At 46.5% G+C, this 60948-nt stretch overlaps 1 protein-coding gene and 2 pseudogenes across 1 annotated transcript; all 3 read right to left on the reverse strand.

The window, feature by feature from the left end:
- Window positions 1-16836: 16836 nt before the first annotated feature.
- On the reverse strand, window positions 16837-17226 carry LOC144607333 (histone H2A-like; annotated as a pseudogene).
- A 19538-nt stretch (window positions 17227-36764) lies between these two features.
- Window positions 36765-37391, reverse strand: LOC144607330 (histone H4-like; annotated as a pseudogene).
- A 1052-nt stretch (window positions 37392-38443) lies between these two features.
- Window positions 38444-40254, reverse strand: LOC144607329 (uncharacterized). The gene is made up of 2 exons (XM_078424084.1): window positions 39672-40254; window positions 38444-38570 (listed from the first exon to the last, which is right to left on the reverse strand). The coding sequence occupies exons 1-2, from the start codon at window positions 40247-40249 to the stop codon at window positions 38519-38521; spliced, it is 630 nt and encodes a 209-aa protein (XP_078280210.1). The 5' UTR covers window positions 40250-40254; the 3' UTR covers window positions 38444-38518.
- Between the last annotated feature and the right edge of the window lie 20694 nt (window positions 40255-60948).

Consider the following 60948-nt stretch of genomic DNA (forward strand, 5'->3'; position numbering starts at 1 on the left):
ATTAGGCGCCTCTCTGTAACTAATTAAGGCGCTCTAGACATTCCTTACCCTTGACACGTCTCTGTAACATAACACTCCTTTGCTTTAGCTTGTACCCTTGCTTTAGCCTTGATGATAAGGGTAGCAGAATCCGAAGAGATGCAGACATTCATCAATGAATAGGATTTAATGGTGGCAAGAGAAGAGATAAGGAAAAACATAGGCCTTGGGGTGATGGATGGATGTGAGGGATGAACTAGCAGGAAATAAGGGAGGCAAAATATAAAGGGATGTGAGCATTGAAATAAGGACATATTACTAAATGGGATTTAATGGTGGCGGGACAAACGGGTACTATAAAGAAATGAAGGACTGAAGAAAGGAGTGTGGGTATGAGGTAATGCAAAGGAGATAAGGTTTAGAATAATCCTATAAAAATAGGCTGCCCGGTGTACTAAGTGTACTAACCATCTGACTAGATGGTTGACATCCTGATTGTTCCAGCCATTGTTTGCAAATAAAGGCTTTTAACTTCTTGAAGAATTCTCCGTGTCATCTGCTTCATTTTGAACACCATGTAACCACGACAGGAACATGGGCGTTTGTATGAATTTTGAAAATCACAATTATGTGATCCAAAATATTAACTTCCATTAAAGATTTGAATTGATCAAGAAGACAATTGTAATGCCTGTCAGCATTGTAGAAATAAATTGAGACAAGGAATATCTTAATATTTTCATTTGAACTTGACTAATCGAATGAATTAGATGTGTGACCTCTTATATCTATAACTTACTGATATTAGGAAAGATGTCGACAAAATGGAGAGGGTACAGAGGAGATTTACTAGAATGTTGCCTGGGTTTCAGCACTTAAGCTACAGGGAGAGGTTGAACAGGTTGGGTCTTTATTCTTTGGAGCGTAGAAGGTTGAGGGGGGACTTGATAGAGGTTTTTAAAATTTTGAGAGGGACGGACAGAGTTGACGTGGGTAGGCTTTTCCCTTTGAGAGTGGGGAAGATTCCAACAAGGGGACATAGCTTCAGAATTGAGGGACAAATGTTTAGGGGTAACATGAGGGGTAACTTCTTTACTCAGAGGGTGGTGGCTGTATGGAATGGGCTTCCGGTGGAAGTGGTGGAGGCTGGCTCGATTTTATTATTTAAGAGTAAATTGGATAGGTATGTGGATAAGAGGGGATTAGAGGGTTATGGTCTGAGTGCAGGTAGATGAGACTAGGTCAGGGAGAGTGGTCGGCGTGGACTGGAAGGGCCGAACGGGCCTGTTTCCGTGCTGTAGTTGTTATATGGTTATATGGTTATAGATAAAGGAGCTAAGAGCAGAATGGAAGTGGAACACAACGGAATTACTTTAGACAAGGCTACAATTTCAACATAGGCAGACCACAACTAAATGATTGTCAATACCAGGGACACATTTTATATTCTACTGGACCAAGTGGGTTGCTTGGTTGGGTTGCAATTGTGACGTGGGAAAATAGCGGGTTTTCTTTAAAATAAATGGCTTAAAAAAACAAAACAATAAATCTCAGTGAAAATTGTTGTGATATTGCAGGGACTACTTTGTTGTATCACAAGGACTAATTTGTTTCCCTGTGTAGTAATGTCTATATAAGAGAATGAGGTGATTAGGTGGCCACTCTGGTTCCAGGTGGCCGTGGAATAAACAGCCTGGATTTAAGCTCCAGCATTATAACCTTTTAAACACGTGTACTTGTGGTCCGTCCAGAGTCTCAACAAAGGTACAACAGGACCACGAAGTACAACAAAAATCGCGATTTTTCTTTATTGGTCTAGCACCCTCCCCCACTCCAACCCCCTCCTCCTCCACCCACGCCCCTCCTTTTCCCACCCACCCACCCCCTTACATTCTTAGGAGCTCTCCGACAGCGCTGTCATTCCTGCCCGTCGGGTTTCCATTGTGACGTCGAACATGGAGGTATTACTGCGCAAGGGCAGCTGACGGGCTCAGCAAGTGGAAAAGTGATTTAGTAAAGTTTAAAATGTGCACAACAAAGTATAACAACAATTTGAATGTTAAAGATGAGATTTATTTTAGTAACTTGTTAGTTTCTGTTTTGCATTCTTTCTCGTTGATCACATGTTCAGTTCTTTCTTGTCACGTCTCTTGTTTCCCTGTTTTGCGTTCTTTCTCGTTGAACCTCGACTCGTTTAGTTATTTCTTTTTGCCTCTTGTTCCCTTCTGCTCCTCATCGCCTCTCTGTCTCTTTGCGGCATTCGTCCTTGACCATACTGAGCCTCGTTTGCTCCCTCCTGTTGTCATGATGTAAAAAAGAGATAGATATTAATCAGGATATATATATTTATAAACTTCTAAATAAAATACTATTTATTAATCAACACGGAAGCATTAGATCACAGTGTTATTTTTTTGTTTGAAATAAAATAAATCTCAATCAAAATGCGTCTTTATTAACCTGTCAGTTTCTGTTCTGCGTTCTTTCTCGTCAATCCCCGAAGTTCAGTTATTTCTTGTCACTTCTATTGGTCCCTTCTGCTCCTCACCACCTCTCAATGTCTCGTTGCTGTTGATGAAAAAAAGCCACATAATTTTAATATAGAGATATTATTGATGGGTCAAAGTTTAACTTGAAGAAAAATTGAGCATTTACCTCAGGAGTCAAAGCTCAATGAAGCACGCTTCTAATACAACATTCTTGGTCGTTCTCCCATCCTTCATAGAATTCCACAAATTCACAGATTTCTGGGTGAAAACATTCCTTCTCACCTCAGTTTTAAATGGCCTCCCCTTTATTCTAAGACCGTGGCCCCTGGTTCTGGACTCGCCCAATATTGGGAACATTTATAATTTTATATGTCTCTGTAAGATCCCCTCTCATCCTTCTAAACTCCAGTGAATACAAGCCTAGTCTTTTCAATCTTTCCTCATATGACAGTCCCGCCATCCCAGGGATCAATCTTGTGAACCTACGCTGTACTGCCTCAATTACAAGGATGTCCTTCCTCAAATTAGGAGACCAAAAGTGTACACAATACTCCAGATGTGGTCCTATACAACTGCAGAAGAACCTCTTTACTCCTATACTGAAATCCTCTCGTTATGAAGGCCAACATGCCATTAGCTTTCTTCACTGCCTGCTGTACCTGCACGCCAACTTTCAGTGACTGGTGTACAAAGACACCCAGGTCTCGCTGTACTTGCCCCATACCTAACCTGACACCATTGGGATAATATTCTGCCTCCTTTTTTTTGCCGCCAAAGTGGATAACCTCACAATTATCGATATTATACTGTATCTGCCACGCATCTGCCCACTCACTCAACCAGTCCAGGTCACCCTGCAACATCCTAACATCTTCTTCGCAGTTCACACTGCCACCCAGCATTGTGTCATCTGCCAACTTTGTAGTGTTCCTACTTTAGTCCAACTTTAGTGGACTACCCACTCTTCAGAGGGTAGTCCATAGAGCTCATAGGACCATCGGAACACAGCTACCAGCCTTGGAGGGCATCTACAACACACGATGCCTCAGAAAAGCCACCAGCATCCACAAAGACTCTTCACACTCCTGCAACAGTCTGTTCGAACTTCTACCATCGGGCAGACGATACAAGGCCTTCTACGCCCGCACCTCCAGACTCAGGAACAGCTTCATCCCCAGGGCCATAGCTGCTATGAACCTGCTGAGCCGGATGGTCACTTCGCCCAGTGAACCAGCACAGATCTACTTGCACTTTATTCTGTTTTAAAACTGTTCTCATTTGTTTCATTGGGTTGTTTAAATTAATACTGACTAGCGAATTAATTTATTGCATCATATGGGAGGCACATTCCCAATCTCGTTATACCCTGTACAATGACAATAAATATATATTGTATTGTATTGTATTATATTCATTCATTCAAATCATTAATATATATGGTAAACAGTTGCGGCCCCAACACCGAGCCTTGCGATACTCCACTCGCCACTGCCTGCAATTCTGAAAAGGACACGTTTAATCCTGCACTTTGTTTCCTGTCTGCCAACCAATTCTCTATCCATGTCAACACCCTACCCCCAATACCATGTGCTCTAATTTTTCTCACCAATCTCCTGTGTGGGAACTTATCAAAGGCTTTCTGAAAGTCTAGATACACTACATCCACTGGCTCCACTTCATCCATTTTACTTGTCACATCCTCAAAAAATTCCAGTGAGGACAGATCTGAAGTACCTGTTCAACTCTTGTTAGCCATAATAATTTCACCTGTGTCTGCCTTCCAGGGACACACATTTGACTTTGCAACTCTTTTTCTTTTAACATATCTAAAGAGGCTTTTACTGTCCTTCTTTATATTCTTGGCCAGTTTCCCCTCGTACTTCATCTTTTCAGCCCATATTGCCCGTTTTGTTACCTTCTCTTGTCCTATGAAAGTTTCCCAATCCTCTGGCTTCCTGCTACTCTTTGCTGTGTTATACATCTTTTCTTTTAGTTTTATTCCATCTCTAACTTCCCTTGTCAGCCATGGTTGTCTCTTACTCCCTTTAGAAATTTTCTTCCTCTTTGGAAATGATCATGCGTCTTCCGGATTATGCCCAGAAATTCCTGCCATTGCTGTTCCACCATCATTCCTGCCAGAATCCCTTTTCAGTCGACTTTGGCCAGCTCCTCTCTCATGCCTTCATAGTCCCCTTTGTTCAACTGCAACACTGACACTTCCAATATAATCTTCCCCATCTCAAATTGCAGATTAAAATTAATCATATAATGATCACTACCTCCAAGTGGTTCCTTTACCTCGCGTTCACTTATCAAATCTGGTTCATTGCTAATGTTATCCCACTTTTTAAGAAAGGAGGGAGAGAGAAACAGGAAATTATAGACCAGTTAGTCTGACATCTGTTGTGGGGAAGATGCTGGAGTCAATTATAAAAGACAAAATTGCAGAGCATTTGGATAGCAGTAACAGGATCGTTCTGAGTCAGCATGGATTTACGAAGCAGAAATCATGCTTGACTAATCTTCTGGAATTTTATGTGGATGTAACTAGGAAAATGGACAGGGGAGAGCCGGTGGGTGTAGTGTACTTTGACTTTCAGAAAGCTTTCGACACGGTCCCACATAGGAGATTAGTGGGCAAAATTAGAGCACACGGTATTGGGGGTAGGGTACTGACATGGATAGAAAATTGGTTGGCAGACAGAAAGCAAAGAGTGGGGATAAATGGGTTCCTTTCAGAATGGCAGGCAGTGACTAGTGGGGTACTGTAAGGCTCGGTGCTGGGACCGCAGCTGTTTGCAATATATATTAATGACTTGGATGAAGGGATTAAAAGTAACATTAGCAAATTTGCAGATGACACAAAGCTGCATGGTGTAAGGGGTTTCTGCGCCGAGCTTTCGCCCGACCTAAGGTCCCCGTGCCTTGCTCTGATCCCTTGACCAGGCCGTGCACACTGGTTCCCCGTGAGTGGTTCGACCCACTCACCCCTTACGGTTCTAGACACTGGACTTAGATGCAGGAGCTCTTATAGTGCAGAAAAATTCAACCAGACCAGATTTTAAAACCAGGGTTTAAATGAAAAAGGCTTTTATTGAGCGCTTGGGACTATTGTCCATGAATACTTATACAGTTCTATAAGACATGTCTATAAAACACATACCGAATCACATGAATACTTATAACTATGAATCATAAAACACACACAGTTCTACAAGACATATACACGACTGTAAGATGGGGAACGTACGACACATCGCAAAATTGACCAACACATATTTTAATACACACCCAATGTTTATTCACAACCACCCTCCCCTCTACACTAAACTATGTCCAGGATATGTAGGATTTGGAGTACATACTCACCATGGGGTTATTACTGGGGTTACTGGCTGTTCGTTTTGCAGTATTTCTTCTCGAGTTGCGTGCCTGTTCCTCTCTCTTGCATCCGTTCTTCTTGCCTGTCGTTTCTTCTTCCTGCATTCGTTTGACTTCCTTCTGACTTGCCTGCTTGCGTTCCTTGCAGGTTTTCTTCTTGAGTTTAAAACCCAAAAGTCGTGGCCAGTTATACTATTCTGACCCGTCCTATCTCCCGCCGGATCTTGGAATCTCTTTGTTTAATAAGATATGTATGAGTTTTCTTCTGATCTGCCTTATGTTCGGGGATACCGGGGATGGCCAGACGGTGTTAATTGGTATTTCGTTGTGAGGTGATGGGTGTTAACTGGTTTCCCATCACCTACCAGGTAGTTTTCTATGGGCTATTGTGCCCCCTCACCGAGATGAACTGTTTAGGTCGGCTTGGGGCATTGTGAGTATGCTGATGTCAGCGCCCCAGTGTCTGGACTCCGACCTGGTTTCGTAGGTTTCTGCATGGCCAATACCCATCCTTTGTCCTGGCCATGGCTTTGCAGAAACCTAGAGACTGGGTTGTAAGGTTTTTGCTTTTGTGGCTGGTCAGGAGGTCCTGCGGCCATTTTAGGACCCACGGATTGTGACATCCTTTGTTAATCTGACCGCAGCCTTTCTCCGCTATCAGCCCCAGTCTCTCGTTTAAAATGTCCAAACTGCAGCTCTTTGGTTTGGTGTTGCTTTCCAAATGAGGGAAAACTTCTCAAATCTTACAGTCCCTCCTGTTGATTTGCATAACCCCAGCTTATCGAATCAATTAAATAATGTGGTTGAGCAATGTTTTCCCGATTCTCCATATCCAGACCCCTGAGGTTTTAACTAAACTAGTGTTTCATTGCGAACGTACAGTCCCCATCTTAGGCTGACCTTTACTGCCCGTGTCCCGGGCAAAACTATATTACAAGTATGTACATTTTCATGTCAGACATATACACCTACACCTTGTCCCAGGCCGATGCCTCCGCCATCCTCCTACTGGTGTCCGCTTTAATGTAGGACATGAAAACAACACAACAGCAAAACGATACATTTTTTTACATTCCTTCACAATCACTCTTGATACAAATTCGAAGAGGAAAATACAAAAACACAGTTTATACAACTTCGAAGAGGACAATATAAAAACAGTCTACTCGGTGCGGAGGGGGCACGTCCTCCTAGCAGCTTGCGGCTGGGTCCTGCTCGCCCACCCGCACGTAACGGTCTCTCCATTCTCCCTGATATACCCGGTTAGTCTTTCAGTTTCCCTGGGGCACCACTCCGGCAACCGCACATCGGTGAGGTTTAAAATCACCGAGGCTACCGCGTAGTGCACCCGCTGGTACAATACCTGGTCAGTCAGTATCAGTACCAGGCCATTCCCGGGCCCCTTAGTGGTTTTTGGGCACTCACCCTCCTGTGCTACTGCCAGCGGAACTGTGGGAGGTGTTATGCGTGGTCGTGTGATGAGTTCAGTGGCGTTTACCGGGATCGGGGAAAGGGGGACCCCACAAGCCCACGAGCTAACATCCCACCTCATCCCCTTACCGTCATCCTGCCACTGTCTCTGGAAAAATATGCTGTTGCCCGTGGGGCAGCGATACATCGAACCCCACATACACATATAAATCCCCTCATCCGGTTCCCACCATTTGTCCCAACACACACTCAACTGTTCTTTAGTCCCAGAAATATTTCTGTGAGTGTCATTGTCTCTCTCCCACTCAACAGTGGAGTTGGCCATTGTCCTGCTCGTTTTACTCAGTCACCACCGCCTGCTCGCGGGGACCTTCCCCATGCATACCAGGCGGATCCTTTTGCCAACGGTGGCGCTTACCCTTTGGGCGATGATCTTGACTCTCGAGCACAATAATGAAGTGTCCCGATAAGCAAAGCCTGGGGCGCTGGAATACTCTGAAGAGTTCGATCCCAGCCACCCCGGCCACCGGCCTTCAGGGAAGTGAACTGCGGTCTCCTCCGCTTCTCTCCTTCCAGTCCCATCGGTCGCGATGGGAGCCGTATCCCCGGAGCAGCCGTAAATGATGATGTCCTTGATGCGGCCCCGATAGGCCCATCCACATCCGATCGCCGTGACAACGATCCACCATACGAGTGCCTCCTTCCACTCCAGAAAACTGATAAAATATGGTATAGCCAGCCTCTTGGGGAACGCTTGCCTTTGTTAATGCCTCTGCGGGCGGGTCTCTTGACACCCAGCCTGCACCCCACACCCACACATCCTGGACGCATCAACATTATTTACAACTAACCATCCCCACAAAACATATCTAAATTAGCTTATCCTTATCTAAAGTACCCATCCTTATCTATATTACCTAAAATATAATACAGCGCCGCCTTCCCCGTGCGGCTCAGCTAATCCCTATCAGGGCTGCAGCGGGTCGTCTCCTGCGGCTGCACCGCGCTGTCTCCCACCTTTGATCCTCCGCAGCCTGTCGCTGCCTGTCGGGGGCTAAACCTCCTCTGAAACGTTAGCTCCCTCCTCCTTACTTGGCTCCAGTACCTCGGGGCGTGATTGACCTCTGGCCAAAACTTTCTACGTTGGGGTTCCCTGCTAGACCTACGGAGAGTCACCTTAGGCACTGCCCCCTGGACAGCCTGGCTGAGGACCGGTTCCTGCCGTGCCGCAGCTCGGGTACCCCCCACAGCTGCCGACCCTGGCCCCTCCTCATCCAGCTCTGCCCCCTTGGTGCTGGGTATACCCGCGGCATCCGGCCTCACCCTGCCTGTACCTACAGGTGGTGAGCCTTCGCCTGCTACCCCCGCCTTCCTGGTGCTTGAGTCGGGGACGTTACTGTCGTCCCCCTCCGACTCCTCTTCCTCCGTAATGGGATCCAGCCCCTGGTCGGGCTGATCAGGCTCTTCCTCATCTGAATCCCACCCAAAACGGGAGACCCTCCATTCCTGGAGAATGTCCTCCCCCCTCACGCAGGCAACCTTGCCTGTCTGCGTGACCTGCCTCATCCTTGGCTGTGAACGCGCGCCAGCCTGTTCCTTCCCTGTGAACCCCGCCAGTGCGAAAGGGACCCCTGTGGACAGGGGAGAGTCAAAGGGTTCCTCTGTGTGGACCACGGTGCATGAAGCCCCCGTGTCCAACAGATAATTGCCCCTTTGCCTCTCCACTACCATCTCCACAAGCGGCCTCTTCCACGCATCGTAGCGGAGATGACACAGATAGGCAGGCTGCACGGGCTGATGTCATTGGGGAATGTCCAGTGCCCCCCTCGCACCCGGGGAGCTGGTAGCGACTGCCACCTTCCCCTGGGCGGCCATGAGGGACTGCATCACCTCGATCATCGTTTCGATGATCTCGGGCTTAACTGGGGCCTCGGCGCGTTGGGTGGTGCCAACCCTATCTTCCTTGGTGTGGGCCCTGCAATCCTTCCGCCAGTGTCCCACCTTACCGCACCTGAAACACTTGGACTGTGTGGTAGGGTTACCCTCCTGTCGCCACTCCTTTTGGGCCAGTGCAGTAGCCTCCGCTACGTACACCTTCCCTTTTTCGAGTCGGGTAGACGTACTCCGGGTGTTTCTATACCCTACCGTGAGATGGTCCAAAACCGCCTCCTCCGTGCTATTTGTGGGATCAAACCAGGCTTTCGCCTGCTCCCTGACGGCTGCCAGGCTGTTTGACACCAAGCATCGGAGCCACTGAGCTCTCCCATTCCCGACCAGGACATCCCGCGCGGGGACGTGCGGGTAGCTGCTTTGATACACTGACCACAGTCGCGCCGCAAAAACCCTTGGGGGTTCTCCCTCCATCTGGAGGGTCCTCTCCAATCGGGCAAATGGACCCTCATCGCCCATCCCCAAGACGTCCAGGACCTCGTCCCGTAGGAGATCGTAGGTCCTGGTCCCTCTTTTGCTTTCATCTGAGAGGCATTGGAGGATCGAGCTGTCCAGGGAGAACAGCAACAATTTTGCCCGTTCTCCCTCGTCGCAACCGTTGATTGTGGCGGTTTGCTCGATCTCCCTGAAATGCAGCGAAGGGTCCCCTGATTCGGACAATTTTGCTACATGCCCGATCATAGCTCTTAACTGCTGGGTGCTGTGGGGCACCACGATCTCGCTCTGAATGGGTCCGGTGTCCCCATTCAGCGCGGTGGGTCCCCGTCTGGTTTCCAGGACCGGGCACATGGGCGCCGGTGCCGAGTCCTCTACCGGGAGCTCCTCTCTCTCTCTCTCTCCCCTACACTACCCCTTTCCCAGGATGCCTCGTAGCTAGGGGAATTGTGGAGTCTGGGGGCCGAAGCCACCACGGTCTTTCTGGGGACCGGAACCGGGACCTTCGCACCCGCTAGTGACTGGCCCGCAGGGGGGTTCATCAAACAGACCAGCCCGCTTGCTTTATTTAAAGCACCCCGCAGACCCTCTATCTCCTGCAGGCAGGCCCCGTGGTCGGCCCCTTCCGACCTGTCCTCCAAAACCATTTTATAGGCTGCCCTAACACCCTTAAGTTTCTCTTCCTGGGTCTCCAGCTGGTGGCTCAGGGAAGCGCACTGCTCCCTGAGTTTGCCCTTACTGCGCATAGCCTCAGTGATCTGACACTCCATCAGCTCTACCCTGGCTTCGTGGCGGTTGGTCACGACCCGGCGCTCCTTGTTTAAAGAGTCCAGAGCCTCAATCAACTGGTTCCCACCCGCAGCCTTCTCCTCTACCTCCTCCTGAAGGTCCCTGATCTGGGCTGCCTGTGCCACAACCACACGGTCCAAAAGCTGGACCTGCTTTTTATAGCAGGTCAGCCAGACCGCCTTCTCTACAGATTTCTTGTGGGCTTTACTGGCCGTCCACCGGATCGCTGCATCCAGTGGGCGCTTGTCATCTAATAAAACACACATCCATTGTTTGGTGATATTCACCTTGCTAAAAACATAGTCCGCAATGCGCTCGTCGATTACATCCCTAGTTTTTAAATCTTTTTCTGGTACACTATCATCCTGCTGCCAGTGTCCCTTCGTGGTCGCCATTATCTGTAAGGGGTTTCTGCGCCGAGCTTTCGCCCGACCTAAGGTCCCCGTGCCTTGCTCTGATCCCTTGAGCAGGCCGTGCACATTGGTTCCCCGTGAGTGGTTCGACCCACTCACCCCTTACGGTTCTAGACACTGGACTTAGATGCAGGAGCTCTTATAGTGCAGAAAAATTCCACCAGACCAGATTTTAAAACCAGGGTTTAAATGAAAAAGGCTTTTATTGAGCGCTTGGGACTATTGTCCATGAATACTTATACAGTTCTATAAGACATGTCTATAAAACACATACCGAATCACATGAATACTTATAACTATGAATCATAAAACACACACAGTTCTACAAGATATATACACGACTGTAAGATGGGGAACGTACGACACATCGCAAAATTGACCAACACATATTTTAATACACACCCAATGTTTATTCACAACCACCCTCCCCTCTACACTAAACTATGTCCAGGATATGTAGGATTTGGAGTACATACTCACCATGGGGCTATTACTGGGGTTACTGGCTGTTCGTTTTGCAGTATTTCTTCTCGAGTTGCGTGCCTGTTCCTCTCTCTTGCATCCGTTCTTCTTGCCTGTCGTTTCTTCTTCCTGCATTCGTTTGACTTCCTTCTGACTTGCCTGCTTGCGTTCCTTGCAGGTTTTCTTCTTGAGTTTAAAACCCAAAAGTCGTGGCCAGTTATACTATTCTGACCCGTCCTATCTCCCGCCGGATCTTGGAATCTCTTTGTTTAAAAAGATATGTATGAGTTTTCTTCTGATCTGCCTTATGTTCGGGGATACCGGGGATGGCCAGATGGTGTTAATTGATATTTCGTTGTGAGGTGATGGGTGTTAACTGGTTTCCCATGACCTACCAGGTAGTTTTCTATGGGCTATTGTGCCCCCTCACCGAGATGAACTGTTTAGGTCGGCTTGGGGCATTGTGAGTATGCTGATGTCAGCGCCCCAGTGTCTGGACTCCGACCTGGTTTCGTAGGTTTCTGCATGGCCAATACCCATCCTTTGTCCTGGCCGTGGCTTTGCAGAAACCTAGAGACTGGGTTGTAAGGTTTTTACTTTTTGTGGCTGGTCAGGAGGTCCTGCAGCCATTTTAGGACCCACGGATTGTGACATCCTTTGTTAATCTGACCGCAGCCTTTCTCCGCTATCAGCCCCAGTCTCTCGTTTAAAATGTCCAAACTGCAGCTCTTTGGTTTGGTGTTGCTTTCCAAATGAGGGAAAACTTCTCAAATCTTACAATGGCAGTGTGAACTGTGAGGAAGATGCTATGAGGACATTCTTGCTATTGAAGGAGTGCAGCGTAGGTTAATTAACAAGGTTAATTCCCGGAATGTTGGGACTGTCGTACGTTAAAAGACTGGAGCGACTGGGCTTGTATACTCTAGAATTTAGAAGGATTAGAGGGGATCTTATTGAAACATATAAGATTATTAAGTGATTGGACATGCTAGAGGCAGGAAACATGTTCCCGACGTTGGGGGAGTCCCGAACCAGGGGCCACAGTTTAAGAATAAGGGGTAGGCCATTTAGAACGGAGATGAGGAATAACCTTTTCACTCAGAGTTGTGAAGCTGTGGAATTCTTTGCCTCAGAAGGCAGTGGAGGCCAATTCTCTGGATGCTTTCAAGAGAGAGTTAGATAGAGCTCTTAATGATAGCGGAGTCAGGGGATATGGGGAGAAGGCAGGAACGGGGTACTGATTGTGCATGATCACTGCACCTATTGTCTATTGGACAACACTAAATCCAGAATTGCCTTTTGTCTGGTAGGCTCCATTACAAGCTGCTCTAAGAATCCATCTCGGAGGCACTCTACAAACTCTCCTTCCTGGGGTCCAGAACCAATCTGATTTTCCTAGTCTACCTGCATATTCAAATCTCCCATCACCACAGTATATATAGACCGTAGGTATACAATTATTTATAAAACAGAAAAAATACAGTGACCACCACTGGGGGAGAGAGAGAGGAGAGAGAGGGGTAGAGAGGGCGGGAGGGGAGAGAGTCGGGGTAGAGGGAGCAGCGGGTGAGAGCAGGAGCGCGGGGAGGGGGAGGGTGTCAGAGGGTCCGGTGAAGGAGCGCCGCCACTTGCGGGTGCTGCTCCCTTCCTCTCTCTCTCTCCCTCTTTCCCAGAGCCAGTGAGAGAGATCTGTGCCGCTCCTTCACTCACTTCCCCGGCCCCGTCTCCCTCTAACGCAGCAAAATAAGAACAAACACAAGTGTAATTTTTCAGAAGCCCCGCATCCCCGGGGTGAGCGGCGGCAGCGGCGAGGAGGGAAGTTTCACTTGTGTTTGTTCGTATTTCGCTGTGTTAGAGGGAGACGGGGCCGGGGGAGAGAGTGGAGGAGCGGCGCAGATCTCACTGGCGCTGGGAGGGAGCAGCCCCCGCAAGTGGCGGCGTTTCTTCTGACACCCTCCCCGCACCCGCTCTCACCCGCTGCTCCCTCTACCCCGACTCCCCCCCCCCCCCCCCCACCTCTCTCTCTCTCCACGAGGTGAGTGGCGGCGGCGAGGAGGAAAGTTTCCTTGAGTTTGTTGTTTGTGAGGGGGCGCTGCGATCTCTCGCCATGTCCCGGCTCTGGGTCGGTGGCGATCCGCTCTCCGGTGAACCTTCGCCAGACGCTTCTGTCTCCAGTTCCCACTGTCTAAGAGCTTGCTGTGGGTCGGATAACATCTTGTGGTGGGCCGGATGTGGGCCGCGGGCCATAGTTTGGTGATCTCTGATGTATATTAATGATTTGGATGAAGGAATTAGAAGTAACACTAGCAAGTTTGCAGATGACACAAAGCTCGGAGGCAGTGTGAACTGCGAAGAGGATGTTAGGAGGTTTCAGGGTGACCTAGACAGGTTGAGTGAGTGGGCAGATGCTTGGCAGATGCAGTATAATATTGATAAATGTGAGGTTATCCACTTCGGCGGCAAAAACAAGGAGGCAGATTATTATCTCAATGGTGTCATGTTAAGCAAGGGGGAAGTGCAATGAGACCTGGGTCTTCTTGTGCACCAGTCACTGAAAGTTAGTGTGCAGGTACAGCAGGCAATGAAGAAAGCTAATGGCATGTTGGCCTTCATAACTAGAGGATTTCAGTATAGGAGTAAAGAGGTTCTTCTGCAGTTGTATAGGGCCCTGGTAAGACCACATCTGGAGTATTGTGCACAGTTTTGCTCTCCCAATTTGAGGAAGGACATCCTTGTAATTGAGGCAGTGTAGCATAGGTTCACGAGATTGATCCATGGGATGGCGGGGCCGCCATATGAGGAAAGATTGAAAAGACTAGGCTTGTATTCACTTGAGTTGAGAAGGATGAGAGGGGATCTTATAGAGAAATATAAAATTATAAAAGGACTGGACAAGCTAGATGCAGGAAAAATGTTCCCAATGTTGGGGGAGTCCGGAACCAGGGGCCACAGTCTTAGAATAAAGGGGAAGCCATTTAAAACTGAGGTGAGAACGAACTTTTTCACCCAGAGAGTTGCGAATTTGTGGAATTCTCTGCCACAGAGGCCAAATTACTGGATGAATTTAAGAGAGAGTTAGATAGAGCTCTGGGGGCTGGTGGAATCAAGGATTATGGGAAGAAGTTGGCTACAGGTTACTGTGGATGATTAGCCATGATCACAATGAATGGCGGTTTTGCCTCGAAGGGCCGAATGGCCTCCTCCTGCACCTATTTTCTATGTTTCTATGTAACACCCAGAAAACACACTAAAGATTGCTCTTTGACTGTTAACAATATCTAAATTCCAAGGTGTTACCATTCCTTATCGAGAATATAGAATGTACTGCATACAGCACAGGAAGAGGCCCTTCGGCCCACAATATCTGTGCTTGCTGTGATGCCATGTTAATCTCCTTTGCCTACACGTGACCCATATCCCTCCATTCTCTGTGTTTCAATTCCCTTATCTTAAGATGTCTCATGTGCCACTATTACATTCGCTTTCACTATCACATCTGCAAGAGGATTCTAAACTGCCTCTGTAGTTTATAGTTCCAGTTGGAGGAGGCAAATTCGACCCCCTGATTGGAAGGCCGGCCGCAGAAGTTGGCTATGGGAACGGATCCGCCAGCTCCGGCCGGGACAGAGCGCCAGAGCCCCGCCGTAGGCAACAAATTCTACACACTGATTGGCTGTGGATGTTTTGATGAGGTCAAGATTGTGGGTGGATATGCAGATAGAGCCAGGGTCCAGAGAGTTGTCTATATCCAGTTTACCTGATTCCCAGCGGGTTTACTGGAAACAATTGTTATACTACTTATTAAAGTGTTAACAAGTGAAGTAGAAGTTAATTTAGTTATCAAGAGGAGTAATATCCATTAAATGAAAATCTACCAGTCCAACACCACTAAAGACCCAAGAATACTACATCCAGTTTTGAAACAGGTGACTCAAGCGATAGTGGAATAGAATTTCAAAATTCTACAATATTCTGAAATCACATCCCTATATAGTGAATTCCATTTACAAGCATTCCCTTCTCTTCCTTGGTGATTCAATGGATTGGTGAGTGCATTCCAGATGGTCCTGTCAGAGAATCGAATTCAAAGTGCTCCTAATTGTCTACAAATCACTAAATGGTCTTGGCACAAAATACATATCAGACCTTCTCTCACCTTACATTCCAGCTAGACCCCTTAGGTCAGCTGGGACCAGTCTATTAAACACTCCAAGAGTAAAATCAAAACACAGTGAAGCAGCTTTTAGTCACTCTGCTTCATGCATCTGGAATAAAATAGAGCTCAAACAGGCCCAAACTCTAAATATTCAAAACTAGGCTTAAAACCTTCATGTTCTGCAGTGTCTATGACTAGCACTTTGATTCTTGCTACTCTATATATCTTACTTTTGGTCTATTCTTATTACTTTTTATATCTTATTACTTTTTATCTAATTTTATTACTATCGTTCGCTCGTGTCAGATGATATTAGCTCGCTGTTGGCTTCTGTCGTCGTCCAACATATTGACAGAATTGGTCACCCGATGGGTCACAGAATGCATCGTGTCGTGTTTTCCGGGGCATCGCCACGAGGAGGCTTCTGTCATGATCCCCCATTACTCTATTAATCTTACTTATAACTATTATTTATTTATCTTATTATTTTGTATTTTCCTACCTTTTCTCATTGTCCTGTATTTTATACGCTCTGTGTAAAGCACTTTGAATTGCCATTGCTGTATGAAATGTTCCTTGCCTTACCCACATTGTTATAGTATTTCCCTCAAATACCTCCTCTGGCAGATCGTTCCATTCACCCACAACTCTGTAAAAAAAGATGCCTCTAGAGATCCTGAGTCATTCCTCGCACATCTTATATCTATGTCCCCAGGTTCTTAATTCCTACTCTGGGAAAATACAGTGCATCTACCATATCTGTTCCCATGAGCTTGAACACCTCTTGTAAATCACATCTCATCATCCTGTGTTCCAAGAAATCTTGTCCTAGCCTGCCCAACCTTTCCTTATGTCAGACCCTGAAGTACTGGCGACATCCTTGTAAATCATGTCTGCATTCCTTAAACCTGATGATTGTGTTCATTGTTTTTCAAATACTCGTCTTAATACATCTCAAAAAACGTGTTAACAGAATACACGATGGATTCCTGTGGACCGCATAGTAGCCGGAGACCCAGGTTCGATCCTGACTTCGGGTATTGTCTATGTGGACCAGTCTTGTGACCAAGTAACACTATTGGTGTTCCCATCTTTTCTCACGTCAGAAAGACGTGTGGGTTTGTAGAATCTCGCAGTTTCTTCAAATTACCGTTATTGTGTATGAAGTGGATGACAAATTGATAAAACTTAGAACACTACGGTGAACGGGCGATCGACGGTCGGCGTGCATTTTGTTGTAATATTTATAAACTACAACGGAAATGTAACTATTAAACCAAATATTACACCACGATAAAACGATTTCAGGATATATTTAATGGCTTTTGTGACAAATTGGGTTTGTTGTCATTTAGATCCAAATTTTGCTGGGGTGGCCGGTTTTCTTGGGCGGTAGCACAGCCTGGATGTTGGGCAAAACCCCACCCTGGGCAGTGGTGACTCCACCCTACAGCTTGTTGAGCTCCTCGTCGTTGCGGATGGCGATCTGCAGGTGGCGGGGGATGATCCTGGTATTTTTGTTGTCGTGGGCCGCGTTCCCCGCCAGATCCAAGATCTCAGCTGTCAGGTACTCCAGCACCGCCGCTAAATAAACCGGAGCGCCAGCACCAATGCGCTGAGCATAGTGACCCTTCCGCAACAGTCGATGGATGCGACCAACCGGGAATTGCAAACCAGCTCGCGAGGAACGGGTCTTGGTTTTGGCGCGTCCTTTTCCTCCAGTTTTACCTCTTCTTGACATCTTCGCTTCACTCCTCATAAACCAAAATGAACCGGATTCCGCGGTCGCAGCTCCTTTTATATCTTTGTCACTGATAGAAATTCGAACCGTTTCTCATTGGCCTTCCACGGCGCAGTAAAAGAGCAACGTTCGAAAATCTCAGCGAATGAAAATCGAGATCTTAGTTCTTTATTCCTAATTAGCATATGGTATCAACAACCCGAGAATTTAACACTTTCTCTTGGACGCCGTCTGACCCGCTGATTATTTCAAACGGTATCTATTTTTATTTTAGGGTCCGTTTTGAACTTCCACTTAAATTAAGTTGCTTCGGGAACTATAAGTGTACAATTGATTTAAGTAGGTTTCCTCAGTATTAGACATAGAAATACAGTAAAGCATTGCAGCAGCAATAACTTTTCACCACTTCTGATTTGTAAAAAGATAATTCATTAATTGGATTTTTTGGGGGGGATAGTGAGACACAAATCTCGCAACCAGGCTTTATATATGTATACTGGAGACACAGGGAACTGCAGATCAGAGCAAAAAAAAGTGCTGAAGGAACTTACCAGGTCAGGCAGCATTTGTGGAGAGAATGGGCAAACGATATTGCTTCTTGCATAGATTGGTGAATATCTGAAACTTTCTCCCCAGGTAGGTTGTGCAGGTGAGGGATTTAAAGAAGCGGGAGATTTTTTTAACTGAAAAGGGTAGATCAAGGAATTAACGTCCCCAATCGGAACAAGAATCACCATCTACGCACGTCCCACCTGCCAACCTCTGGCCAATATCACACAAAAACATTCCTATCCATGTACCTGCCCAAATGTCTTTTAAATGTTGTTATAGTACCTACTTCAACTACCTCCTCTGGCAACTCTTTCCATGTACCCACCACCCTCTGCATGAAAAGGTTGCCCCTCAGATCGGATCAGAATTACACCAATTGGCCCATCAAGTCTACTCCATTCAATCATAGCTTACTTATCTTTCCCTCTCAGCCTCATTCTTCTGCCTTCTCCCCATAACCCCTGACACCCGTACTAATCAAGAATCTATCAATCTCTGCCTTAAAACTATCCTGTTCACAATACTCCAAATACAGTCTGTCCAGTGCCTTATACAGCCTCAGCATTACATCCCTGTTTTGATATTCTAGTCCTCTCAAAGTAAATGCCAGCATTGCATTTGCCTGCCCTACTACTGATTCGAATTGCAAATTAACTTTTGGGGAATCTTTTTGAGTTATTTTTGAGATCATCAACACTCCCAAGTCCCTTTGCAACTCCCATTTCTGAATTCTCAACCAATTTAAAAAATAGTCTACCTCTTTAATCCTGCTACCAAAAATGCATGACTCCGCACTTTGCTACGCTGTATTCCATCAGCCACTTCTTTGCCCACTCTCCCAATGTGCCTGTCGTTCTACAGAGTCCTTGCTTTCCCAATGCTACCTGCCCCTCCACCTAACTTCGTATCATCTGCAAACTTGGCCACAAAGCCTTCAATCCCCGCATCCAAATCATTGATACACAGTGTGAAAATTTGCGGCCCCAGCACCGGCCCCTGTGGAACTCCATTAGTTACTGGCAGCAAAACAGAACAATTATTGCCATTCTTTGTCTTCTGCCATCCAGTCAACCTGCTATCCTTCCTTCTGATACCAGGGGCTCTCGTCTTCTATAGTAGCCTCATGTGCAGCTCCAAATCCAGGTAAAAAACATCCATTGACTCGCTTTAGTCTTTCCTGTGACTTACTTCATCAAAAAACTCCAGCGGATTAGTCAGGCAAGATTTCCCCTTCACAAAACCATGATGACTTTGGCCTATTTTATCATGAGCTTCGAAGTACACAGAAACCTCATCCTTTAGAATCTATATAATAAAACTCTTGTTTGTTTGTTCCCGAACTACAGCCAAAACGGTAGTGATAACGCGACAATTTCTGACCTTTCTGTCATGGGCCTCCTCCAGTGCCATAGTGAGGCCCACCGGAAATTGGAGGAACAGCACCTCATATTTCGCTTGGGCAGCTTACAGACCAGCGGTATGAACATTCACTTATATAACATACAACATATAACAACTACAGCATGGAAACAGGCCTGTCCGGCCCTACCAGTCCACGCCGACCATTCTCCCTGACCTAGTCTCATCTACCTGCACTCAGACCATAACCCTCCAATCCCCTCCTATCCATATACCTATCCAATTTACTCTTAAATAATAAAATCGAGCCAGCCTCCACCACTTCCACCGGAAGTCCATTCCATACAGCCACAACCCTCTGAGTAAAGAAATTCCCCCTCATGTTACCCCTAAACCTTTGTCCCTCAATTCTGAAGCTATGTCCCCTTGTTGGAATCTTCCCCACTCTCAAAGGGAAAAGCCTACCCACGTCAACTCTGTCCGTACCTCTCAAAATTTTAAAAATTCTATCAAGTCCCCCCTCAACCTTCTACGCTCCAAAGAATAAAGACCCAACCTGTTCAACCTCTCTCTGTAGCCTAAGTGCTGAAACCCAGGCAACATTCTAGTAAATCTCCTCTGTACCCTCTCCATTTTGTCGACATCCTTCCTATAATTTGGCGACCAGAACTGCACACCATACTCCAGATTCAGCCTCACCAATGCCCTGTACAATTTCAACATTACATCCCAACTTCTATACTCGATGCTCTGATTTATAAAGGCAAGCATACCAAACGCCTTCTTCACCACCCTATCCACATAAGATTCCACCACAGATTCCACAACAAATCCATGTTGACTGTTTCTAATCAGGCCTTGATTATCCAAATAATTATATATATTGTCCCTAAGTATCTTTTCCATTAATTTTCCCACCACAGACGTCAAACTAATAGGTCTATAATTGCTAGGTTTACTTTTAGAACCTTTTTTAAACAACGGCACAACATGCGCAATGCGCCAATCTTCCGGCACCATCCCTGTTTCTAATGACGTTTGAAATATTTCCGTCATAGCCCCTGCTATTTCTGCACTAACTTCCCTCAATGTCCTAGGGAATATCCTATCAGGACCTGGAGACTTATCCACTTTTATATTCTTCAAAAGTGTCCGTACCTCCTCTTCTTTAATCCTCCTAATTTCCATCACTACTCTACTTGTTTCGCTTACCTCACATAATTCAATATCCTTCTCCTCGGTAAATACCGAAGAAAAGAAATTGTTTAATATCTCCCCCATTTCTTCCGGCTCAGCACATAGCTGTCCACTCTGACTCTCTAATGGACCAATTTTATCCCTCACTATCCTTTTGCTATTGACATATCTGTAGAACCCCTTGGGGTTTACTTTTACATTACTTGCCAAAGCAGCCTCATATCTTTTTTTCGCTTTTCTAATTTCCTTCTTAAGATTCCTTTTACATTCTTTATATTCCTCAAGAACCTCATTTACTCCCTGCCGCTTATATTTATTGTATATCTCCCTCTTTTTCCGAACCAAGTGTCCAATTTCCCTGGAAAACCACGGCTCTTTCAAATTATTATTCTTTCCTTTCCACCGAACAGGGACATAAAGACTCTGTACTCTCAAAATTTCACCTTTAAATATCCTCCATTTCTCTATTATATCCTTTTCATAAAACAACAATTTCCATTTCACTCCTTTTAAATCCTTTCTCATCTCCTCAAAATTAGCCTTTCTCCAATCCAAAATCTCAACCCTTGGTCCAGATTTGACCTTCTCCATAATGATATTGAAACTAATGGCATTATGATCACTAGACCCAAAGTGCTCCTCAACACATACCTCCGTCACCTGACCCATCTCATTTCCTAACAGGAGGTCCAACACTGCCCCTTCTCTGGTAGGCACCTCTACGTATTGCTGCAAAAAACTATCCTGCACACCATTTTACAAACTCCAAACCATCCAGCCCTTTAACAGAATGTGATTCCCAGTCTATATACGGAAAATTGAAATCACCCACAATCACCACTCTGTGTTTACTACTAATATCTGCTATCTCCTTACATATTTGCTCTTCCAATTCTCGTTCCCTATTTGGCGGTCTATAATACACCCCTATAAGTGTTGCTAAACCTTTCTCATTTCTGAGTTCCACCCAAACAGCCTCCTTAATCGAGCCTTCTAGTCTGTCCTGCCAAAGCACTGCTGTGATATCCTCCCTGACAAGCAATGCAACACCCCCACCTCTTGCCCCTCCGATTCTATCACATCTGAAACAATGAAATCCTGGAATATTTAATTGCCAATCGCAACCCTCCTGCAACCATGTTTCACTGATCGCCACAACATCATACTTCCAGATGTCAATCCAGGCTCTAAGCTCATCCACCTTTCTTACAATGCTCCTAGCATTAAAATATACACATTTAAGGGACCCATCATTTCTTATTCTCAGTTTATTTCTTTTCCCTTCTTTCTCTCCTACATATTGGGTCTGAGTGTTTCCCTTTTCTGCCTCCTGCCTCACACACTGCCTATTAGCTATCTGTGTTTGAGTCCCTCCCCCCAACCGTACTAGTTTAAAGTCTCCGCAGTTATTTTAGCAAATCTCCCCGCCAGGATATTGGTTCCCCTCGGGTTCAGATGCAACCCGTCCTTTTTGTACAGGTCATACTTCCCCCAGAAGAGGTCCCAATGATCCAGAAACTTGAAACCCTGCTCCCTGCACCAGTTCCTCAGCCACGTATTTATCCTCCACCTCACTCCATTCCTATTCTCACTATCGCGTGGCACAGGCAGTAAGCCTGAGATTATTACTTTGGAAGTCCTTTTTTTTAACTCTCTTCCTAGCCCCCTGAATTCTCCTTTCAGGACCTCCAACTTTAGATAGATCCTCTGTCCCTCTCTTCCCCTCTCCCTTCCCAGTTCTCCCACAGTCTTTCTGTCTCCACCTATATCTTTTCTTTGTCCCGCCCCCCTGACATCAGTCTGAAGAAGGGTCTTGACCCGAAACATCATCCATTCCCTCTCTCCTGGAGTTTAGAAGGATGAGGGCGACCTCATTGAAACTTACCAAATAGTGAAAGGCCTGGATAGAGTGGATGTGGAGAGGATGTTTCCACTAGTGGGAGAGTCTAGGACCAGAGGTCATAGTCTCAGAATCAAAGGACGTTCCTTTAGGAAGATTAGGAGGAATTTCTTCAGTAAGAGGGCGGTGAATCTGTGGAATTCATTGGAGGACGTCAATTAATATTTTTAAGGCAGTGATAGATAGATTCTTGATTAGTACGGGTGTTGCGGGTTATGGGGAGATGGCAGGAGAATGGGTTTAGGAGGGATAGATCAGCCATGTTTGAATGGCGGAGTAGACCATGGGCCAAATGGCCTAATTCGGCTCCTATCATTTATGAATTTGCGAGGTTTGAAATATTTAAAAGTCTCGGCAGTTGGGAATCAAGCCCTACACATTATTCATTATTTTAAAAATAATCGTTTTGTATCAACGAAAACATGAAGTTTATTGAGGGCTCTTCGTCCTGTGATTATAATGTTTATTGATATTTATTGTCTTGAATTTGAAATTATTGTATTGTTTTTTTTAACTTTCTGATGCGGTCGGCTGTGCAGACCTGGCCTGGCTGATAGCTTCCGGCCGTTCTGGTCAACAACATATGACCTGGGAGTACCATGATGTTCCAGAACAGTGGACGGCAACCACTGCTTAGTTCGCAGTATCGGTGTCATCCTGACTGGATCGCCTGGCTTCAAGACTGGAAAGTTCTGACCAGCCTTCTGGTTGTAGTAGTAGGCTTGCCTGGCCTTCTCTTTGTCCAAACGTTGCTTGACCTCTGCTGGGTTGTAGGCTGAAGGAGCTTCCTTGCAGTTGGGAGCTTGTTCCTCGGCATGCGTCCCATCAGGAGCTGTGAAGGTGACAGGTTACAGCTGGCAAGGGGGGTGGTACGGTAGTCCAGTAATGCAAGATGCCTGTCTTTGCATTTCTTCCAGAGACACTTCACCGTTCGGCTTCCCCATTGGACTGAGGGTTAGGCGGGGAAGACGTTTGGTGGGTTATCTGGTATTCTGCACAGAATGCTTCAAATCCAGATGAGACATACTGTGGTCCATTGTCCGTCCTCAACGTTTCCAGTATGCCATGGCGGCTAAATTGTTCCTTCAGGGCATCAATGACTGATGTACTGTTGGTCTTGGAGAGTTGATTTACTTCAATGAATTTGGAATAGTAATCAACTGTCACGATGTAGTGGGACCCTTCCCACTCAAACAGGTCAGATGCTATCTCTGCCCATGGTAGATTAGGATGTTGAGTAGCGTGCATCGTCTCAGAGTGTTGAGCTGCCTGGTGTGTGTTGCATTCAAGGCAACCCTCCATCAGCTCTTCGATCTGCTGGCTCATTGATGGCCAGTACAAGACTTCTCTGGCTCTCTGTTTGCATTTCACGATGCCGAGGTGTGACTCGTGCACTTTCTCGAGCAGTTGTCGTCTCATGAATGGTGGCACCACTATGCACATTCCTTTGTATACGATGCCATCCAGTACAGATAGCTCATCTCTCACCGTCCAGTACTCTCTGATGGAGTGTGGTACTTCTTGCTTTGTGTCAGGTCAGCCCTTCATGATCATACCATGGAGCTCATTCAATTCCATGTCCGTGCAGGTCTGGAACTGTGCGTACCTCTTTGGTGACACGGCGATGTGATCCATCATGTTGACCATGATTGGTTCCAGATCCGGTTCACTTTCTGGTAGATTGGCTCTGCTCAATGCATCACTGAAAGGCACCTCCTTTCCCGGCTTGTACATGACAGTCAAGTCATAGGGCTGCAACCTGAGGAGCATCCTTTGCAGTCTCATTGGTGCTGACAGCAAAGGCTTGAGGAAGATTGCCTGTAGGGGCTTGTGATCTGAGTCCACTAGCACTGACTTTCCGAACATGTAGTGGGGGAATTTGCAGCAACTGTGTACGATCGCTAACATCTCTTTTTCGATCTGGGAGTATCGCATTTTAGTCTCTGTCACGGCCCTTGATGTATATGCTATGGGGTGGCCTTCTTGGAATAGCACTCCTCCCAGAGCGTAGCTACTAGCGTCACACTGTATTACCACGCTTTTGTCACATCGTAGTCTTTGAGCTTGTCGAAGCTTCGCTGCTGGGCATGATCCCACTGGAAATGTGCATCCCTCAAGGACAGGGCTCTATGTGGTTCATCAATCTTGCTGAGGTGTGGAATGAACTTAGACAGTTACTGTACGAAGCCAAGGAATTGTTGCACTTCTTTCTTGTTCGGCGGTGCAAACATCCACTTGGTGGGATGAGAGAGTGGGGGTGGGGGGGGAAGGGTGACAGTGGGGGTCAGGGAAGATGGGAGAGTGGGGGGTAGGGAGGGGGGATAAAGGGGATTGAGTGGGGGGTTGAGAGTGCTACACCAATACAGGAGAGGCTTTGGGTCCAGGGCTCCTCAGTCACAACCTCTCCCCTTCCCTGTAATTCCTCATTGATGTCACAATGCGACCCGCATGCCTTTAATTGCGCTCCCCCGCCCTGGAGGAGCACGGCACCACAGTGAAGAAGAAAGAAGATGGCCGCTGGCAGGACGGTGTCAGTGGCTCCCTCTCCCCTTTCCCCTCCCCCATCCCATTCCCCCCTCCTCACCCACCCCTCCCCTCCCCCTTCTCTCCTCCCCATTGAGATTTTTTTTGGAGACAATTTATTTTCAAGAAAAAACGCTATTTCCCCAGGTCACAATGGAAACCTTACGAGGAACGGGCCCAATTTGGTCTAGTCATACATAAATAGCACAAAAAAAGTCTGTAAGGCAGTAACAAGAAAAACGTAAAGAATAAACAAGGAATTGCAATATCATAAGTAAGCATTAATGAATATCTCTGGTCAAAGTCTGGTTCGGTCATTGATATGGAAAGTGATTTTGAAGTAAAATTGGCAAGTAGATAATTTGCTGTATGTAGCACACGACTACCCTGATGTTTGTGCTGCCTTTGCTACAAGGCCCTGTGCCGCAGGACACTAAACTGAACCATCCATACCAAATGAGTTATCGCCATGCCCAAGGACATCCATTAGCAGTGAGCATTCCCTAATTTCTTTGGGTCTGGCGATTTGCCTGAAAATAACCCAAAATCTCTTTTAACAGCTGCAAACTGCATGGGGCAATCCAGCTGTAAGGCGTTGAAACCTAAACCGCATTATCTCAAGTTTGGTTCCACAAAATATGATAGAAATGGAAGTCAGTTATCCAACATGTGCAATTATTCGCAACACCCATTCGATTCTACAGAGACACTTGCATATTCTTGGCAGGATTAAAGAAGGTTCCGGACCATCAGTTGCCGGAAAATCAGCAGTGGGCCTGTACAGAGGCTGAGACTAATCACAGGTCCTCATATTGTACTCCCTCCATCCCAGGAAACAGCCTTGTGAATCTTTGCTGCACTCCCTTTATAGCATCACTTTTTAGAAAAGTAGTCCAGCCTTACATATAATAACCTGATATGGTCTCACCAATGTCCTATGTCACTGCAGAAATACATCTTTATTTCTCCACTCAAAACCGCTTACAATACTATTGACCATCTTAACTGTGTGCTGCATCTTCTTTGTTTGATTTCCAGATCCATTTAAGCATCAACATTTCTTGATTGTTATTGAAAAATACTTGGTACTGTGTTTTCCTCTCATTTTTCCATGTTGTACCCCACCTGCTATCCTATTGTCCACTTGTTCAGCTTATCCACTTGAAGCCTGTTTTTATATCTTCCTTGTTAGTGTAAAATGTGACCACTGCAGCAGGATCTCTCCAAGCATGTGCACACCACCTTCTGACATTGTACATTTAATGGAACACCCTGGCAAACTAATGTTAACCGTTCACTTAAAGAATATTCCTTTAAAAAATATTATCAATTAAAAATATGGTCTCTGCAATTGTTGCTACAGATAGATTGCTAAGATTCAGGAGAACCAAGGATTTGTGTAAAACAAGGAAATAATGGAAATTAGTAATAGGATGATTGACCTCAAAACAATTGGTCCATCAAACACCAATGATCTGGCACCTAATTGTTTGGTGATCCTGATCGTCCAACATCCGGCTCAGTCATTATGTGAGCCGGGTGGTCCAGAGTGCAAGCATGGTGTTTGGCCGTAGTCAAAGTTTGGGGCCGGAACACCAGGTGTCAGGAATGTGGGTGGATTTGCAGATGGAGCCAGGGTCCAGAGAGCTTGTCTATTTCCTGCTCCCCTGATTCTCATCTGGTTTACCATTAAATTTATTATATTGCTGATAACGTTTTAACAAATGAACTAGAAGTAAATTTGGTTATCAATAGGAGTAATGTCCATTTGTCCCAAATATCTACCAGTCAAGCACCACTAAAAACTCAAGACTGAAGAACATTACATTCCACAGTTTGGAAACAGGTGGCTCTGGCGACAGTGGTTATCACCTTCCAAAATTCGATAAGATTCTGAAATCACTTCCCCATATAGTGAAATACATTTATGAGCATTTAGTCTATATTCTTCTTTTCCATGGTGATTTAACAGCTTGTCGAGATATTTAAACTTTGTGAGAGTCTCTGCCTCCATCGTGACTCCTTATTGCAATCAAGTTATTCTGGTATATCCTTCAACTTTCTCCTCTGGCAGCTTGCTCCATATACCCACTATGCTCTGTGTCAACAACTCACCCTCAGGTACAGATTGAGTCAATCCCCTGTCACATTAAACATTTGTCCCCTCGTTATTGATTGTCCTATTCTGGGTAATATACAATGCATCGACCATAATATTATAGACAATAGACAATAGGTGCAGGAGTAGGCCATTCAGCCCTTTGAGCCAGCACCGCCATTCAATGTGATCATGGCTGATCATTCTCAATCAGTACCCCGTTCTTGCTTTCTCCCCATACCCCCTGACTCCGCTATCCTTAAGAGCTCTATCTAGCTCTCTCTTGAATGTATTCAGAGAATTGGCCTCCACTGCCCTCTGAGGCAGAGAATTCCACAGATTCACAACTCTCTGACTGAAAAAGTTTTTCCTCATCTCTGTTCTAAATGGCCTACCCCTTATTCTTAAACTGTGGCCCCTGGTTCTGGACTCCCCCAACATTGGGAACATCCGGAAGTGGCGTGAGAGGACGCTGGTGTTGTTTGTTCGCCGCTTCTCACCGCTTCTCTGTTTGGACTAATCTTTCTATTTTTAGATTAATCTTTTCTGTTTGGATTAATCCTTCTGCTTGGATTAATGCTTCTGCTTGATCCTCCCGGCTTCGTCTGCCCAGCTCTTCCACTGCTGCCTCCAAACCCACTCCTGGACATCTCATTCCTGTCTTTGCTGGCTTGGACTGCTCTTCTGTGGGTTACCTGGACAGCTAGCTAGCTCCCTGCTAGCCACCGCGTCAATCATTGAGCTGCAGGATTCTCGCTAGCTGCCAATGCTAGCAGCTGCCCGGCTGCCTCCTCTGCCTGCACGTCCTCAGCTCCCTATTAACCCTCAGGCTGCTCAGCTTCCTTGGTCCTCCTCATAGGCCATGCTCTGGATCAGCCTGTTGTGCCTGACGCTTTGGTCAGCTAGCCCGCGGCTGCCGGCTAACTTCTCCGGGCTCTGCGCTCCTTCGCTCCTGCCTGGCATGGCACTGAGGTACTTCGCTGCGAGGCTGCTTCAACTCAACGACCACTCCACTCCGCCATGCATCTCTGCCATCATCAACCATGGACTTCTTCGCCGACCCGGATACATCCACAGAGGCTCCGGTCGCAAGTTTGTTTATTCCCAGACCGGTCACTCCATCCCTGCACTCTGGTCATCTCAGCGGACTTCCACTCGTCGATTACATCATCACAACAACGCACACGAGCGCGCCCCCTGTCTGCAAGCCCTGGCAAAATCGCCCGTTTCCATCCACACCACACAAAGCAGTATGAAGCTCACTTTGTTCAATACGCGGTCCCTTAACAATAAAAGCCACATTCTGAATGACTTCATCCTGGACAATAAACTGGACTTCCTCTGTCTGACTGAAACCTGGCAACAACCTCTGGATTACCTCTCACTCAACCTCACTACACCCAACGGATACTCCTACATCAATAAACCACGCTCGGAGGGCCGAGGTGGTGGGATTGCCGTAATTCACCGACAGGACATCAAGACCAGCCTCATCTCCATCTCATCTGCTCCTTCATTTGAACACCTGGCTTTCAAACTCTCTGGCCACACACAATTAGTCATGGCAGTCGTCTACCGCCCTCCCAAACCACACCCATCATTCCTTTCTGACTTCTCCGACTTTCTGACCCAGTTCTGTTCTCTCTCCCCCTCAATCCTCCTCCTCGGTGATTTCAACATCCACATGGACTCCACCGACTCCACAATAACCGCTGACTTCACTGAAATACTCAACTGCTTTAACCTCACTCAACATGTCCATTTTCCCACCCATAACCGTGGGCACATTCTGGACCTTGTCTGCTCCACTGGACTAAATCTACACCACCTCTCTGGCTCCGACCCCACCCTCTCCGATCACTTAGCCATCACCATGTCCGTCAACATTCCCACCCCAGCTCCAAGGCAAAAACGCAAAATCAACTTCCGTAAGCTGAACTCTGTTTCACCTAATCCTCCCTTTTTGAAAAAATCTCCGCCTCTCCCTTCGTTGACCTCCACAGCCCCTCTGACCTCACTGACTACTACAACCACACTCTCTCCTCCTGCCTCGACCAGCTTGCACCTAGAAAAACCAAAACAGTTTCCTTCACCCACTCTGCTCCCTGGTTTACCCCCGAACTCCGCATGATGAAAACCCATGCCCGCCAACTTGAAAGACTCCGCAACAAAACAGGTCTCACAATTCACTCCCAAGCCTACAAAGACCATCTGCAGCACTACAAAGATGCCCTCTCCCGCGCCCACTCCGCCTACTACTCTCAAATAATTCACTCTGGCTCCGGAAACCCAAAAGCACTCTTCTCTTCACCTTCACCCTTCACCAATCAAGGGAGATGTGAGGGGCAATTTGCAATAAACAGATTGATTCTAAAGCTCTTCAATAATTTGAAAAAACACAAATCAAGAGTGCAGGGAATACTCTCCACTCGTCTCAGTAACGGCAGCTGCAATATTCAAGAAGTGTGAAGCCATTCAGGGAAAGATGCTCTAAATGGTTTGAGGGTATCCTTCCTTGAACGGACTGAAGAAGGTTCCCGACCAGAACTGTCGCCTATCCATGTTCTCCAGAGACGCTGTTTGACCCGCTGAGTGTCTGCAACCCTTTGTGTCTTTTTTTCAGAGAAGGATACCATTGATTGGCACCTCGTCCACCATAACATCACTGTGGCCAAACTGCACCATTTACAGCAATTCCCGAAGATTTCTTCAGCAGCACCTCCCTAAATGGAAGCACAAAGGCAGCAAGTATAATAGATGTGGCAAAGACTGAATGAATAATTGTTATGAATGGTTTAAAGTTCAAATCCCCTGTTATTTCCTTATCAACATTTTAAATGACTGAGTCCCCAGAAGAGTTGGCAGTTCTGCCAGCTGTTTGTCAAGGCAAACTATTTTCACCCCTATTTGTCTGACAGATTTCAGTCAATGCACCGCGTGCCTCCAACCAATCTACATGTGGTATTTTGGTAACGCACAAGATTAAAGTTACGCAATTGTTTTACCCTACGACAATATCTATGACAATGACCCCGACAATGCCCACGACAAGCTACGACAACCTATCACCTAAGCGACGGCATGCTGCCGGCAACCGGCGATCCAGTCTTCGCGACCTAGGACGTCCACTATTAATGGCCTGTCCCACTTACGCGATTTTAAGGCGACTGCCGGAGACTAGGCTGTCGCCAACAGTTCGCCGGGGTGTCGTGGGTATGATCGTGAGGTGTCTTCCAAAAATCGTAGTTGATCTCAGCGCGTCGCTGAGAAATCAAATGGTTTGAAACTTCTCGGTGACAGCTGGCTTGTCGCCAGGTATCGTTGCTTATTGCGGTCGCTGTTGCATGCTGTCCCCAGGTTTGATACGTTCTTTTAAGATGCATTTAGAAGCGCATAATATTAAAATAAGTAAAGTCATTTCAATATAGCATAAAATGCTTGTGTTTAACGAATTTATTTACCGTCAGGACATTTGACAGGTAGATTGGAGGCGACAGTTTGACGGTCAGGTAAGTGTGGGAATTTTCGCAATGTTTTTGGCCTCAGCCATTACATTTAAAGTGGGCTCCACACCCAGATATTCAACACAGAAACCAGATATGCATCTCCCTTACATTTTCAAAGAATGCCCACACACTTTTCACAAAAATCCACTTAACCACTTAATTTATTTTTATTTTTAATACAGCTATTAGTAAACTGGAAGTAAATCCAGTTCATTCCTTGTTACAGTGAAGCTTGTTTTTTAAGTAACCCATACAAGGTGTTATAGTTCAAAACTCTCAAGTACTTACCGACTTGTCAGTGATTTCATCGAAAATCAGGTCGCCGGAGAAGCATTGACAGCATGGGAATTTTCGTGATGTTTCAGAAGACGGTGTAATCTCGACCTGACTCGGCATTGTCGTGGTCATTGTCGTCGGGTAAAAGAAAAGTTCGACGATCTGCTACGACTTTGACAGTCGCCGGCAGTCGCCAAAGAAATAGCCTAAGTGGGACAGGGACTACGACAAGCTACGACAACCGACGTCAACCTGCACTTGCTACAACTCCGAGCGTACCATGGCAGAATGACGTTATCTGAAGACCAGCAGCAAACAGCCCACGCCACAAGCAGAGGTCCACCACTCCAGGAGGAGAGCCCCCCAAAGACCACAACCCCTTTTCAGTGCCCCCCACACCCTCCTAAAGGAGTTTATTTTTCGATGCAGTGAATTGCTTGTCTTTGTGTTTGCTTCATTGATCTAAATAAATGAAAAGGGTCTTTTTTAAATGCAGTGCATTGCCTGTGTCAGTGTTTATTTCATTGGTCAAAATAAATGAAACTAAAATATTTGAAAGAGATGCCATGAAAAAGTACTTCGAAATGCAATAACCTCAGCCTCCAATTTAAAAACAAATATCCAAAATCTACTTTATTCAAACAAACTGTATTCCTATTCCCAGTTTGGCAAAAGAATAAATCAGGGAAGGTAGTGCATCCATGGCTAACAAGGGAGATTAGGGATAGTATCAAAACAAAAGATGAAGCGTACAAATTAGCAAGAAAAAGCAGCCTACCAGAGGACTGGGAGAAATTCAGAGGAGGAGGACAAAGGGCTTAATTAGGAAAGGGAAAATAGATTATGAAAGAAAACTGTCAGGGAACATAAAAACTGACTGCAAAAGCTTTTATAGATATGTGAAGAGAAAAAAATTAGTTAAAACAAATGTAGGTCCCTTGCAGTCAGAAACAGGTGAATTGATCATGGGGAACAAGGACATGGCAGACCAATTGAATAACTACTTTGGTTCTGTCTTCACTAAGGAAGACATAAATAATCTGCCGGAAATAGCAGGGGACCGGGGGTTAAATGAAAGGGAGGAACTGAGTGAAATCCAGATTAGTCGGGAAGTGGTGTTAGGTAAATTGAATGGATTAAAGGCCGATAAATCCCCAGGGCCAGATAAGCTGCATCCCAGAGTGCGTAAGGAGGTAGCCCCAGAAATAGTGGATGCATTAGTGATAATTTTTCAAAACTCTTTGGATTCTGGAGTAGTTCCTGAGGATTGGAGGGTAGCTAATGTAACCCCACTTTTCAAAAAGGGAGGGAGAGAGAAAACGGGGAATTACAGACCAGTTAGTCTAACATCGGTAGTGGGGAAAATGCTAGAGTCAGTTATTAAAGATGGGATAGCAGCACATTTGGAAAGTGGTGAAATCATTGGACAAAGTCAGCATGGGTAAATCATGTCTGACGAATCTTATAGAATCTTATAGAATTTTTCGAGGATGTAACTAGTAGAGTGGATAAGGGAGAACCAGTGGATGTGTTATATCTGGACTTCCAGAAGGCTTTCGACAAGGTCCCACATAAGAGATTAGTATGCAAACTTAAAGCACACGGTATTGTGGGCTCAGTATTGATGTGGATAGAGAACTGGCTGGCAGACAGGAAGCAAATAGTAGGAATAAACGGGTCCTTTTCAGAATGGCAGGCAGTGACTAGTGGGGTACCGCAAGGCTCAGTGCTGGGACCCCAGCTATTTACAATATATATTAATGATTTAGACGAGGGAATTGAATGCAACATCTCCAAGTTTGCGGATGACACGAAGCTGGGGGGCAGCGTTAGCTGTGAGGAGGATGCTAGGAGGCTGCAACGTGACTTGGATAGGTTAGGTGAGTGGGAGCCGATTAGGAGAAGGGGAGATGCAACGAGACCTGGGTGTCGTGGTACACCAGTCATTGAAAGTAGGCATGCAGGTGCAGCAGGCAGTGAAGAAAGCGAATGGTATGTTGGCATTCATAGCGAGGGGATTTGAGTATAGGAGCAGGGAGGTTCTGCTGCAGTTGTACAGGGCATTGGTGAGACCACACCTGGAGTATTGCGTACAGTTTTGGTCTCCTAATCTGAGGAAAGACATTCTTGCCATAGAGGGAGTACAGAGAAGGTTCACCAGATTGATTCCTGGGATGGCAGGACTTTCATATGAAGAAAGACTGGATAGACTCGGTTTGTACTCGCTGCTATTTAGAAGATTGAGGGGGGATCTTATAGAAATTTACAAAATTCTTAAGGGGTTGGACAGGCTAGATGCAGGAAGATTGTTCCCGATGTTGGGGAAGTCCAGAACAAGGGGTCACAGTTTAAGGATAAGGGGGAAGTCTTTTAGGACCGAGATGAGAAAGTTTTTTTACACACAGAGTGGTGAATCTGTGGAATTCTCTGCCACAGAAGGTAGTTGAGGCCAGTTCATTGGCTATATTTAAGAGGGAGTTAGATGTGGCCCTTGTGGCTAAAGGGATCAGGGGGTATGGAGAGAAGGCAGGTACGGGATACTGAGTTGGATGATCAGCCATGATCATATTGAATGGCGGTGCAGGCTCGAAGGGCCGAATGGCCTACTCCTGCACCTATTTTCTATGTTTCTATGTTTCTATGAAAGGCGGATAATTACATGCAAAAATCTTTTTTTTAAAACTTCAAACAATTACACAATATACCTAAAAAGTGGTCTGGCTGGACCTTGCTGTCGGTATGGTCAGGTGTCCGCCCCCCTTTAATAGCATTGCGGTCTCCGCCCCCATTCCCCAGCTGGCTGTTACAGCTGAACTTCTGTGGACGGGTTTTGACAGTTCCTGTCATAACTTGTCTTCTCCTGATTCAGGTACCCGTCGCTGGTTGATGTTGGTTGTCGCCAATGAAATTCATCTGTCCTCAGTACCGGTGACAACCTACCACACCTGGTGACAACCTGCGACAGCGCCCACGACAAGCTACAATCATTGGCATCAAGCCAGCTGTCGCCAAAACATTTCGAGCAGAATCAATTTTCCGTGACGACCTGAGATCTGCTACGACTCATTGGAGACTTCTCACGATCATGCCCGACACACCCCGGTGAACGTTCGGCAAAAGCCTAGTCGCCAACAGTCGCCTTAAAAATCGCCTAACTGGGACAGGCCCTTACATTATAACAGCCAGTTAAATTTTATTATCACCCTGATCTTCACACTGCCTAAATTGTATGTTACATTCCACTGGGATCAGTGCTGGGAACACTATCTGTTCAGACACAAAGGAGCTGACATTTAAGGAGCTACTAAATTAATATTGTGAAACAAAGTAGTGGGGGGAGGGGGTTGACATATTGGGAATATGAAGATGGAGTTAAAGGGGAAGTGAATACAGGAGAAATTGCAAAGGACTCTCGAATAAATGGGAAGGGAGGTTCTAGATGAGATAAGAGAGTAAGGTCAGAGCCAATTGTGACCGGTGTGAGAGGGAAGGTGAATACCGAAGTTAAAGTGTTGTATTTAAATGTGCGAAGTATGAAAAATAAAGTGGATGACCTTCAGCCTCAGTTAGACATTGGCAAGTACGATGTTGTGGGAATCACAGAGACATGGCTACAAGAGGACCAGGGCTGGGAACTGAATATTAAGGGGTACACAACATATAGAAAAGACAGACAGTTGGGCAGAGGGGGTGGGGTCACTCTGTTGGTAAGGAATGATATTCACTCCCTTGCAACGGGTGACATAGCATCAAGAGATATAGAATCAGTATGGATAGAAATGAGGAATTGTAAGGGTAAAAAGACCCTAATGGGAGTTATCTACAGTCCCCCAAACAGTAGCCTCGACATAGGGTGCAAGTTGAATCAAGAGCTAAAATTGGCATGTCGCAAATGTAATGCTACGGTGGTTATGGGAGATTTCAACATGCAGGTCGACTGGGAAAATTAGGTTGGTAATGGACCCCATGAAAGAGAGTTTGTGGATTGCTTCCAAGATGGATTCTTAGAACAGTTTTACTGGAGCCTACCAGGGAGAAGGCAATTCTGGATTTAGTGTTGTGTAATGAACCTGATCTGATAAGGGGACTCAAGGTAAAAAAGCCATTAGGATGCAGTGATCACAATATGATAAGTTTTACTCTACAAATTGAGAGGGAGAAGGGAAAATCGGAAGTGTCAGTATTACAGTATAGCAAAGGGGATTACAGAGGTATGAGGCATGAGCTGGTCAGATTTGACTGGAAGGAGGCCCTAGCAGGGAAGACGGTGGAACAGCAATGGCAGGTATTCCTGGGAACAATGCAGAAGTTGCAGGATCAATTTATCCCAAAGAGGAGGAAAGATTCTAAGGGGAGTAAGAGGCACCCATGGCTGACAAGGGCAGACAAGGATAGCATAAAAATAAAAGAGAAGTATATCATAGCAAAGGAGAGTGGGAAGCCAGAGGATTGGGAATCTTTTAAAGAGCAACAGAAGATAACTAAAAAGGCAATACGGGGAGAAAAGATGAGGTACGAAGGTAAGCTAGCCAATAATATAAAGGAGGGTAGTAAAAGCTTTTTTAGGTATGTGAAGAGGAAAAAAATAGTCAAGGCAAATGTGGGTCCCTTGAAGTCGGAAGCAGGGGAATTTATTATGGGGAAGAAGGAAATGGCAGACGAGTTGAACCAGTACTTTGGATCTGTCTTCAATAATGAAGATACAAACAATCTCCCAGATGTTCAAGTGGCCAGAGATCCTAGGGTGACAGAGGAACTGAAGGAGATTCACATTAGGCAGGAATTGGTGTTGGGTAGACTGATGGGACTGAAGGCTGATAAATCCCCAGGGCCTGATGGTCTGCAACCCAGGGTACTTAAGGAGGTGGCTCTAGGAATTGTGGACCCATTGGTGATCATTTTCCAATGTTGTATAGATTCAGGATCAGTTCCTGTGGATTGGAGGGTAGCTAATGTTATCCCACTTTCTAAGAAAGGAGGGAGAGAGAAAACGGAAAATTATAGATCAGTTAGTCTGACATCAGTGTTGGAGAAGATGCTGGAGTCAATTATAAAAGATAAATTTGCGGAGCATTTAGATAGCAGTAACAGGATCGTTCCGAGTCAGCAAGGATTTACGAAGGGGAAATCATGCTTGACTAATCTTCTGGAATTTTTTGAGGATGTAACTAGGAAAATTTGACAGGGGAGAGCCGGTGGATGTGGTATACCTCGACTTTCAGAAAGCCTTCGACAAGGTCCCACATAGGAGATTAGTGGGCAAAATTAAAGCACATGGTATTGGGGGTAGGGAACTGACATGGATAGAAAATTGGTTGACAGACAGAAAGCAAAGAGTGGGGATAAATGGGTCCCTTTCAGAATGGCAGGCAGTGACTAGTGGCGTACCGCAAGGCTCGGTGCTGGGACCGCAGCTATTTACAATATATATATTAATGACTTGGATGAAGGGATTAAAAGTACCATTAGCAAATTTGCAGATGATACAAAGCTGGGTGGTAGTGTGAGCTGTGAGGAAGATGCTATGAGGTTGCAGGGTGACTTGGACAGGTTGTGTGAGTGGGCGGATGCATGGCAGATGCAGTTTAATGTGGACAAGTGGAGGCCAATTCTCTGAATGCATTCAAGAGAGAGCTAGATAGAGCTCTTAAGGATAGTATGGGGAGAAGGCAGGAACGGGGTACTGATTGGGAATGATCAGCCATAATCACATTGAATGGTGGTGCTGGCTCGTAGGGCCGAATGGCCTACTCCTCTAGTCTATTGTCTATTGTAAGAATGTACTGTATAAAAATCTAATACAATACAATATATCTTTATTGTCATTGTACAGGGGTACAAGATTGGGAATGCGCCTTCCATACGATGCAATAAATTAATTAGCTAATCAGTATAAATTTAGACAATACAATAAGATAATACTGGAACGGTAGTTACAATCATCATGGAAATCAAGCACACTTTAAGGAGAGAAGGCAAAATGAATTACGTTGATAATAATCTCTGAAATTATAGTGTTTTGTTAGATTTGTCATTTTAATAGAAAGAATTGGGAAGAATGTGATGTTACAATTACTGTACATAAAGAAAATAGAGCAACTAGATGGATTGTGACCAGTCGAGGGGAATTGAATAGGTAAGAATTTTCAATTTAATGTTGTAGATTTGCCACGTGTAAGATAATTGTTTTCTGTTCAGAGCAGTTAAAATAAGTTATCGGTCTTTTAGAATGATGTAGTGGTTCTGAAAAGAACCTTTTTATTTTCTGATTACTTCTCACATTAATCTTTTAGCCCCCAAACCCATACAAGGTGCGCCCCTGTCGTTTCAGTGCATACACCACGTCCATTGCAGTCACTGTCTTGCGTTTCGCATGTTCCGTGTAGGTTACGGAATCCCGGATGACATTCTCAAGGAAAACCTTCAAAACTCCGCGCACTTCCTCGTAGATGAGGCCAGAAATACGTTTGACGCCACCTCGTCGAGCCAAACGACGGATGGCAGGTTTGGTGATGCCTTGGATGTTGTCACGAAGAACTTTACGGTGCCGCTTTGCACCACCCTTGCCCAGCCCCTTCCCACCTTTCCCTCTCCCTGTCATGGCACCAATCGCCGGTTCACAATTGAAAAATTAACGGTTCCCTCGACTTGTTCTTATACCGGCTGTGCGGACCTGGGTGAAGAACAATAGGAAACACGAGCCAGTAAATATCACGTGACTCATCCTTCGGCGCAGATCTCTCACTGCCGACATCAAGTAAAATTAAATAAACAACACACGTCCTCAATGGAAAATTTTGCGTATATTTGTCGATTATCTTTGCAATTTGTGACATTATGTGAATAATTGCGACAACAGAGTAGTTTTTATGGGAAATGAAAGATTTTTTAAAACGATAAATTTCATGGCAGGGAAACGAGTAATGTGAGGGAAACGATCAGTACTTCGGAACGAGATAAAGTTCTCTATTCCTAATTTTAACCCGAAAATTACTTTAGTTACTATGTAACCCTGGTTGCTGCAAGGAAACTATCTCTTCACATTGACCGTTGGATTTACACTCCAGTCCCCATTCAAAATTGTTCTTCCAAACTTTCAAATGGGAAGAATGTGTCTGCAATTTCAATTTCCAAGTGCATTGGAGTGCATAAATGATGTATATGTTTTTAGACGTTAAACCCTCCTCGACCACAAGTCATCTCCATTCCATCTCCTTAACCATCGTGTTTTTCTCCATGGTAAAAAAACACTGAGCAGAAATACTCATTGAGAACGTTGCCCATCTCCTGCGTCTCCACACGTCGATGACCACCTTTATTTCTGAGGGGACCTATACTCTCACTGATCTGGCCTGGTCTTTTGTCTGTATACATATTAGAAACATAGAAACATAGAAAATTTGGGTGCAGGAGTAGGCCATTCGGCCCTTCGAGCCAGCACCGCCATTCAATATGATCATGGTTGATCTTCCAAACTCAATAGCTCGTTCCTGCTTTTTCCCCATATCCCATGATTCCGTTAGTGCTGAAAGAACTCAACGGGTCAGGCAGCAAACGTGGAGAGAATGGCCAGATGACATTTCGTCTGACAGAGAGTCGTGAATCTCTGGAACTTTCTCCCCTTACAGGATGTGCAGGTGAGGTATTTAAAGAAGTGGTCGATTTTTCTTAAACGAGGTAAACCAAGGAATGAATAGCTGTGGAGAACTGGTGTAGAAGAGGAGATGAGGTCCAAGGTAAATCAGTGAATAGTGCGGCAGGCTTGAGGAGCCGAGTGGTCCATTCCTTCTCCGATTTTGTTATGTGCTTCTATACTTCTTCAACAGGTTATAGAATCAGAGAGTAATACAACTTGGAAACCGGCCCTTCGGCCCAACTTGCTCATGCCAAACAAGATGTTCCATATCCACTCGTCCCACCTGCCCGCAATTGGCTAATATTAGGAACATAGAAACATATTCTGCTTTAGTTAAACATTTTGTTCAAGATGGCCGCGCCGTTGTGTTTGGCTGCCTGCCACTGTATGTTTCTTTTTTTTCCTAATCAGATATGCAGCACTTTGGTCAACGTGGGTTGTTTTTAAATGTGCTATACAAATAAAATTGACTTGACTTGACTTGACTTGATAGAAAAATATGTGCAGGAGTAGGCTATTCGGCCCTTTGAGCCAGCACCTGCATCTAGCTTGTCCAATCCCTTAAGAATTGTTTATGTTTCTATAAGAACAATATTACAACCCAAATACAATAATTTTGGCAGGGAATGGAGGGACACGATTGATGTGGATGAGTTTCTTCACAATTTCACATTAGTAGCTGACGATGAAGGGCTGAGCTTGAAGTTCCCTAGAAATGTTATATGTACTTTTCAAATTTTATCCTAAAAGTTAGTTACTAATTGTTTGCTGGATTATATTACGATTCGGAGCACGGGTGTTTGCACGAATAAGTGTCCAGCATTTCAGATTCTGTGAGCCTATAAATTATCTTCATGCAAAGATGAATTGATAATGGTGACAAACATAATCAATGTTAGCGGATTGGATCTAAATTATAAGATGACAAAAAATGTTACTATTTCATTTGAAGCTGCATAAATGTGAAAACATGATATAGATGAGTTACCTCTATTATTATCAACTCATGGAATTTAAATGAAGATATTTGGACAGGCTATGGACCAGGCTACAAATGTGACTAGCTCGGTAGGGCAATGTGGTTGGCATGGATGATATATCATGAAGGGCCTGTTTCTGTGCAAGACTCAAAGTGCCGGAGGAATTCAGCGAGTCAGGCAACATCTGTCGAGGAAAAGGACAGACGATGTTTCAGGTCGGCCCTTCTAGATTGATCGCAATGGGGCGTGGGAGAAAGCTGAAAAAGAGGAGGGGCGTGACAAAGCCTGACAGCTCGATGTTTCTATGACTATTAAGATTTAACTGGGTGAAATTACCCTCTTGTCAGTAACTCCTAATAAAGATGTCTGGGTGGCTCTGAAAAGAGCCTTTGTGTTTGGCTATTCAGGTTCTGTCTACCTCTTTCTGGCTCCCCGTCGTTGCCGCCCCCCAGCTCTGGAGGCAGGTCTCTTCGACACTTTCTTGGCCGCCGGTTTCTTAGCCCTTTTCTGGGCGGCAGGCTTGACTCCTACCGCTGTCCTCGGGCCCATTTTCCTCGCAGGCGCTTTTCTCTTGAAGATCCTTTTGTTCCGATCTTTGCCTTCTCCCTGCTCGCCCTCTGCCGCTCTCGGCTCCGTATCCCGCTCCGGGAGAGTGGCCGCGGAAGTGTCAGTGCCGTCCTCAGATGGAGCGCACTTGTTCGCCAACGCGCTGCCCGACTGGTTTGGCCGGGCGCCGACCTTGTCCGTCCTGCAGCCGGCAGCCGACAGGGTTTTCTTTCCGGCGCCCATCTTGGCAACCTGACGCTCCTTGGTGGCGGCCACAGCCTCCAGGATCTGCTCGGCCGCGGCAGTCGCTGCGCCCTTCTGCGGGCGATAGGCCGCCTTCTTCTTGGTGGCAGCGAGTGGTGCGGGAGGGGCCGAGGAAACGGGACCACTGGTGAGATCAGGAGGGATAGCGGCGGCAATATCAGCCTTGATGGGTGCAATCTCAGCCATCTCCACTTCTAGCCAATGGACACCGCTACGGAAGTGGCAGCTCTGTGCAGGATCACGATTTATAAAAGCGAAAGGCGGACAGGGGAGAGACAATCCGTTGGGCCACTCCCACAACCCCAGTGGAGCTGCCCAATCCGGTGCTCCTAACGCCTCTAAGCCGCGTCCCTGATCTCCATCTCCCCACTCCATTTCCCCTCTGGCTTCAATGCACCCTGTTTCATTCTTTAGCAATATTTAGATAGGTATACCTTTATTTTGAAGGAAACTGCACCATCTTCTGACAGATTATATTTCTTAACATGCATGTATTGTAAATAAAAACAATGAATTGAATCAAAAACTATGAACATCGAACCTTCGCTTTGTCAAGACATCTCACACACTGCTCCTGATAAAATGCTTTCTACGCCTCATCGGCAGACGTTGGTGAGAGTTGTTGGGGACATGTTGAACTTCCTCTTGAAAAGACGGTATGCCCTAGCCTCAAGCCTCCACCTCTACTGCTTCTGCGCCCAATATGAGGATTACCATTTTCGGCATCAACGTGCCATCCCTCCCCGTCCCCGGATACATTTTGGGTCCATGGTGACTCCTAAGTCAAATAGTCATATAGCATGGAAACAGGACCTATGGCCCAATTAGTCCACGCCGAACAAATGTTGAACTACTTTAATAATAGAAGTGCAACCATTTAACCTGTGGAAGACTAATTTAGGCATTTCCACCTCCATTTACAGTGGAAAGATGGATACTCACTGAAATGAAGATGCTTATGTGTGCAAGATACATCTTCTGGATGCACTGGGACACATCCTCAGTGATGTGACCTGGGGTCAGCGGGTGTTTCGGGTCTCACAACATTAGACACCCTCGCCCAGACGACCCAGCCCCGACTTGCATCCCAGCACCAACTGCCCACGGATCAGCCCTCTTAATCCCAAGCCATCTAGTGGCTTTCTCTGCAGCTTCGCTTGCGGATTGAATGGCCCTCTTCTTTGTCAGCCCCGTAATGCCCATTGGTTGAGGACTTTGCAGTCTGTTATAATGGATCAAGTTATGGTCAGGTTGCAATCTTCAGCCATATGCTCTATTTTACTTTTTCAGCAATATTCAATCATGACTAATCTTTCACTTTCTTTGGACAGCAAACATTGTGCAGCCAATAACGTACATCACACACATTACACCTTACAGAGGTTCATAAATCATGAGGGGCATAGATAATTTGAATAGCCATAGTCTTTCCCCAGGGTAGGTTAGCACTGGGCTCAGGTTTAAGATGAAAGGGGAAAGATTTTGAGGGGACTGGAGGGGTAACACTTTTAGACAGAGGGTGATGGGTCTATGGAATGAGCTTCTTGAGTTAGCGAAGGCGGCAGGCACAGTTATAACAAGACACCCAGGCAGCTAAATATACAAAGTAGGTGTATAGGATATGGACCAAAAGTAGGCAAAATGTAACCAGCCAGTAAGGAAACTTGGTGGGCTTTGTCACGCCGGGCCCTGCAGGAACCACGCGGGGCCCAGCATGAGTGATAAGGTACCACACGAGAGGTTGTCACGTCGGGCCGAGCAGGAATGACAGTGGAACAGCAATGGCAGGAATTTCTGGGCATAATCTGAAAGATGCAGGATAATTTCATTCCAAAAAGGAAAAAAGATTCTAAGGGGAGTAAGAAGCAACCATGGCTAACAGGGGAAGTTAGAGATGGAATAAAATTAAAACAAAAGATGTATAAGATAGCAAAGAGTAGCGGGTAGCCAGAGGATTGGACAACTTTCAAAGGACAACAGAAGATAGCAAAAAGGGCAATATGGGCTGAAAGATGAGGTATGAAGTAAAGCTGGCCAAGAATATAAAGAAGGACAGTAAAAGCTTCTTTAAGTATTTTAAGAGAAAAAGATTAGTAAAGACAAATGTGGGACCCTTGAAGGCAGAAAAAGGTGAAATTATTATGGGTAACAAGGAAATGGCAGAAGAGTTGAACGGGTACTTTGGATCTGTCTTCACTAAGGAAGACACAAACAATCTCCCAGATGTATTAGTCGACAGAGGATTAAGGGAGACAGAGGAACTGAAATAAATTTGCATTAGGCGAGAAATAGTATCGAGTAGACTGATAGGACTGAAGGCTGATAAATCCCCAGGGCCTGATGGTCTCCATCCCAGGGTACGCATTGGTGACCATTTTCCAATGTTCAATAGATTCAGGATCTGTTCCTGTGGATTGGAGAGTAGCTAATGTTATCCCACTTTTCAAGAAAGGAGCGAGAGAGAAAACGTGGAATTACAGACCAGTTAGCCTGACATCGGTGTTGGGGAAAGTGCTGGATGTCAATTATTAAAGAGGTAATAATGGCACATTTGGATAGCGGTAACAGGATTGGTCCAAGTCAGCATGGATTTATGAAAGGGAAATCCTGCTTGACTAATCATCTGGAATTTTTTGAGGATGTGACAGGTAAAATGGATGAAGGAGAACCAGACGATGTAGTGTATCGAGACCTTCAGAAAGTCTTTGATAAGGTACCACATAGGCGGTTGGTGAGCAAAATTAGAGCACATGGTATTGGGGGCAGAGTATTGACATGGATAGAGAATTGGTTGGCAGACAGGAAGGAAAGAGTAGGAATAAACTGGTCCATTTCAGAATGGCAGGCAGTGGAGAGTGGAATGCCGCAAGATTCGGTGCTGGGGCCGCAACTATTTACGATATATATTAATGATTTGGAGGATGGAATTAGAAGTAACACTAGCAAGTTTGCGTATGACACAAAGCTGGGTGGTAGTGTGAACTGCAAAGAGGATGATAGGAAATTGCAGGTTGACTTAGACAGGTTGAGTGAGTGGGCAGATGCATGACAAATGCAGTATAATGTGGATGAATGTGAGGTTATTCACTTTGGTGGAAAAAATAAGGAGGCAGATTATTATCTCAATGGTGTCAGATTAGATAAAGGGGAGGTGCAATGAGACCTTGGTGTCCTTGTACACCAGTCACTTAAAGTAAGCATGCAGGTACAACAGACAGTGAAGAAAGCTAATGGCATGTTGGCCTTCATAACAAGAGGATTTGACTACATTTGCAAAGAAGTCCTTCTGCAGTTGCATAGGGCCCTGGAGAGCCCAAATCTGGAGTATTGTGTGCAGTTTTGGTCTCCTAATTTGAGGAAGGACGTCCTTGCTATTGAGGTAGTGCAGCACAGGTTCACGAGGTTAATCCCTGGGATGGAGGTGTTAAATCAAGTTCATTACCTTCAGTCTGAATAATCACAAGTGATACTGGATTAGCACATCAGATTTATTCCACCATGGGGTTCTTCCCGAGAAGATCTCCAGACACAATACTAGTGTCTGAAGAGATCTCAACTCAGGGGAGGGGAAGAACAACTTCTCCACGATTGTTTACTTTTTATACAGAAAAAGAGAGGTGTGACAAAAATAAATCAAGGACCAATTACAATTCTAATACAATTCCCATGGTTACAGAGAAGACAAAATCATTAATACAGGTCACATGCCCAGAAACCAAACCATTAATATAAGTCACATGTTTTTAGAGAAACGCATCAATTTACCTAGAGTGGATTCAAAACTTTTCCTACTTTCACACGCACCCAAATAAGGAGTTGTTATTAAGAAAGAAACTTTCTTTATCTCTATAGACGAGCAATCTCGCAGCTGCATGACCTTGCTTTACTGTTTCAATACACACCACTCACAGTCATACAGAGTAGTGGGAGAGGACAACTTCTGTACACTCCTTATCATTCGTAAAGGGACAAACACATTCTGTTCCCAAGGATAACATTTCTGCCACAAGCATCCATCTTACTGCTTTCCACTAAAATAAGCATTCATTTTATATTAGCTAAAACAACAAAAGAAACCATCTCTACTACAACAAAATATAATATCTCTAATTGACTATATCAGCTAATAGCATAGATTCTCAGAGGGACGGTCATATGAGGAAAGATTGGAAAGACTAGGCTTACATTCTCGTGGAGTTTAGAAGGATGAGAGGGGATCTTATAGAGACATATAAAATTATAAAAGGACTAGACAAGCTAGATGCTGGAAAAATGTTCCCAATGTTGGGGGAGTCAAGAACCAGGGGACACAGTCTACGAATAGAAACAGAAATATAGAAAATAGGTGCAGGAGGAGGCCATTCGGCCCTTTGAGCCAGCACCGCCATTCATTATGATCATATCTGATCATCCACAATCAGTAACCTGTGTCCAACTTCTCCCCAGATCCCTTGATTTCACTAGCCCCTAGAGCTCTATCTAACTCTCCCTTAAATTCATCCAGTGATTTGGCCTCCACTGCCCTCTGTGGCAGAGAATCCCACAAATTCACAACTCTCTGGGTGAAAAACTTCCTTCTCACCTCAGTTTTAAATGGCCTCCCCTTTATTCTAAGACTGTGGTCCCTGGTTCTGAACTCCCCCAACATTGGGAACATTTTTCCTGCATCTAGCTTGTCCAGTCCTTTTATGATTTTATAATATCCCCTCTCATCCTTCTAAACTCCAGTGAATACAAGCCTAGTCTTTTCAATATTTCCTCATATGACAGTCTCGCCATCCCAGGGATCAATCTCGTGAACCTACGCTGCACTGCCTCTATTACAAGGATGTCCTTCTTCAAATTAGAGGGCCAAAACTGTACACAATACTCCAGATGTGGTCTTACAACTGCAGAAGAACCTCTTTACTCCTATACTGAAATCCTCTCGTTATGAAGGCCAACATGCCATTAGCTTTCTTCGCTGCCTGCTGTACCTGCATGCCAACTTTCAGTAACTGGTGTACAAGGACACCCAGGTCTTGTTGCACCTCCCCCTTAACTAACCTGACACCATGGAGCTAATAATCTGCCTGTAGGGACATACGGATTAGCGGGGGGGTCTCGAACCCTCGGTTGGGCTAACAGGTCACGTGGTGTGGGAGCGCGAGGTTTAGTTGTGTCTGGTGCCAAACTGGAGAGATGAGATTAGATTATATTAGTAGTTAAGTAGTGTGTGTCCAAAGTAAGTGCGTTGCGCCTTGTCACGGTTTTTACCAAGAATAAAGTCTTTTGATAATAACGCTCGTTTTGGACTCACTACATTGGTGACCTGAACGTAAGATCTGAAGCGAACACGCAGAATGTCACAGGTGGGAGCGAGCGCGGGCGAGGTTCACCTACCGCCGTTCTGGGCCCATCAGCCGCACCTGTGGTTTGTGCAGGCGGAATCACAGTTCCATATTAAGAAGGTGGAGAGCGACCAGGAGAAGTTCCACCACCTGGTGAGCTGTCTGCAGGCGGAGGTGGCTGCGCGGGTCAGTCAATACCTGACCAGTCCACCCCAAACGGAGCAGTACGTGGGGCTCAAGAGGCTCCTACTGAGGACTTTCGGCTGGAGCCAGAACCAGCGGGCTCTGAAGCTCCTCCATTTACCTGAACTGGGGCAGCGGCTGCCGTCGGAGTTGATGACCGAGATGCTGACCTTGGTGGGCGACCATCAGCCGTGTATGGTTTTTGAAGCGGCGTTTCGGGAGAAGCTACCCCGGGACGTCAGGCTAGTGTTGGTCGACGTCTCGTGTGAAGATCCGGTAGCGTTCGCCGAGAAAGCCGACGCGCTCGTCAGGGAGCGGCACACCCGAGACGACTCGGTTAATCGGGTCTTGAGACTCAGCGACAGTCGATGGAGCGGCCGAGAGAGCGACGCATCGGCCGCTATTTCGCAGTCAGCCAGCCAAGAAAGGGCTGCGGAACATGTTTATTGGTCGCGGGCTCAAGCAACAGGGCCGAATAGGCGCGGCTGGTGTTTCTTCCATCGGCGGTGGGGCAGTGAGGCCCGAAGCTGCAGAGCCCCGTGTTCGTTTCCGGGAAATGACTGGGCCGATCGAATGTAGAGGCAGTTTCGATTGGCCGTAATTGCCGCCTCTACGCGACGGACCAAGGTACCGGGATCGTTTTTCTAGTGGATACGGGAGCGGTTGTGAGTATTGTGCCCCCCTACGACTGCGAAGTTCAAGCGGGGGGGAAGGGGCCGCCCCTCATTGCGGTGAATGGTAGCCCCATCCGCACTTACGGTAAAAGGGCTATGTCCCTGTCCTTCAAGTCCAGGACCTACCGTTGGGATTTCATCGTGGCGGATGTGGGCCAGGCCATTTTGGGTGCGGATTTTCTAAGGGCGTTTTCGTTGGTCGTAGACGTCCGCGGTAGCGGCCTGCAGCCCTCGGCCGGTGTACTGCCCCGAAGTACGGGGCCTGCGGCCCCTCCAAGCGCCTCCCCACCCAGTTCAGCGATCCAGGCCATCACCACGGCCCCCGGTCAGTTCGAGGCGGTCCTAGCGGATTTTCCGCAGCTCCTCGTTCAGCGGTTCGATGCACCTTCCGAGAAGCATGGGGTGGGGCATTTCATTCCGACCGAGGGCCCGCCGGTTTTTGCCCGGGCACGGCGCCTCCCACCCGACAAGCTGGCCATGGCTCGAGAGGAGTTCCTGAACTTGGAGAGGCTGGGAATTGTGCGGCCTTCAAGTAGTCCGTGGGCCTCCCCCTTGCATATGGTTTCCAAAGCATCTGGTGGGTAGAGACCATGTGGGGATTTCCGACGACTTAACGCGGCAACACGGCCGGACCGCTACCCGATTCCGCACATACAGGACTTCTCAGCTAGCCTGGAGGGGGCTACAATTTTTTCAAAGATCGATTTAGTGCGGGGATATCATCAGATCCCGGTCCACCCGCCGGACATCCCAAAGACGGCTACCATTACTCCGTTCGGGTTGTTTGAGTGGTTGCGCATGCCTTTCGGCCTTAAAAACGCAGCTCAGGTATTCCAGCGTCTCATGGACCGTGTGGGTCGAGGTTTGCCGTTCGTGTTTATTTACCTCGATGACATTTTGATTGCCAGCCGTTCGGTCCAGGAGCACTTAGTCCATCTCCGCACTATATTCCAGAGGCTGCAGGACCACGGCCTGATTCTGCACCCGGCCAAATGCCAATTCGGCCTGTCGGTGGTAGATTTTTTGGGTCACCGGCTTACATCGGCCGGTGCCACTCCCTTGCCAGCTGAGGTGGACGCGGTCTGCTCTTTTCCACGCCCTACTACCATCAAGGGTTTGCAGGAATTCGTGGGCATGGTGAACTTTTATCACCGGTTCGTGCCTGCAGCAGCTCTGGTCATGCGCCCCCTTTTCAATGCCTCGCGGGTAACCCCGCTGAGTTTGCGTGGTCCGCAGCTGCAGAGACGGCTTTTGTTGCGGTCAAACAGGCCCTCGCCAACGCCACCATGCTGGTGCACCCGCGCTCCTCCGCCCCCACGGTGCTGACGGTGGACGCCTCAGATGTGGCTGTGGGTGGGGTTTTGGAGCAGCAGGTCGAAGGTCAATGGCAGCCCCTGGCGTTTTTCAGCCGGCAGCTCTCGCGAGCCGAGCTCAAATATAGTGCATTTGATAGGGAACTCCTGTCCCTCTATTTAGCAGTCCGCCACTTCCGTTATTTTTTGGAAGGCCGTTCGTTTGTGGCCTACACGGATCACAAACCTCTGACATTCACTTTTGCTAAGGTTTCTGATCCGTGGTCGGCTCGCCAGCAGCGGCACCTCACCCTAATTTCGGAGTTTACCACCGATGTCCGTCATATTGCGGGTAGGCTTAATGCTGTTGCTGATGCTCTGTCCCGGCCGGCCATTCCCTCCATGGCCGTGGTAGGAGGACAGGTGGACACGAGGGGGCTTGGCTGTGTTCTGCAGCTGCGGCTCACCGGCAGTCTCTCTGTCTTTTTTTTGTTTTTGTCTATTGTCATTGTTTAATGGGCGGCACGGTAGCGCAGCGGTAGAGTTGCTGCTTTACAGCGAATGCAGCGCCGGAGACTCAGGTTCGATCCTGACTACGGGTGCTGCACTGTAAGGAGTTTGTACGTTCTCCCCGTGACCTGCGTGGGTTTTCTCCGAGATCTTCGGTTTCCTCCCACACTCAAAAGACGTACAGGTATGTAGGTTAATTGGCTGGGTAAATGTAAAAATTGTCCCTAGTGGGTGTAGGATAGTGTTAATGTACGGGGATCGCTGGGCGGCACGGACTTGGAGGGCCGAAAAGGCCTGTTTCCGGCTGTATATATATGATATGATATGATAATGTACGTTTTGTTCTATTTTTAACTGTTTATGTGGGGGGGTGGTGGGGGGGTGGGGGAAACATTTTTTTTCTAATCTCCTCCTCAACGGAGATGCGACCTTTACCGTGTCGTATCTCCGTTCGCGCTACGGCCTAACATCGTGGAGTCGGCGGCCTCCAGCTGGGATCGACCTTGAAGACTCCGGTCGCAGGTCCTGGACTTACCATCTCGGAGGCTTCGGCCGTGGGCCCTGCAGACCACAACATCGGGAGTTCGCAGGTCCCTGGCTGGCGACTGGCTTTCAGGAGCTCCAGCCGTAGCAGCTTCGACCGCCCCGGAGCGCGAGGTACGATCGACCCGCTCGCAGGCCCCTCATCGCCCTGCGTGGCCTGGCCGCGGCACTTTCCATCGCCCGGTGGGGGCTCAGGGCCTTCATCGGCCTGCTCGGCTCGGCTCGGCCCTCGGACTTTCCATCGCCCGGCGGGGGCTTCAAAAGTTGGGAGCCTCGATCACCTTGTGGCGCCACGGGAGAAGAATGAGGAGGAGATAATGACTTTTCTTTGCCTTCCATCACAGTGAGGGTGTGCCTGGAGCAATCACTGTGATGGCTGTTTGTGTAAAAATTGTATCTGTGTGTCCTGTGCTTTTTGTTGTCTACTGCCGGACCCTGACGTGAGAGGACGCTGGCGCTATTTTTACGCCGCTTCTCCATCAGGATAGTTTGTCTGTTTGTTTTTATGTTATGACTGTTTTTGTAAAGCGCTTTGAGCACCTGGTAAAGCGCTGTATAAAATAAATGCTTATTATTATTATTATTATTTCCAGGAGCTAGCGGAGGCTCAGCGCCTGGAAAAAACGGCCGGGGTGTACGCCTCCACAGCCTCGGGACTGCGTTTGGAGCAGGTGGCGTGTGGCCCCACAGGTATCAAGTTGTGGTGTGACGTTTCACTTTCACGCCCTCGCCCGGTGGTGCCTGCCGCCCTGCGGCGTAAGGTTTTTGAGGCCATTCATGGCCTGGCACATCCGTCCATCAGGGCGACCTCGGCAATGGTGGCCGCCCGGTTTGTCTGGCACGGCCTGCGGAAGCAGGTGGCGGCCTGGGCACAGGCCTGTATTCCGTGCCAGACCTCCAAAGTTCATCGCCATGTCCAGCCCCCATACCAGAGATTCGAGGTTCCCCCAGTCCGTTTTTTCCACATCCACGTGGATTTGGTGGGTCCATTGCCCTATTCCAGGGGTTATACTCATCTGCTGACGGTGGTGGATCGGTTTACACGTTGGCCGGAGGCGCTCCTATTGTCGGACACCTCGGCGGCCTCCTGTGCACGAGCCCTGGCGTTGCATTGGGTGGCCCGTTTCGGCGTACCGGCTATCATCACCACAGATCGGGGAGCCCAGTTCACCTCCTCCCTCTGGGCCGCGCTGGCACAGTTGTATGGGTCTCGTTTACAGCAGACCACCGCCTACCATCCCCAATCGGTTTCCATCGGCAGCTGAAGGCGTCCCTTTGTGCCCGATTGACCGGCCACGATTGGGCTGACCAGCTGCCTTGGGTCCTCCTCGGCATTCGTACGGCCCCAAAGGCCGAGCTAGGCACATCCTCGGCCGAGCTCGTCTACGGTTCGCCCCTGCGGGTGCCGGGTGACATTCTCCCTTCCGCCCCCGCCTTGCCACCGCCCGTTACGTCGGTGTTGGGTTCCCTCCGGGCACGGGTGGGTTCTCTGGCTCCAGTCCCGACCTCCAGGCACGGAAGCACGGCAGTCTAAGTCCCGTCGGACTTGCGGGACTGCGATTTCGTGTTCCTTCGGAAAGATTCCCACCGCCCCCCTCTTCGGCCGGTTTATCAGGGCCCGTTCCAGGTACTTAAGAGAGGGGCTGTCACTTTCACCTTGCAGGTGGGTAATCGCCAGGAGCTCGTTTCCGTATCCCGTCTCAAGCCGGCCCATTTGGACAAGGACCTCCCTGTGTCGGTGGCCCAGCGGCCGCGCAGGGGCCGGCCTATGGCCGCCCCACTGGTTCCGCCAGCGGCACCTTGTTTGCCACCTCTCGGCCCCCCGCCGCCTATGGTTGGGTCCGGGCCGCCGTTCCGGATCAAGCGCTCTCCATCGCCTACGCCCTCCGCCCTCCGCTTCCGTGGCCCCTCCATCGCCTCCGGCGGCGGCGGCCTCCCTGCCTCCCGTCACATTGGCGATATCGGTTTCCCCCCTCCGTACGCGTTCTGGGAGGGAGGTCCGGGCACCCGTGAGGTATGGTTTCGAGGGTTCTGGGGTGGGTTATGTAGGGACATACGGATTAGCGGGGGGTCTCGAACCCTCGGTTGGGCTAACGGGTCACGTGGTGCGGGAGCGCGAGGTATAGTTGTGTCTGGCGCCAAACTGGAGAGATGAGATTAGATTATATTAGTAGTTAAGTAGTGTGTGTCCAAAGTAAGTGCGTTGCGCCTTGTCACGGTTTTTACCAAGAATAAAGTCTTTTGATAATAACGCTCGTTTTGGACTCACTACATGCCTCCTTATTTTTGCCGCCAAAGTGGATAACCTCACATTTCTCTATATTATACTGCATCTGCCACGCATCTGCCCACTCACTTAACCTGTCCAGGTTTACCCTGCAACCTCCTAACATCCTCTTCGCAGTTCACACTGCCATCCAGCTTTGTGTCATCTGCAAACTTGCTCCCACCCTCTGGAACTCACTACCCCAAACCGTCAGAGACTCCTCCTCACTCACCACATTCAAAACATCACTGAAGTCTCACCTGTTCAGCACTGCCTTCAACCACTGAAGGTCACCTCACCTTCTGTCTCCTTTTTCTGTACGTTTACTTATTTATCTATTTATTAAATTCTCTATGTTCTAGAAATCCCTGTAAAGCGTCTTTGAGTGTTTGAAAAGCGCTATATAAATGTAATGCATTATTATTATTATTATTATTATTACTTCTAATTCCATCATCCAAATTATTAATATATATGATAAACAGTTGCAGCCCCTACACCGAGCCTTGCGGCAGTCCACTCGCCACTGCTTGCCATTCTGAAAAGGACCCGTTTACCCCTACTCTTTGCTTCCTGTCTGCCAACCAATTCTCTATCCATGTCAACACCCTACCCCCAATACCATGTGCTTTAATTTTGCTCACCAATCTCCCGTGGGACCTTATCAAAGGCTTTCTGAATGTCTAGATACACTACATCCACTGGCTCCCCTTCATCCATTTTACTTGTCACATCCTCAAAAAAATCCAGAAGATTAGTCAAGCATGATTTCCCTTTCATAAATCCATGCTGACTTGGACATCCTTTTACTGCTATCCAACTGCACCGGCGACCTCAACGCCTACAAGGTAGCCAGATATGACCTCCGGAAGTCCATCAGGAAAGCCAAGAGAAACTACAGAAACAAAGTGGAATCTAACTACTACAGCTCGGACTCCAGACACATGTGGAGTGGATTACGCTGCGTCACAGACTACAAAGGGAAAAACACTGTTCAGCCTACCGCATCGCTCTCGGACGAGCTTAACACCTTTTACGCCCGGTTTGATGCAGACAACACAGCGCCCACCATGAGTCCACAGGTGTGCAGGGGGACTACCACACTGTCCTTACAAACGGCAGACACGAGGCGGTCCTTCAAAAAGGTCAACGACCGCAAAGCTCCAGGTCCGGATGGTATTCCAGGGCGGGCCCTCAGAGCGTGTGCTGATCAACTGGCAGAGGTGTTCACCAACATCTTCAACCTCTCTCTGAGTCAGTCTGTGGTTCCAACCTCCTTCAAAGCATCCATCATTGTTCCCGTTCCAAAGAAACCAGTAACCTCCTCTTTAAATGACTACCGTCCTGTCGCACTGACATCAGTCATCATGAAGTGCTTCGAGCGACTAGTCAAAACTCACATCCGCTCCTCTCTCCCTGACACCTTGGACCCTCTTCAGTTGCATATAGACCTAACAGGGCCACGGACGATGCCATCGCCACGGCAATACATACTGCGCTCACCCACCTGGACAAAGGAAATACAACTGTGAGAATGCTCTTTATTGACTACAGCTCGGCATTCAACACTATTATTCCCTCAAAACTCGTCCCCAAGCTCCTTGATCTTGGACTGGAGACCCCCATCTGCGGATGGATATTCGATTTCCTGACGGGCAGGCCCCAGGTGGTGAGAATTGGCAGCCACACCTCTTCCTCACTGATCACACAGGCACACCACAGGGCTGTGTGCTCAGCCCTCTCCTGTACTCCCTGTTCATGCACGACTGTACTGCTAAGCACAGCTCAAACATCATCCTAAAGTTTGCTGACGACACGACCATCTTGGGCCTCATCACAGACAACAATGAGGCGGCCTACAGAGAGCAGGTAAAGGCACTAAACAGTTGGTGCCAGGAAAATAACCTCTCTCTCAATGTCAGCAAAACTAAAGAGATGATGGTGGACTACAGGAGACAGCAGGGGAGTGGACACCTCCCCATCCACACCGGTGATGCTGAGGTTGAAAGGGTCAGCAGCTTTAAGTTCCTCGGTGTGCACATCACTGAGGACCTTTCCTGGACACTGCACACGGACACAATAACAAAGAAGGCCCACCAGCGGCTCTTTTTCCTGAGAAGACTGGGGAAGTTTGGCATGAACGCCAGCATCCTCACAAACCTCTACAAATGCACCATCGAGAGCCTGCTGACGGGCTGCATTACAGTCTGGTACGGGAACTGTTCTGCCCACAGCCACAAATCACTACAGAGAGTAGTGAAGACGGCACAGCACATCACTGGCAACTGTCTCCTGGCCATTCAGGACATTTTCTACCGGCGGTGCCTGCGGAAGGCAAGCAGCATCATCAAGGACCACAGCCATCCAGCACGCAGGCTGTTCTCCTTGTTACCGTCAGGCAGACAATACGGCTGCGCGTACCACCAGACTTAAGAACAGTTTCTACCATCAGGCCATCAGGCTTCTGAACTCATAAACACATTTCAAATCATATATGTTGATTATTTTTAATATTGTCTTTTTACCTTACTAATGTCATTTTTATCTTATTTATCCTTGGAATATTACTGCTGAGGTGGCCCGTTGTCTTGTCAAATACATTTCATTGTATCGTTGACCTTGTGCCAACCTACATATGACAAATAAAATTATTAAATAAATTAAATTAAATTAAATTATTTAATAATTGACTCCAGCATCTTCCCCACCACCGATGTCAGGCTAACTGGTCTGTAATTCCCCGTTTTCTCTCTCTCTCGCTCCTTTCTTGAAAACTGGGATAATATTAGCTATCCACCAATCCACAGGAACTGATCCTGAATCTATTGAACATTGGAAAATGATCACCAATGCATCCATTATTTCTAGAGCCATCTCCCTTAGTACCCTGGGATGCAGACCATCAGGCCCTGGGGATTTATCAACCTTCAGTCTCATCAGTCTACCCAAAACTATTTCTCGCCTAATGCAAATTTCCTTCAATTCCTCTATCCCCCTAGATCCTCTGTCCACTAATACATCTGGGAGATTGTTTGTGTCTTCCTTAGTGAAGACAGATCCGAAGTACTTGTTCAATTCTTCTGCCATTTCCTTGTTACCCATAATAATTTCACCCGTGCCTGCCTTCAAGGGACCCACATTTGACTTTGCGACTCTTTTTCTTTTAACATATCTAAAGAAGCTTTTACTGTCCTGAGGGGTCAGCTTCCCATCGTACTTCATCTTATCAGCCCATATTGCCCGTTTTGTTACCTTCTGTTGTCCTTTGAAAGTTTCCCAATCCTCTGGCTTCCCGCTACTCTTGGCTGTGTTATAAATCTTTTATTTTAGTTTTATTCCATCCCTAAATTCCCTTGTCAGCCACGGTTGCCTCCTACTCCCCTTAGAATCTTTCTTTCGCTTTGGAATGAAATGATCCTGCACCTTCCAGATTCTGCCCAGAAATTCCTGCCATTGCTGTTCCATCATCATTCCTGCTAGGATCCCTTTCCAGTCGACCTTGCCCAGCTCCTCTCTCATGCCTTCATTGTCCCCTTTGTTCAACTGCAACACTGACACTTCTGATTTAACCTTCTCCCCCTCAAATTGCGGATTAAAACTAATCATATTACGATCCCTACCTCCAAGCGGTAATAAAGGGGAGGCCATTTAAAACTGAGGGGAGAAGAATCTTTTTCATGCAGAGTTGTGAATTTGTGGAATTATCTGCCACAGAAGGCAGTGGAAGCCAATTCACTGGATGAATTTAAAATAGAGTTAGATAGAGATCTCGGGGCTAGTGGAATCAAGGGAAATGGGGAGAAGGCCCACTCAATCAGCTGTTCCACAACAGTATAGTAGTTCTGCAGAATATTTTCGCAATTTCTCATCTACTTACGCACTCTTTTCAATTGAAGAATGATACAAATAACATCCAAAATCCACACATCTTTGATGTGAGAAAATGGAGCATCCGGTGGGTCTACAGAGAGAACCTGCAGACAACAGCCGAGGTCAGGATCGAACCTGGGTCTCCAGGGCTGTGGGGCAGCCTTTCCACCGGCAGGGCCACTGTACTGCTCATTACGTCTCTGTGCCGTCTACAACCCACCGTCCAGTCTTTTTTATGCACTTTTTTTCATATGTTTTCATTGATACAAAACGATTATTTGAAGAATAATGAATAATATGTAGGGCTTGATTACCAACTGCCGAGATTTTTAAATATTTCAAACCTCGAAAGTTCATAAGTGATAGGAGCAGAATTAAGCCATTCGGCCCATGGTATACCCAGCCATTCAATCATGGGTGATCTATTCCTCCTAAACCTATTCTCCTGCCTTCTCCCCATAAACTGTGACACCCTTACTAATCAAGAATCTATCTATCACTGCCTTAAAAATATCCATTGACGTCCTCCACAGCCTTCTGTGGCAATGAATTCCACAAATTCACCCCCCTCTGACTGAAGAAACTTCTCCTAATCTTCCTAAAGGAACGTTCTTTGATTCTGAGGCTATGACCTCTGGTCCGAGACTCACTAGTGGAAACATCATCTCCACATCCCCTCTATCCAGGGCTTTCACTATTTGGTAAGTTTCAATGAGGTCGCCCTCATCCTTCTAAACTCCAGCGAGTAGAGGCCCAGTGCCGTCAAACGTTCTTCATATATTAACCCACTCATTCCTGAGATCATTCTTGTAAATCTCCTCTGGATCCTTCCAGAGCCAGCAGATCTTTCTTTAGATATGGAATTTGCTGACAATACTCCAAATGTGGCCTGACCAGCGCCTTATAGAGCCTCAGCATCACGTCCCCTGTTTTTTTAAATTCTAGTCCTCTTGAAATAAATGCTAGCATTGTATTTGTCTTCCTTATTACCGACTCCACTTGCAATTTAACTTTTTGGGAATCTTGCACCAACACTCCCACATCCCTTTGCACCTCCGATTTCTGGATTGTCTCCCCATCTAGAAAAGATGCCTTTCTTCCTACCCAAAATGCATGACACCGCATTTTGCTGCACTATATTCCATCTGCCACTTCCCTGTCCACTCTCCATACCTATCCAAGTCCTTCTGCAGAATCCATGTTTTCTCCACACTACCTGCCCCTCCAATTATTTTCATATCATCTGCAAACTTGGACAAAATGCCTTCAATCCCCTCATCCAAATCAATAATATCCAGCGTGAAGAGTAGCAGACTCAGCACCGACCCCTGCGGAACTCCAAAAGAATTGGCTTTGGACATGGGAAGATGCAATTGGAACTAAATTGGGTATTTTTTGGGAGGAGATGGGGTGGGGAGGGGGGCAATGTAAATATCAGGAATACTGTCACAAATAAGATGAAGTGCCGTTTATATGGACATTCCAGCCTGCTCTGCCATTCACTATGACCGTGGCTCATCCTGTATTTGAAATCCCATTCAGCTTCTAAACCCTACGTTCTATCAACATAATCTTGGCTTTGAATATATTCACTGATTAAGAATTGAAACATAGAAACATAGAAAATAGGTGCAGGAGGAGGCCATTCGGCCCTTCGAGCAAGCACCGCCATTCATTGTGATCATGGCCGATCGTCCCCAATCAATACCCCATGCCTGCCTTCTCCCCATATCCCTTGATTCCACTAGCCCCTAGAGCTCTATCTAACTCTCTCTTAAATCCATCCAGTGATTTGGCTTCCACTGCTCTCTGTGGCAGAGAATTCCACAAATTCACAACTCTCTGGGTGAAAAAACTTTTTCCCACTGGCCTCACAGAACCAGTTTTTTCTCACTGGTTTTAAATGGCCTCCCCTTTATTCTAAGACTGTGGCCCTTGGTTCTGGACTCGCCTAACATTGGGAACATTTTTCCTGCATCTAGCTTGTCCAGTCCTTTTATAATTTTATATGTTTCTATAAGATCCTCTCTCATCCTTCTAAACTCCAGTGAATACAAGCCTAGTCTTTTCAATCTTTCCTCATGTGTCAGTCCCGCCATCCCAGGGATCAATCTCGTGAACCTACGCTGCACTGCCCCAATTACAAGGATGTCCTTCCTCAAATTAGGAGACCAAAACTGTACATAATATTCCAGATGTGGTTTTACCAGGGCCCTATACAACTGCAGAAGAACCTCTTTACTCCTATAGTGAAATCCTCTTGTTATGAAGGCCAACATTCCATTAGCTTTCTTCACTGCCTGCTGTACCTGCATGCCAACTTTCAGTGACTGGTGTACAAGGACACCCAGGTCTCGCTGCACCTCCCCCTTACCTAACCTAACTCCATTGAGATAATAATCTGCCTCCTTGTTTCTGCCGCCAAAGTGGATAACCTCACATTTATCTATATTATACTGCATCTGCCACGCATCTGCCCATTCACTCAACCTGTCCAAATCACCCTGCAACCTCCTAACATCCTCTTCACAGTTTACACTGCCACCCAGCTTTGTGTCAACCGCAAACTTGCTAGTGTTGCTTCCAATTCCCTCTTCCAAATCATTAATATATATGGTAAACAGTTGCGGCCCCAACACCGAGTCTTGCAGTACTCCACTCGCCACTGCCTGCCATTCTGAAAAGGACTTGTTTACTCCTACTCTTTGCTTCCTGTCTGCCAACCAATTTTCTATCCATGTCAAAACCCTACCCTCGATACCATGTGCTCTAATTTTAGTCACCAATCTCCCATCCGGGACCTTATCAAAGGCTTTCTGAAAGTCTAGATACACTACATGCACTGGCCACCCTTCATCCATTTTACTTGTCACGTCCTCAAAAAATTCCAGAAGATTAGTCAAGCATGATTTCCCTTTCATAAATCCATGCTGACTTGGACTTATCCTTTTACTGCTATCCAAATGCACCATTATTATCTCTTTAATAATTGACTCCAGCATCTTTCCCACCACCGAAGTCAGGCTAACTAGTCTGTAATTCCTCATTTTTTCTCTCGCTCCTTTCTTGAAAAGTGGGATAACATTAGCTATCCTCCAATCCACAGGAACTGATCCTGAATCTATTGAACATTGGAAAATTATCACAATGCTTCCACTATTTTTAGAGCCACCTCCCTGAGGACCCTGGGGTGGAGACCATCAGGCCCAGGGAATTTATCATCCTTCAGTCCCATTAGTCTACCCAATACTATTTCTCGCCTAATTAAAACATTTTCAGTTCCTCTACCCCCCTAGATGCTCTGTCCTCCAGTACATCTGGGAGATTGTTTGTGTCTTCCTTACTGAAGACAGATCCGAAGTACCTATTCAACTCTTCTGCCATTTCCTTGTTACCCATAATAATTTAACATATCTAAAGAGGCTTTTACTGTCCTTCTTTATATTCTTGGCCAGCTTACCCTCGTACTTCATCTTTTCAGCCCGTATTGCCCGTTTTGTTACCTTCTGTTGTCCGATGAAAGTTTCCCAATCCTCTGGCTTCCGGCTACTCTTTGCTGTGTTATACATCTTTTCTTTTAGTTTTATTCCATCCCTAACTTCCCTTGTCAGCCACGGTTGCCTCCTAGCAGGATTGATGTTAGAATCTTTCTTCCTTTTTGGAATGAAATGATCCTGCGTCTTCTGGATTATGCTCAGAAATTCCTGCCATTGCTGTTCCACCATCAATCCTGCTAGGATCCCTTTCCAGTCTACCTTGGCCAGCTCCTCTCTCATGCCTTCGTAGTCCCCTTTGTTCAACTGAAACACTGACACTTCCGATTTAACCTTCTCCTTCTCAAATTACAGATTAAAACTAATCATATTATCACTATCTCCAAGCGGTCCCTTTACCTCGAGTTCTCTTATTAAATCTGGTTCATTGGACAACACTAAATCCAGAATTGCCTTTTCTCTGGTAGGCTCCATTACAAGCTGCTCCAAGAATCCATCTCGGAGGCACTCGACAAACTCTCTTTCTTGGTGTCCAAAACCAACCTGATTTTCTCAGTCTACCTGCATATTGAAATCGCCCATCACCACATTGGCATTACCTTTCTTACATGCCAGTTTGAACTCCTGCTGCATCTTACACCCTACATCCGGGCTACTATTTGGGGGTCTGTAGATAATAATAATAATTATAATAAACATTTATTTTTTATAGCGCTTTTCCAAATGCTCAAAGACGCTTTATAAAAACAGTCATGACATAAAAACAAACAGACGAACTGTCCTGAAGAATAACACCAATGTGTCTTCTTGCCTTTACAATTCCTCAACTCAATCCACAGTGACTCTACCTCGTCAGTCCCTATGTCTTCCCTCGCAATGGACTGAATTTCGTCCCTCACCAGCAGAGCTACCCCACCTCCTCTGCCCACTTGCCTGTCCTTTCTATAGGATGTATAACCCTGAATATTAAGTTCCCAGGCCTGATCCTCCTGCAGCCACGTCTCTGTAATCCCCACAATGTGCATATCTACCAACCTCTAACTGAGCCTCAAGCTCATCTATTTTACTTCTTATACTTCGTAATGAGGTAGAGAGCTGCTTTGCTGAAAAAATGCCTGCTCTGCGCTAAGTGTCTGACCACCTTACCTGAAAAGTATTAATATAATCTACACAGTAAACAATTGGTAAATGATGGATATCTGGAATTAAAACAACTTGATTTTGAAGGACAGTTCCTCAATGACTATTCTAATTTCTGTTGATGTTCTACCTGTACAATATAAAGTAAGAAATACACACTAAATTAGGACTTTTGGATGGAAAGCATTTTCATATTTTGCACTATTTCAAGACATCTAATGGGAGGCTGGGAAGCAATTGAACTCCTTTGTTCCGGAGTGTCTTCTGCCCAACCATCTTCCTTGGAATGTATTGGGATGTGGGATGGACATTAAATTCAACCAGTTTGTGTGTTAAATCCAAAGGATAATACTTAAGAGTGAACTGCAGGGAGAGCTGTGATCGGAAAGAGAATAACTTTCCTTTATCATCAAGCGGCTTGAGGGCCATTTACCAAAAGCTGTGAATTTTCATTGGAACGGCTTATTCCAAGAGAATTGTGTTAGGGTCATAAGTTTCTCATGGAATAAAGAAAGCATTTCATGAGGGTCGTAAAAATACCCCCAAATCTAGTGGTGAAATTTACAATGTGTTTGAGGGAATTTTGTGTTCAACATATACACTGAACCTGGCTTCATTTGGGGTCCAGTTGCCCTCTTAATTAAGGCTCAGATCGGAGCAGACACTTGGAACATCTCGTAGAGCAGTGGTGAGTTTCTCAAACAAGTTGATTTGTTCAAAGGGCTTAACTGTGCACTCTAGGATACATTCAAATTATGACAAGAGGGTTTATGTATGACAGTAAGATGTTTGACTGTAATTATACAGGGGATTAGTGAGAATCCACCTGGAAGCTCAGTCCCCAAATCTTGCCACAGAGGGGATGGAATGACAATTCACTTGTCTGATCCCAGGGTTGGCAGTTTTATCGCGCGAGGGGAGATTGAGCACATTGCGACTGCACTCTTCCGAGTTTAGAAGAATGGGAAGACATTTCTTTAAAACTTATAAAATATTTGTGGGATTGTCAGACATTTATACCAGTGATTCATTACTTTCTGGATGTTAAGGGAATGAAGGGATATGGTGCATGCTATCCAGTCAGCGGGAATACTTTACACCTTTTCAATCAAGCCATACAGGATACAGGATAATGGGAATAATGTGTAACACAAGATAAAGTTCAGTAAAGTCCAATTAAAAATAGCCTGATTCTCCAATGAGGTAGATGGTAGCTCAGAACCATTCTCGAGTTGGTGATAGGATGGTTCAGTTGCCTGATAACAGCTGGGAAGAAACTCTCCCAACAGCCAAACGGACCACAAACCTTTTTGACCACCCTATCCACCAATGTCAGGGAATGATGTACCTGCACTCCTTGATCCCTTTGCTTAACAGCATTCCAAGGGCCCTGCCATTCACTGTGAAGATCTGGCCCTGGGTTTGACTTCTCAAAATACAACACCTCACACTTATCTGCATTAAACTCCATTAGTCATTCCTCAGCCCACTTGCCCAGCTGATCAAGATCCTGCTGTGATTTTTGATATCGTCACTATCCAGGATAACACCCACAGTGGCGTCATCTGCAAACTTACTAATCA

This window comes from Rhinoraja longicauda, chromosome 28 (genome assembly GCF_053455715.1).
Source record: "Rhinoraja longicauda isolate Sanriku21f chromosome 28, sRhiLon1.1, whole genome shotgun sequence".
Lineage (NCBI taxonomy): Eukaryota > Metazoa > Chordata > Chondrichthyes > Rajiformes > Arhynchobatidae > Rhinoraja > Rhinoraja longicauda.

Coding starts and splice junctions, on each gene's coding strand:
- LOC144607329 (XM_078424084.1), bottom strand. CDS start 40,249: ATGGCTGAGATTGCACCCATCAAGGCTGATATTGCCGCCGCTATCCCT. Junction 38,571..39,671: donor CGACGGGGAGCCAGAAAGAG/GTAGACAGAACC, acceptor TCCTAATATTAG/CCAATTGCGGGCAGGTGGGA.